This window comes from Crinia signifera, chromosome 12 (genome assembly GCF_055691185.1).
Source record: "Crinia signifera chromosome 12, ASM5569118v1, whole genome shotgun sequence".
NCBI lineage: Eukaryota > Metazoa > Chordata > Amphibia > Anura > Myobatrachidae > Crinia > Crinia signifera.
Genome location: NC_139228.1, coordinates 54028862 through 54100950, shown reverse-complemented (window position 1 = coordinate 54100950; position 72089 = coordinate 54028862). Strand labels below are relative to the sequence as shown.

Sequence of the window (72089 nt, the reverse complement as noted above, 5' to 3'; positions counted from 1 at the left end):
TATTTATTATTATTATTTTTTTACAATGCCAGGGGTTATATGCTAATTGTCAAGGATTTGTTGCTTGTTGCCAAAGGTTACATGCTTATTAGCCTCATGCTTGTTGCGGGTGGTGGGGGTACAAATCTGTACTTTTGAAGCAAGCACTCGGGTCACAGGCTCAGTCACTTCTTACTTACTTGCTCCCTAGTCCACACAGTACATCGCCCTCTTCAATTATTCGGCTCCTCAGTCAGGCCAGGGTCGAGGATGGCGGGACGCTATGTAATGTCACGTCCATGACCAGAGCAGGCCACCAGGCAGACCACCGAATAGGAGTGCCGCTGATGCTGATCGCACTCTACTCTGAAATTGAGGCAGCTAGATCCCCTTTAATTGGAGGACCGTGACGACCATCCATCAGCAACAGTGCAGGATGGAGCTGCGGGGCGCTCTGCCTCACACTATTGGCAGACCCCATTGCTCACCACTGACGTTAGCCCGTTTTTATTTTTTTTTAAGTGCCCCCCCGCAGACCAATGCCGGCAACCAGGCAGCGCATCTCTCGCGGCACACCAGACCACCGCTGACGGCACACTAGTGCGCCGCGGCACAGCGGTTGGGAACCGCTGGTGTAGAGTATAAAAGAATACCTGTTGATATCTAATGCAGGGGGTGGTAAATTTAATTGAGTCCAGAACCTAAGCGGCTCAGATCATCCTCCCATTTGGTTCTAAGGCTGTCTAATACCCCTTTTAGACCAAAACGCCGGGTCGCATCCGGCTTTTTGGACCCTGGTTGAAGCCGGGTGCGACCCAGCGTTTAGGGGCATTTACACCGGACGGGCTTAAACGCACGCACCCCCCTCCCGCCCCCTCGAAGATGACAGCGCGATGTCATCTTCAAGCGCCGATCGACACCGCCGTACCCGGAACGCTGCTGGGGGCAGCCCAGCACTAAGGTAAGCTGCTAGGCTGCCCCCAGTCCCCGCGCGCACCCCCCCGCCATTGGACAGGAGGTGAATGGATGCCGCACACAGGCATCCGTTCACCTCCCTCCCCCGCCGCTGCTGCTGTCTGCAGAGTATAGCAGACAGCAGCGCCGGCTGTCAGTGTCAGACTGACAATTCGTCCAACCTGCGGACGCTGCGGTCCGCAGGTTGGACGTTCCCCATTCATGTAAATGCGACCCGGCGTTCCCATTTACACCTTCCTCTACCCAGGTCCTAGCCGTGTTCTACCCAGGTCAGGACCTGGGTAGAAGTCCCGTGTAAAGGGACACGGCGTTAGGGATTTACACCGCCAAAGATCTGGGTCTGACCCGCCGCTGACCCGGATTTTTCGGCGGTGTAAAAGGGGTATAAATGATGAGGAGAGACATGTAAAGAAGAGTAGCGTAAATATTAGAGACCTGTTTGTTCTGGGGAAGGTTGATAGGAGATGGTTAGATAGTCAGGGCACAGCCACCAAACATGCGACTGTGCTGCCTGGGGAAGCTGGAAGAACCTAAAAAAATAATTTATTGGAGACCCCAAACTTCTCGCATAGTTGTTGAAAGGATTTCAGAATGCCATCTACATATAGCTGTGCAACCGAGTTACGCCCCACCCTTAACCAAATATTATCCATCGACAATGGGAGCAAGTGCTCAAACGCAGAGTTATACCAAAGTAGGGTTTCCCCATCAACACCGCTCTAGCCATATAAATTGCGTGACTGAGAGTGGAAGGGCTCTAGGGCTCGAGTTAGATAGAAGGAAGTGCAGTGGGGATATTGAGGAGCCCATGCGTGCAGTAAAAAAGGCAGGGAATGAGGGGGTATCCTGGCCCTTAAGCCAATTAGAAATATGCATCAGTCCAATCTTAGTAGATTTACTCCAGGATCTAGAGGCTGTAGGAGGAGAAGATGCCAATTACTTGGAAGGTGAGTAATTACAGACTAATTCAGCTAATTGGAATCTTCCAAATCATTAATTAGTCCTCAGTGGGGTGCTGCCTGATCATGGCCTTTATTGAAATGTATTATGTAACAGGAGTCGGTGGCATTGGTGAAATCCCGGGAGTACGAGTTATCTCCCACGTGGAAGGACACATAATATATGTAGCAAGGTGTAACTACTGTGGCAGAGATCAGCTACTGTGCCTACTGTGTAATCTCCCACATAGTGTATCCAGTATAATGTAGTGTTCCCTGGAGTATAAATATTAGGCCAGACTGCGATGTGGGCTGTACCGCCATATGTTCTTACTTTCTATCTCACAAGCTCCATAAACTGACCCCGGCCTCTTAAATAATCGGATCAAATTGCTCCATAATAATTTAGATTAAAATTGATTAAGCGCTCGTCACAGAGTTAATGTAATTAAAGAGGTAATTATTCACGGAGGCTCACGTAGGTTCCATAAAGTCAGCTGTACGTTCACAGGAAAGTATCAGACAGAGGGCGAACAGTAAACAGGCATTTCCCACATTATACATAGCACAGGACGAGCCTTACAGCTACAGTATAATCACCGCAAGGCAAATATACTGTGCATCTACAATAGTATCAACACAACGCAATTATACTGTGCATCTACAATAGTATCAACACAACGCAATTATACTGTGCATCTACAATAGTATCAACACAACGCAATTATACTGTGCATCTATTATCAACACAACGCAATTATACTGTGCATCTATTATCAACACAACGCAATTATACTGTGCATCTATTATCACTGCAACACAGTTATACTGTGCATCTATTATCAACACAACGCAATTATACTGTGCATCTATTATCACTGCAACACAGTTATACTGTGCATCTATTATCAACACAACTCAATTATACTGTGCACCTATTATCAACACAATGCAATTATACTGTGCATCTATTATCAACACAACTCAATTATACTGTGCATCTATTATCAACACAACGCAATTATACTGTGCCTCTATTATCAACACAACGCAATTATACTGTGCATCTATTATCACTGCAACACAGTTATACTGTGCATCTATTATCAACACAACGCAATTATACTGTGCATCTATTATCACTGCAACACAGTTATACTGTGCATCTATTATCAACACAACGCAATTATACTGTGCATCTATTATCACTGCAACACAGTTATACTGTGCATCTATTATCAACACAATGCAATTATACTGTGCATCTATTATCACTGCAACACAGTTATACTGTGCATCTATTATCAACACAACGCAATTATACTGTGCATCTATTATCAACACAACGCAATTATACTGTGCCTCTATTATCAACACAACACAATTATACTGTGCATCTATAATCACTGCAACACAATTATACTGTGCATCTATAATCACTGCAACACAGTTATACTGTGCATCTATAATCACTGCAACACAATTATACTGTGCATCTATAATCACTGCAACACAGTTATACTGTGCATCTATAATCACTGCAACACAGTTATACTGTGCATCTATACTCACTGCAACACAATTATACTGTGCATCTATAATCACTGCAACACAATTATACTGTGCATCTATAATCACTGCAACACAGTTATACTGTGCATCTATAATCACCGCAACACAATTATACTGTGCATCTATAATCACTGCAACACAATTATACTGTGCATCTATAATCACCGCAACACAATTATACTGTGCATCTATAATCACTGCAACACAATTATACTGTGCATCTATAATCACCGCAACACAATTATACTGTGCATCTATAATCACTGCAACACAATTATACTGTGCATCTATAATCACCGCAACACAATTATACTGTGCATCTATACTCACTGCAAAACAATTACACTGTGCATCTATAATCACCGCAACACAATTATACTGTGCATCTATAATCACTGCAACACAATTATACTGTGCATCTATAATCACTGCAACACAATTATACTGTGCATCTATAATCACTGCAACACAATTATACTGTGAATCTATAATCACCGCAACAGTTATACTGTGTATCTATAATCACTGCAACACAATTATACTGTGCATCTATTATCACTGCAACACAATTATACTGTGCATCTATTATCACTGCAACACAATTATACTGTGCATCTATAATCACTGCAACCAGGGGTGCCGAGAGAGGGGGGGAGCAGGTACAATTTACCCGGGCCCGGGCCGGTCAGGGGGGCCCTGGTCTGGACACACAGGTTTTTTTTTTATTTGGTGGCAAGTACCCCCAACATGACCCGTTCCATTAGGTACAAAATGAGGTTGCACTCCAGCACAGTCCAAAATTCAAAGAGGGGCAGTCACATCAACTGCCAGTGAGTCCAGGAAAGTGATGCTTGGGGTGGCAGTATATGTGACCCCCACTTTTGAATATTGGACTGTGCTGCTGGCTCAAATCTGTAATTGCCACTGGCAGGGAAGTCCAGGAACAGAGCATTTTGTACCTAATGAAATGGGCCATGTTGGAGGGTATGTGTAAATCTTTTGCAAAGAGCATGTAACCCCTGACAGAGCATGTTAACCCCTGGCAGAGCATGTAAATCAGGGCAGACAGGTTAATCCTTTGCACAGAATGTTAACCCCTGGCAGAGCATGTTAACCCCTGGTAGAGCATGTTAACTTCTTAATATGCAATGAGCATTACGGTGTGTGGTATAACGTGTAATGAGCATTATGGCATGTGGTATAATATATAATTGGTGTGTGACATGTGTAATAGCATTACAGTGTAAATTTTTGTACGTGTATCCACCTTGGAAGCAGTGGCGTAACATTGGGTCCGCATAGTGTGCGGGGATCTCCGTCCGTGGGGGCCCCAGGAAGTTGCTGTACCGGGTCCCAGGATTTCTCTTGGCGGCCCTGACTGCAACACAATTATACTGTGCATCTATAATCACCGCAACACAGTTATACTGTGCATCTATAATCACTGCAACACAGTTATACTGTGCATCTATTATCAACACAACGCAATTATACTGTGCATCTATTATCACTGCAACACAGTTATACTGTGCATCTATTATCAACACAACGCAATTATACTGTGCATCTATTATCACTGCAACACAGTTATACTGTGCATCTATTATCAACACAACGCAATTATACTGTGCATCTATTATCAACACAACGCAATTATACTGTGCATCTATTATCAACACAACGCAATTATACTGTGCATCTATTATCAACACAACACAATTATACTGTGCATCTATAATCACTGCAACACAGTTATACTGTGCATCTATAATCACTGCAACACAATTATACTGTGCATCTATAATCACTGCAACACAGTTATACTGTGCATCTATACTCACTGCAACACAATTACACTGTGCATCTATAATCACCGCAACACAGTTATACTGTGCATCTATAATCACTGCAACACAATTATACTGTGCATCTATAATCACCGCAACACAGTTATACTGTGCATCTATACTCACTGCAACACAATTACACTGTGCATCTATAATCACCGCAACACAGTTATACTGTGCATCTATAATCACCGCAACACAGTTATACTGTGCATCTATAATCACTGCAACACAATTATACTGTGCATCTATTATCACTGCAACACAATTATACTGTGCATCTATTATCACTGCAACACAATTATACTGTGCATCTATAATCACTGCAACACAATTATACTGTGCATCTATAATCACCGCAAACACAGTTATACTGTGCATCTATTATCACTGCAACACAATTATACTGTGCATCTATAATTACCGCAACAGTTATACTGTGTATCTATAATCACTGCAACACAATTATACTGTGCATCTATTATCACTGCAACACAATTATACTGTGCATCTATTATCACTGCAACACAATTATACTGTGCATCTATAATCACTGCAACACAATTATACTGTGCATCTATAATCACCGCAACAGTTACACTGTGCATCTATAATCACTGCAACACAGTTATACTGTGCATCTATTATCAACACAACGCAATTATACTGTGCATCTATTATCACTGCAACACAGTTATACTGTGCATCTATTATCAACACAACGCAATTATACTGTGCATCTATTATCACTGCAACACAGTTATACTGTGCATCTATTATCAACACAACGCAATTATACTGTGCATCTATTATCAACACAACGCAATTATACTGTGCATCTATTATCAACACAACACAATTATACTGTGCATCTATAATCACTGCAACACAGTTATACTGTGCATCTATAATCACTGCAACACAATTATACTGTGCATCTATAATCACTGCAACACAATTATACTGTGAATCTATAATCACCGCAACAGTTATACTGTGCATCTATAATCACTGCAATACAATTATACTGTGCATCTATAATCACTGCAACACAGTTATACTGTGCATCTATAATCACTGCAACACAATTATACTGTGCATCTATAATCACTGCAACACAGTTATACTGTGCATCTTCAATCACCAAATACAATTATACTGTGCATCTATAATCACTGCAACACAGTTATACTGTGCATCTATAATCAGTGCAACACAGTTATACTGTGCATCTATAATCACTGCAACACAATTATACTATGCATCTATAATCACTGCAACACAGTTATACTGTGCATCTATAATCACCGCAACACAATTATACTGTGCATCTATAATCACCGCAACACAATTATACTGTGCATCTATAATCACTGCAACACAATTATACTGTGCATCTATAATCACCGCAACACAATTATACTGTGCATCTATTATCACTGCAACACAATTATACTGTGCATCTATACTCACTGCAACACAATTACACTGTGCATCTATAATCACTGCAACACAGTTATACTGTGCATCTATAATCACTGCAACACAATTATACTGTGCATCTATAATCACTGCAACACAATTATACTGTGCATCTATAATCACTGCAACACAATTATACTGTGAATCTATAATCACCGCAACAGTTATACTGTGTATCTATAATCACTGCAACACAATTATACTGTGCATCTATTATCACTGCAACACAATTATACTGTGCATCTATTATCACTGCAACACAATTATACTGTGCATCTATAATCACTGCAACACAATTATACTGTGCATCTATAATCACCGCAACACAGTTATACTGTGCATCTATAATCACTGCAACACAGTTATACTGTGCATCTATTATCAACACAACACAATTATACTGTGCATCTATTATCACTGCAACACAGTTATACTGTGCATCTATTATCAACACAACGCAATTATACTGTGCATCTATTATCACTGCAACACAGTTATACTGTGCATCTATTATCAACACAACGCAATTATACTGTGCATCTATTATCAACACAACGCAATTATACTGTGCATCTATTATCAACACAACGCAATTATACTGTGCATCTATTATCAACACAACACAATGATACTGTGCATCTATAATCACTGCAACACAGTTATACTGTGCATCTATAATCACTGCAACACAATTATACTGTGCATCTATAATCACTGCAACACAGTTATACTGTGCATCAATAATCACTGCAACACAATTATACTGTGCATCTATAATCACTGCAACACAGTTATACTGTGCATCTATACTCACTGCAACACAATAACACTGTGCATCTATAATCACCGCAACACAGTTATACTGTGCATCTATAATCACTGCAACACAATTATACTGTGCATCTATACTCACTGCAACACAATTACACTGTGCATCTATAATCACTGCAACACAGTTATACTGTGCATCTATAATCACTGCAACACAATTATACTGTGCATCTATAATCACTGCAACACAATTATACTGTGCATCTATAATCACTGCAACACAATTATACTGTGAATCTATAATCACCGCAACAGTTATACTGTGTATCTATAATCACTGCAACACAATTATACTGTGCATCTATTATCACTGCAACACAATTATACTGTGCATCTATTATCACTGCAACACAATTATACTGTGCATCTATAATCACTGCAACACAATTATACTGTGCATCTATAATCACCGCAACACAGTTATACTGTGCATCTATATTCACTGCAACACAGTTATACTGTGCATCTATTATCAACACAACGCAATTATACTGTGCATCTATTATCACTGCAACACAGTTATACTGTGCATCTATTATCAACACAACGCAATTATACTGTGCATCTATTATCACTGCAACACAGTTATACTGTGCATCTATTATCAACACAACGCAATTATACTGTGCATCTATTATCAACACAACGCAATTATACTGTGCATCTATTATCAACACAACGCAATTATACTGTGCATCTATTATCAACACAACACAATGATACTGTGCATCTATAATCACTGCAACACAGTTATACTGTGCATCTATAATCACTGCAACACAATTATACTGTGCATCTATAATCACTGCAACACAGTTATACTGTGCATCTATAATCACTGCAACACAATTATACTGTGCATCTATAATCACTGCAACACAGTTATACTGTGCATCTATACTCACTGCAACACAATAACACTGTGCATCTATAATCACCGCAACACAGTTATACTGTGCATCTATAATCACTGCAACACAATTATACTGTGCATCTATAATCACTGCAACACAATTATACTGTGCATCTATAATCACTGCAACACAATTATACTGTGAATCTATAATCACCGCAACAGTTATACTGTGTATCTATAATCACTGCAACACAATTATACTGTGCATCTATTATCACTGCAACACAATTATACTGTGAATCTATAATCACCGCAACAGTTATACTGTGTATCTATAATCAATGCAACACAATTATACTGTGCATCTATTATCACTGCAACACAATTATACTGTGCATCTATTATCACTGCAACACAATTATACTGTGCATCTATAATCACTGCATCACAATTATACTGTGCATCTATAATCACCGCAACACAGTTATACTGTGCATCTATAATCACTGCAACACAGTTATACTGTGCATCTATTATCACTGCAACACAATTATACTGTGCATCTATAATCACTGCAACACAATTATACTGTGCATCTATAATCACCGCAACACAGTTATACTGTGCATCTATAATCACTGCAACGCAATTATACTGTGAATCTATAATCACCGCAACACAATTATACTGTGCATCTATAATCACTGCAACACAGTTATACTGTGCATCTATAATCACTGCAACACAATTATACTGTGCATCTATAATCACTGCAACACAGTTATACTGTGCATCTATAATCACTGCATCACAATTATACTGTGCATCTATTATCACTGCAACACAATTATACTGTGCATCTATAATCACCGCAACACAGTTATACTGTGCATCTATAATCACTGCAACACAGTTATACTGTGCATCTATAATCACTGCAACACAATTATACTGTGAATCTATAATCACTGCAACACAATTATACTGTGCATCTATAATCACTGCAACACAATTATACTGTGCATCTATAATCACTGCAACACAATTATACTGTGCATCTATAATCACTGCAACACAATTATACTGTGCATCTATAATCACTGCAACACAATTATACTGTGCATCTATAATCACTGCAACACAATTATACTGTGCATCTATAATCACTGCAACACAGTTATACTGTGCATCTATAATCACAGCAATGCGGTTATACTGTGCATCTATAATCACTGCAACACAATTATACTGTGCATCTATAATCACTGCAACACAATTATACTGTGTATCTATAATTACCGCAACAGTTATACTGTGCATCTATAATCACCAAATACAATTATACTGTGTATCTATAATCACTGCAACGCAATTATACTGTGCATCTATAATCACAGCAATTCGGTTATACTGTGCATCTATAATCACCACAATGCAATTATAGTGTGCATCTATAATCACCACAATGCAATTATACTGTGCATCTATAATCACCGCAACACACTTATACTGTGCATCTATAATCACCGCAACGCAATTATACTGTACATCTATAATCACTGCAACACAGTGACCTAGTACGCCTCACAAATCAAGCCCAAACAATGACAGGCTACTGAAATTATTATACACTGTTTATCTGTAATGCCAATTACACATTATGCCCCACACCGTAATGCCCATTACACATTACTACTCACACCATGATGCCCATTACACATTACTACCCACACCATGATGCCTCTTACACCGCACAACATGATGCTTATTACACATATGCCCCCACATTGCCAGACACATATATGCCCCCACAGTGCCAGATATGCCCCCACAGTGCCAGACATGCCCCCACAGTGCCAGACACATATATGCCCCACAGTGCCATATATGCCCCCACAGCGCCAGTCTGGTATGCCCCCATAGTGCAATAAACACATATGCCCCCAATGTAACAGAATATACCAGAAGCAGCACAACTCACCGTTGTTGCTGCTGCTGTCTGGGAGAGGAGAGTCTGTGTCATCCTCCAGTGCTGGGTGCTGGCTGCTCGTCCTGCGCTTCCCTACGGAGGGGAGCGCAGTGCGTGTCTCCCCTTCTCCTGGGCCGTCAGCCAATTATACCTCGCGGGCTGGCTGCCGGCCCGCGAGTTCTGATTGGCTCGGGGTCTGGCAGCCCATCAAGAGCCAGTCCGCAAGCTCTGATTGGCTGACGGCCCGCCCAGTCACAGGAAGGAAGAGGGCAGAGGTGCTACACTGTGTACGGCTGGTGGCTGTTGGGGTAGCCGTACACAGTGCGCTGGGTGTGCTGTGGAGGCAGGGGACTCTGGGCGGGCTACAGAGGCTGAGCACTAATATGGCTTAATGCAGCCTGAGCCAGCCTGTTGGAGGAAATCTACAGGTAATTGTGGCAGTGCAAGGTGGGCGGAGTTCCGGCTTCAATTACAACTGCCTGAACTCAGTTCTGCCCCGTTCCGGCCCACTTTAACCCCTGAACGCAACGCAAATATACTGTGAATCTATAATCACTGCATCACAATTATACTGTGCATCTATAATCACTGCATCACAATTATACTGTGCATCTATAATCACTGCAACACAATTATACTGTGCATCTATAATCACTGCAACACAATTATACTGTGCATCTATAATTTCTGCAATGCAATTACACTGTGCATCTATAATCACTGCAACACAATTATACTGTGCATCTATAATCACAGCAATGCAGTTATACTGTGCATAGAAACATAGAAACATAGAATTTGACGGCAGATAAGAACCACTTGGCCCATCTAGTCTGCCCCTTTTTTAAACATGTTACCTCAAACCATATTTGATCCTTTTTTTTTTGTAAGGATATCAATATGCCTATCCCAAGCATGTTTACATTGTACTACTGTATTTGCGTCTACCACCTCTGTTGGGAGGCTATTCCACTTATCTACTACTCTTTCTGTGAAGTAATTCTTCCTCACATTTCCCCTGAAACTTCCTCCCTCTAGTGTCAGTGCATGTCCTCGTGTTCTGCTGCTCCTCTTCCTGTGAAGAATGTCTCCCACCTGTACCTTGTTAAAACCCTTGATATATTTGAAAGTTTCTATCATGTCCCCCCTTTCCCTTCTCTGCTCTAAAGTATACATATTAAGATCTTTTAGTCTTTCCTGGTACGTTTTGTGATGTAGGCCATGCACCATTTTAGTTGCCCTTCTTTGTACAGTCTCTAATGTATTTATATCCTTCTGGAGATATGGCCTCCAGAACTGAACACAATACTCTAGGTGAGGTCGTACCAATGACCTATACAGTGGCATTATTACTTCTTTCTTTCTACTGCTGATACCTCTCCCTATGCAACCAAGCATCTGACTTGCCTTCTTCATTGCTTTGTTAAATTGCCTACCTGCTTTTAAGTCCCCTGAAATAGTGACACCTAGATCCCTCTCTTCCTCAGTAGTTTCCATTATAGTGCCATTTATACTATATTTAGTCTTTGGATTTCTGAGACCCAAGTGCATGATTTTGCATTTTTTGGCATTAAACTGTAGTTGCCATTCTCTTGACCATTTCTCTAATCTGCCTAGATCCTCAATCATTTGTTTTACCCCTCCTGGTGTGTCTACCCTGTTGCATACCTTTGTGTCATCTGCAAAAAGGCACATTTTACCCTCAATTCCATTTGCAATATCACCAATAAAGATATTAAAAAGCACCGGTCCAAGTACAGATCCCTGGGGTACTCCACTTGTAACCTTTCCCTCCTTTGACTGTACTCCGTTTACTACAACTCTCTGTTTTCTGTCCTGCAACCACGCTCTTATCCATTCAACTATCTTAGAATCCAATCCCAAGCTTTCAAGTTCATTTAACAGTCTGCGAATCGATGTGGGACAGTGTCAAAAGCTTTATTAAAGTCTAGATAAGCTACATCTACAGCCCCACCTTGATCTATTACTTTAGTCACCCAGTCAAAAAAGTCAATAAGATTTGTTTGACATGATCTTCCACCAGTAAACCCATGCTGTTTTGGATCCTGTAAATTGCTGGTTTTGAGATATTCTACAACTCTTTGTTTTAAGAGTGTTTCCATCAATTTCCCTACTACTGATGTAAGGCTCACTGGTCGATAGTTGCTTACCTCTTTCTTGCTTCCACTTTTGTGCATATATACTGTAATAACCACAACACAATTATATTGTGCATCTATAATCACCACAATGCAGTTATACCGTGCATCTATACTCACCGCAACACAATTATACTGTGCATCTATAATCACTGCAAAGCAGTTATACTGTGCATCTATAATCACCACAGCCTGTCCTCTCCCACTGTCCATTACAGAGAGACGGTTAGTGGGAGAGGACACAGCCTCTCTCACCAGACAGGCACATGCTGTTGTGTGCTGAGCTGGGAAGAAAGGAGGCTGCAGTGGCAACCTGTCATCTCACTCAGTCCCAGCGCAAGTGTGTGATCCCACCGGCGCCCATCCAAATGAAGGATTTTTTTCCCCACAGGGTTGCGGACACACCCCTCTGGGTGACCACGCCCCTTCATTTTACCGGGGCATGGCAGAACTGTCAGTACCCCTGGGTGGATAGGTTCAGGCTGCATTGCCCCTTATCTAGTGCAGTCTGGGGCATGAATGGCTCAATGGAAGAATGCAGTTGTAGAGGCCCATGGATAGGGGTGTGGTCAGTCCCTGAGTGGGTGTGGCCAGCCACCACAGAGGAATGGCTAACCATTCAGTGCATTGTCTGAGCTGCTTCAGTAGCACTTCGTGAGGTGGGGCTTGAGCGTGATGTCATTAAGCCATCATCAAACATGACGTGATTGTGACACTTTAGCCCCGCCCCCCCTTGTAGATCGCTAGATCAGGTTATTTAAACGCTGCTGACAGGGCGGAGGATACCGCAATCAAGGGGCGGAGTGGGGGTCCTCCAGAATCTGGGAGGGTTGCCCACCTTTTTCGGTGGGCTGGGAGGGGACCAGATTTCACAGTCTAGAATCTGATACCTAGAGGGGGGCGGGCCCTCAGGTAGTGGGGGTGGGCCCTCAAACAGGGATTTCCCCTGTGTCGCTGTGAAGCAGTCTGACCATACTTCAACTACCCCTGCTTAATCTGAAGCATAAAACGAAATCACATGGCTTCTCACGGCAACGTACGGCGACTCAAACTGTGACTCTTCAAACGACAATGACACTTCCAATCCCAATCCACAGAAGTGTCAATGATTCTTATAAGGCTATTAAGGCTTATTTGTGCGGTTTCCACAGAGAATTGTTATTATATCTATCAAAAATGTAAATAAAAAAATGAGGGAATTTGCAAATGAATTGAATTATTTTAGACTTGATAGTGATTTTATACCCCAGTATGCTTAAGCATTTAGTTACATTTGTAATGTCTGGTGAATGAAAGAGGAACATTAAAACAAATAAATGGGTTTGAAATTTGCAGCCCGGCTGTTACTCTGCAGATCCCACTAAAACAGCGCAGCGCTCCGCTTAAAGGAATAGCGTGACCTATTTCTAATGATTATTTTGTGCTGCGGTTAGTCTCCTCTCGAGTAAGTGAGTTAATTAAGATTAATAAAAGATGCAGCCAGCAAATGCTATTTGTACAATGATGATGTGAAGCTATTTGTTGCCATAATTGGAACTTTTAAAGTGTATTTAAGAGAATTGATATGATATTATAATTTGGTTAAGAACATGATGCATTAGGTAGTATTAATAAGATTGCCTGCACTGTCATTTATGCTGTGTTCTTGCATCTGTTTGTAAACTCTTTAAAAAATATATATATTCCTTCTTTAATATTACTTTTTAGTACTCTATCATCCAAGTGGACTACGATTGGTAGTGGTAAAGTGTGCCAAGTGCAGCAGGGTGAGGCACATTGCCCGGGGCATGGCGAGCAGAGTGAGGAGACACAGTATACTAATTGGAGATCCATGTGATACTAGATAAAATCTTAACACCCCAAAAACCTAAAAAACCCTCATGTTGAACATTTCATGTGTTGACCATTTTTCCATATCAACCTTTTAGGGCCGAATAATAAATGGCTCAATAAGACATTTGTGGCATCATAATACTTGTGATGAGAGTGTGGTCCATAAGTGGGGTCATAGTGCGGGCCATGCACTGTTAACTGCTGACATGTAGTTAAATGATTAACTGTGTGTTATTGTACTTGACTTATCTGTCTAAATAAATTGTATTCACCAAAATTAAAGGTCACACAGTCTAGATTTCAGGTGCAAGACTTGTCAGCATGCCTCTATAAAAGGGTTTGCATGTGCCCAAGCCTGTCACTGTGTTACTGGAGCACAGAACTGCTGTATGGCAGTTTGTCTTCTACATGTGTCTCTTGTTAAATTCAAGAAAGCCTACTTTAATAATCAATGTGTTCACTAACCTCCTTACTCACATTCACTACTAACCTACCAAATATTTGACGTACATTATTACATTTACTAGTTAAAAGCTCGTAAAAATTATGGCTTCTGAATGTACTTTCACTTTGAGCTGTGAAAGATTTTAGCCCACAATCTTTACACTGTGGTAATTTACTGCTGTGGCCAGGGAGATTCGGGGGCTGCCACCGGTATCCGGGAGGGTTGCCCACCTTTCAGTCCATTCTAGGAGGGTAGGCAACCCTGAGATAGATAGATAGATAGATAGATAGATAGATAGATAGATAGATAGATAGATAGATAGTTCTGGATATAATATACTGTACTGTACATTACAGGGATATTAGTCACAGATCTGTTTCAAGACCATAAGAGATGCAGGCCTATAATGACTATCTATAATGCACAGCTGGGGATTCATTAGTCCTATTATTAAAGAAATTTGCAATAAACACTGAAGTGACCAATTCTAAGTGATGACATCAGAACTTTATTCAGGAGCTTAAACAAACAACATATTGCCATCACTTGTGTAGTAATCGCACGTCAGGCGTAATATCCACCTACACCTCAGACTATATGTTTTATTATGCTGCATTGAAAGCCGGCGGCTGGTATTATTGGGCTTATTGCATATTTTCTGCTAGCGTTCGGTATATAAATCCCGACACAGCTGGCGAGAATTCCCATATACACCCAGCAGCTGCCTCATAACCTATTAATACATTACAATGCATTCACCACAGAATGTGCAAATAAATCACATCCATTATACTTGTAAAAGGCTAATAAAAGAGAAATCCATTGTAATGGGCAAATTAGAGGAAAGATTTCTTAAAGTTCACACCTGGTGTATGCCCATAAAATGAAACTCTTTGTAAAAGACCTTTAAATGTTTACCTGTCCTGCTCGTTATTACATTTTCAATTAACTCCGTTCCGGCCCTGCCCAGGTTGGGGTGTCTGGGGCAGGACCCCAGGTCTCTGAGTGTTCCTTACTAGCAATGAGTGAAGTCATTTCTAAAGTTTCAGTTATTTTATACATTTGTGATTTTATGCATTTAGGATTTCAGAGGTGATGACGCAGTGTCGACAGGACACTGCGGGGGGGGGCTAAGTCAGTGCGAGTATGTCGAAGTAAGCAGCTGCGTCAAGAGAAACACAGCACCTGGGGTTAAAGTGGGGGAGGGGGGGGGGTGGGAATCTGGGTGGAACTTAGGGCCTTATTCTGGTTCGTGCGGCTGGGCCGTACGCGTACTTTCCGGGTTTTTTTTGGATCTGCGCATACCATCTCCAATGCGCAGGCGCGACCACTCCACAACGCTCACGGACGGGTCTTTCCGTGTGAAAAAACCTGTACGCGAGAGTGCGGTCATTGTGGGCGGCATAGGGGCGTGTTGAGGGGAGCGGCCGGAATAATGAGGGAAACTGGGCGTAAACATGGGCGTACACGGGGGTGTGCACAAAAATGTACGGTGCTACTACCGCTCGATCGGCAAAAGCACCGTTCATTTTCGGACACAAAACAGGCGGCCGCCACCTCAGACCACCCCTACAGATACCGCATGACAGCGGACGCCTGGGTCTGTTAATTAACGCTGATTACTACTCAAACACATACACCTGAATGTAATAAGCAATGCTGCAGCCTATTAAGTCCAAACCATTATTTCACTACCTGCAAGCTACACACAGCACTCAAACACATTGGATGCATATCTTTATACACTTCTCTACATTTAAAGGTTTGTTTAATTTAAGGTAAGAATCATTTTAAGACCTGCTTATATATGCTAAGGTAGCTATTTGTTAAACATTTATACACATTCACTACGTGTTTTCATATACTTTACACAGTAGCACACTCAATCTACACAAGTCGACATGTGTCAACGTGTTCACTCTAATACAAACATATGTTTTGAATTTATGATACAATAACATAAACCACATCAACAGCTACAAAGGATGTTTCAGCAATGTTTTAAGCCCATGCCCACTATTTTGCACACAATCTTTGTATAGTACCCAAAATACAGAACTGTACCACTTTCTGATCTGCTATGAATTGGATTTTACTACACTCTGGATGTAAGATGCCACCAATCACATTATTGCAATCACATCTCTCTAACAAAGGATTCCTACATCTGCTTATGACACTGAAAACTCATATATTTACATATTTAAACATGTTTGTTCACAAGCAATTTTATCATGTTTGGCCGATTTACACATCTTTAACATACCTGTACCAACACATGACTGGTTTTTTAGGGAGGACACATATGCATTCCTAGACAAATGTCCCTTTTGACCCTTGTTTGCCTACCTCACCCACTCCATGAGGAAATCATTGTTCTGGACCTGCTTTTACCTACTAATGTAGGAGCTACCTCACCTGCACACAAACTGCTTTCTCACCTATTAAGTTGGTCTGCACATGTGCTGACACAAACTATTTAGCTGGGAAAAGTTGGATATGAACATGTGAATGGCCATGGAGAGGGTTACACATGGGAAACTTCTACCACACTTCAAGAAATGCACAAAAATACCCTGGTCAGTAAGTACACATAAATGTATTATTTGTTTGACACAATAAATTACACATACAACAATTGTGTGGTAATTGTCAAAATAAATTTATTTGCTGTTCAGCATCACAGCGTATTTGACACTTTATTGTCATAAATAAAAATAAAATATACAATATAGACAAAAATAACAAACAGCCAGAACAAGATGTTGCATATCTCCAAACATGTGTTATCCTGCAAATGCAATGGTGAAAGAAATGTGGACACCAGAATACGAACTGCAACAACCAGGGAGAATACTAAGCATGATACACACCACCAAAAATTAATCCTGCATTTTTAGAGGTCAAAATAAGAACTTTACTGCCCATGGCACGAAAATGGATAGATGGCCAACTTAGGAAGTGGATGTCCAGTGCAATTTAAACATTTGGGGTCCAACCACAGAGGAAGTGAACCAGGTGTCATTATTTTGGCCCTTTTTTCCCCTTTTTAGATGGGGCCTTGGGGACAGGGGCCTTTGGCTCTGATGGCTTGCGCCGTCTTGCCCTAGTGGACACAGGAGGGTCAGCAGAGGTGGAAGGTTGGGGAGCAGCTTGGGGTGGCCCAGCAGATGGGGGATTGTCCCTTAGGGACCTGGCGGTGGTGAGCAGCTCCACCAGAACATCATTCTGGCGGCTGAGTTGTTGGGCAATGCTTTGCATGCCAGCCGCCAGAATGTCATTCGTGCGGTTGAAGGCCTCACACTGCTGCCTGTTTGTGGCCTTCCAATCTGCCAGAAATTCCCCAACCTGCTGCTGACGGACCGCAGCCTCCAACCCTTGCTGCTCGATCCTCTCCAGCATCACCATCCACCTGGCATCCCATGTGTCCTGTGGCTGGGGGTGTCGTGTTGGTGGAGGCTGGACCACTTGCTCCACCTGTGGCTCTGCAGAGGAAGATGCTGCCGGTTCATCCTGTGTTTCAGCTTCTTCTAGGATAATAATTGAAAACAATGTCACCATCACATACACACACAAAACACTATCTTACCAAATACAATGCATTACTGTGACTTACCATCAAAAGCAGCATTAAAGACCGGGAGCTCACTATCCATATTGGATATCCCCCTGACCTCGGCCACATCAATGACATCTAAGGCGTCCTGCTCCAGGGGGGTATATTCCAAATGATCTGGCATAGGCCCCCTCCCGGTGGACATGCTGTGGTTGTACCGGTCAGTCATCTTCCTCTTCAGTGTAGTTTTGAAGTCTGACCACCTAAAAGTTCAAAAATACAAATATCACCATGAGATATGTGCACCACTGTGCTAGTGAACATCATGACTACGTTACATTTCCTAGTGTGGGTGATCTTATGTTTTTTAGCCATATGTTTCCCACACACACATTAATGTCTCCATTATGAGGCATTTCAGTGTCTCATCTCATTCATTAGGCCACTAAATGCACATACATAGATCACTATGCAGAAATGACATCATCCATGGGCAAATTATGCACCTCCACCTGGTGTGAAACTACACATTCCACCATAGCTTGACAGTGTTGTTATTATGGAGTAATTTAATTATGGGAAGGCATACTGGGATGTGTAGTTTCTCACCAGCTACATGTGCACAGTTTGGACATTCTTGTTTCAGTAGCATCATATGGAACATGTTACAACAACTCTTTTTCAACAACACACTTTCTGTTGTCCCATCACATACTTCACATGAGCAGAACTGTGCCCATAACCTCACATCACACCAATGGTGCATGTTTCATATATAAATGTGGGTTATTAGACATGGTTGTGTTCACATGTCACATTGAAGTGTAGCACTATCTACAAACACAACTTTCTATTATTCTCCAAACATACATGTAACATATGTACACACATATGACATTATCAGGGGGAGAAACACACTTGCCTTTTCTTCACTGATAGCCAATCTCTGACCACTGGTGACACCTGGTTCACTTCCTCTGTGATCTTCTCCCAAAGGTTTCTTTTTGCACTGGCACCCGGCTTCCTGGTTGGCAATTCGATCCATTCTCGTGCCCTGGGCACTAAAATTCTCAATTCTGCCTCTAGAAATGCAGGGTTTATCTTTTTGGTGGTGGTATCCTGCTCAGTCCTCGCCCTAGATGTTGCAGCTCGTTTTCTGGTGGCCCCAGTTCTCTCACCATGCACCTGCTGGGTCACACCTGTTTGGAGAGATGCAACCTCTTGTTTTGGCTGGTTGCTTGGCCCTTGTGGAGCTGGTGGCGTTGCAGTAGTGCCTGTTAGTGAAGGGCCCCCTTGCTCTTGGTCCTCCTTGTCCTCTCCTGCTCCCTCTGCCTCAACCTTTAAAGCAAGGATTCTGCTCTTGCTTTCTGTAGAGCGTCCTCAGCTGCGGAATCATCTGAGCTAGACATGTTTTCAGCAATTATGGCCTGCATCTGACTGGATATTTATGTTAAACTCCCGCCATGAACAAGGGGGCGTATATTTTTACTCGCAATGTAGTAGCTAATTTACGCCCATATTTTACGCCGATATTTCCCGCCGATAATTCCCGCTTAAATTACGCAGGTCTCAACGCACCTGAACATTCACCTGTACATGCACATACACAGGTTGTTGACCATTGTGTGCTACATGGTTAAATGTGTGCACCTGTCATTCCAATGATGAGTGTATTCAGGTGGTCTCTGTTGGAGTTCGTGTATGCTTTCTTAAACAAATTTAAACACATACCAACGTTACAATGCTTTCCTTACATTTGTTATGAGGATTCATTTGTCATACACCAACATGTTGTATGTGCGTTGGTATCAGCGTATGTATTAGTAGATGTTGCGTGTATAATTTTTCGCACACTGTGTATACAGTACGTGTCTCCCTACATTGAAAGCATAATGTATGTTATGGTATGCATATCGGAACGGTCCGCGAAAGTTTTTATTCGCATACATATTGTTAATGTAAGATGGATTAATAAAGTTAACAATAAAAAAACTACCTTTTCGTCCAATCAGCAACCACCAAAACTTATATATGTACCTGCAATTAATAACTGCGCCATTGCCAAGATGTCTTCAACCAGGGCTAACCCCTTTTCTAATGAGGAGCTGGTGGCCTTGGTTGAGGTCATGGACCGGTGCCTGGGGCCCAGGGGCCCATATGTAGCAAACAGGGAGAAAAGGCGGGCGCATAATGCTGCCTGCCGCTTGATCCTAGCCCGGACCGGCGTCCGCAGAAGCCTGGGCCAGGTGGAGTGGCGCTGGTCTGACCTGCGGCGGCGGCAGCCAGTGCTGCTAGGCACAATTCGCCGGCATATTAGCCGATGTAAGTATATATTTACAAAGATGTCTGCATTTGTTAGCAATGATTTCTGTAGTTTTTATAAATATGTGCATGAGTATGTGGGTGTATAGGGGTGTATATGGGGTGTATAGGGGGTGTATAGGGGGTGTATATGGGGTGTATAGGGGGTGTATAGGGGGAGTATAGGGGGTGTATAGGGGGTGTATACGGGGTGTATATGGGGTGTATATGGGGTGTATATGGGGTGTATACGGGGTGTATAGGGGGTGTATAGGGGGGTGTATAGGGGGTGTATAGGGGTGTATATGGGGGGTATATGTAGTCCCTCTGTTTTTGGGTGTAGCATATCAATTAGTTAGCATGATAAATGTATTAAATATAACTGAAATTATAATTTGTAAGGTTATGAGCATGACTAATGTGAATTTTTTTATCCCCCATTTTTATGAAACCCAACCTTCGATTTCTATGCCATCAACATGAACATTTCAGCACGCGCAAGGGCACGCATGGCAGCCCGGGAGGAGGCAGCCCGGGAGCAGGCAGCCCGGGAGGAGGCAGCCCGGGAGGAGGAAGAGGAGGAGACATTGGGGCCTGCTGGTGCCCACCCCATTTCAACATCCCCTTCCACCAGCCACTCCCCTACCCCCACCCACACCCCTACCCCCACCCACACCCCTACCCCCACCCCCACCCACACCCCTAACCCCACCCACACCCCCTCCCCACCCCATTTCCAACCCCCCTACACCTCCCCACCACCCACCCCCAAACCTCTCCAATCCCCACTCCAACCCACTACCTCTATCCCAAGTCCAATCCCATCCCCCTTGCTCCTGACCCCCCCAACCACCGGACACCCAACCAGCGGCGAGCAGGATGGCTCAACTAGCCGTAAGTAAATAATGTGGCTAATGTTTACCTACACATTTCTACACATAAACAATCACAACAACCACATATGTGTATCCAACATCAACATTAGTTGCAACATATCACTGTAGGGCGACCATGAGGTGTGGCTTGTCCTTCTCCAGGAACAAGGGTCCCCTTGGTGGTTTTTTTGAGTGTGGCCATGCCTCACCCCTTGAATAATTGACATAACAGTACATCCAATGACATATCCGACATTAGTGGTGTTGTAGTTATGTGGGTCAAGGTGTTGTGTAACTCCACTTCCCAGCATGATGTGCAACATTAATTTATAGATTAAAGTAAGTGGTTAAGCCAAAGTGGTAAGGAGTGGTTAAGCCACAACAATTTCATTACCCTTAAATAGCACAGGTTAATTGTGAGGTTAGAGGTGATTCCACCAAAACAAAACTACCAATTGGGATACAGCATACATTCATCCAAGAAGGAGTAATCATCCAAGAAGGGGTGTATATGGGGTGTATAGGGGGTGTATAGGGGTGTATATGGGGTGTATATGGGGTGTATAGGGGGTGTATATGGGGTGTATAGGGGGTGTATAGGGGGTGTATAGGGGGTGTATATGGGGTGTATATGGGTTGTATATGTACAGTATGTGTGTGTCAACAGAATAGTATTTAGGACCGTGTTTACAGCATACCCATCTTCAATGTAGTTGAAAAATGTATGTGGCCTTCACACTTAACTCACAACTTCTTATTATGTACAAATACAACAAACATTTGTGTATGTTATAATTTTTTTTTTTTGTATCCCTTCACTACAGACACTGAACAGCACCAGGAGGAGGTGGCCCATATACTCCAAGAAATGTTCCTGACCATCCTGTACTTGCATATTCTTTTCGGCCAACTGCAGGCCCTTGTTTAATTTTTTTTAATATTTAAATTTTATATTATTAATAAAAAAAGTTGATGTTCAGTTAGAAGTTGCTTGTGTTTTTCATCATAAATATGTGAGAGGGTTTGTAAGGGCAGGTACATACAGATGTGTAATGTAAGTTATATTTGTAATTAGAGGTGAGGGGTAACGATTGATGTGTGAATGTGTGTGTTTTTGGGTTAAATAACACATAGTGAAAATGCATGAATGTTTAATGTTGTTAGATTAAAACATCACACAAAACATCAGAGTAGGTATACATGTTAAAAAATCAGATCAAACTAATTATGGACATAATTTAGTACATATACACAAACACCAACATAACTTGATTTAAAAGTAACAGCAATGTGGGGACACATAGATAGTGATTAAAATGCAACATTAGAACATAATAAATATACATGTAATGAGGGTTAAAATGTTGTTTTATTAGGGTCTTTATTAAGGTAGACAATTGAGTTAATAGAAAACAATAATTGAATAACAATTAGAATAATTAATTAATTGTCTTAATTATAGTTGAAAGGCAAGATTTGCAGGTCCATATATGTGAAGGGTATGCCAGCGTGCACTGACGTACGCTCACTCTCACGAGCGGTGACATAAGCTGAGTTTTCCATTGAAAACAATAGCGACCCGTCCGTGCAAGCTGGCGTACGCTCAGATAGCCGCAAGAAGTCGGTGGGAAGACGGACGAGAGACGTCCGTAAACGGTGTTGTACGCCAGTTGTCGGAGTCTAAGGGGTGATCCGTCCGTGTACGTTGGCGTACGCTCAAATGTACGCCACTCCCCTTTGTCGGTGTTTGTGCCCGTACGTATGCGGCTGTTTTGTGGGTGGACTTTACCTCAACGGCCGCGTACGGAGAGCGTACGTTGATATTTAACGTACGCACGTTTGGCCGCACCAACCAGAATAAACCCCTTAGTTCCACCACCTCTAATGGTGGGGGGAACTGCACCACAGCCCTGGACAGTAATTCCAACAGAAAATACTGTCATAGAAGCTTCCTTTTTTGGCACAATGTATGTGAGTTCAAGCCATCAAAAAGTACTATTGCTGTGGGCATTATGTGTAAGGGGCACTACAACTGTGGGCATTGTGTATAAGTAACATGTACTGCTGTGTAGCATAACATGAATAAGGGCAACAGAATCTCTGTGCTATATAAGCAACTTTAAATAAATAAATGAAGGAACAATGTAAAAAAGGGACACTACTTTGTGGTGTAATGTGAATGAGATTTTGTTACAGTGTAATTTAAATTGGGGGATGACCAATGTACCCTTGGCAAAAATCCTACAACTCACCTATTTAGGGTGTTTGGGGAAATACATTCCACCACCTCTCCTGGGCCACTTTAAGCACAACACTAATACAGGAGGCCATTGTCAGACAGAGAGACTGCCCGTGCTGGAGGGTAAGAGGCCTAACTAGGGACAAGATGAGAAATGCCCCCCCACCTGTAGTATTCTCACTTCTCAAAAGCAGCACCACAATTACACCTAGTAACACTCACGCAGCCACAGGTAGAGATGCAACTGATACTATGAGCGTAGTTGTGTACAGGTATGTAATGGCGCAGAAAATCGTGACGTTTGTCTGCAGGCAACACTTAATCAGCCGGCTCTGTGTTCCGTGTTGCCCTTACGCACTGGTGATCCAGGCAATCACCTAAAGTATAGAGCTCTATAATCGTCGGAATAGTGGGCAGTATGCAAATCACAATAGGACTCAGAAGTGTGTCTTTATTCTCTGCAAGTCATACTGGACAATGGGGCAGATGCACCTTCCATGTAATATGCAGTTCGTGTATGGCACAGCACAAAATAAACCCATGTGGTCTGCATTCAGCACAGCACAAAATAATCCCACAATATCTGCATACAGCAAAGCACACAAAATAATCCCATGTGGTCTGCATACAGCACAGCACAAAATAATCCCATGTGGTCTGCATACAGCACAGCACAAAATAATCCCACAGGGTCTGCATACAGCACAGCACACTAAATAATCCGACGTGGTATACATTCCGCACAGCACAAAACATTCCCACTTGGTCTGCATCCAGCACAGCACAAAATATTCCCACGTGGTCTGCATTCAGCACAGCACAAAATAATTCCACGTGGTCTGCTTTCAGCAAAGCACAAATCATTCCCATGTGGTCTGCATTCAGCACAGCACAAAACAATCCACGTGGTCTGCATTCAGCACAGCACAAAATAATTCCACGTGGTCTGCATTCAGCACAGCCCAAAACAATCCCACGTGGTCTGCATTCAGCACAGCACAAAATAATCCCACGTGGTCTGCATCCAGTACAGCACAAAACATTCCCACGTGGTCTGCATCCAGTACAGCACAAAACAATCCCACATGGTCTGCATCCAGCACAGCACGAAACACTCCCACGTGGTCTGCATCCAGTGCAGCACAAAATAATTCCACGTGGTCTGCATTCAGCACAGCACAAAATAATCCTACGTGGTCATCCAGTACAGCACAAAACATTCCCACGTGGTCTGCATCCAGTACAGCACAAAACATTCCCACGTGGTCTGCATCCAGTACAGCACAAAACAATCCAACATGGTCTGCATCCAGCACAGCACGAAACACTCCCACGTGGTCTGCATCCAGTGCAGCACAAAATAATTCCACGTGGTCTGCATTCAGCACAGCACAAAATAATTCCATGTGGTCTACATTCAGTACAGCACAAAATAGTTCCACGTGGTCTGCATCCAGTACAGCACAAAACATTCCCACGTGGTCTGCATCCAGCACAGCACAAAACAATCCCACGTGGTCTGCATCCAGTACAGCACAAAACATTCCCACGTGGTCTGCATCCAGCACAGCACAAAACAATCCCACTTGGTCTGCATTTAGCACAGCACAAAACAATCCCACGTGGTCTGCATCCAGTACAGCACAAAACAACCCCCCCCCCACACACACACACACACACACTTTTTTAATATGACTTAACTTTTATTAAACTGAGCACAGAGTCGTGCAATTAGTTTGTGTTAATATCACAGGATTATCGCAGAAGGCCATGTGTGTGTGTTTCGCATTCCAAGCGCTCCACCAGGGTCAGTAAGACTGCTGTGGCGTCGCAGGCACACAGACACAACACTGGCAGTCTGTAAAGTACTGTAGGAAGGCTGCACCGCAGTCAGAGCAACGTGACACTCGCTGTAGCTTATCATTCGCATTGTAAATCTCATGACAGATATTATAAAATGATCATCCTACCTGTAACGACATCTTTATAGAAAAGCTAAAAAGCAGCGGTTAATAATAAGGATTGATAATTGTCACTCCAGAATCACTTTCTGGCCCTGTGATATCATGGCATGCGGCTAATCGCATTCTACGCTTCTTAAATGCTGCAGTTATTGCCTCTAATCTTCCTCCTGAACAGCGACAGGATGCTCGGCAATTCCATCATTACCAACTAAAACATGACTGTCATTGGGCATTAAAAAGGCAACCACATACAATAGTTTTTCTGTCCACAATTCCCTAAGGTTGGTAACACATTATTGTTATTAACTTTTCTGCTGCCTCCTGGTAGAACAATAATGATATACTACAGGTGTTTGTACTGTAACCTATCTACTTGTAATCTAGATGTTGTCTACCGTATCAAATTGAAAAGATACTGTAATTGCCTGGGCTCAGGGATGTACTGTAACTAGGATGGTGCGGAGGTTGCTAGGCCCATAGCACATGTGTACTGTGGGAGCAATCAGCTGCAATATCCCGTGATCTCCTTTATGGGGGTTGTTAGTCAAACACAAACTTGCCTACTTTTGAAAATTAGTTTCAGGTAGATTATAGTTGGTAATAGAATTCTGCACAGCACCCTATTGAGGGGCGTGTCATGCTCCATCCAGAGGGCGTGTCTTGTTCCATATATTTAGAGATTGTGAAAAGAGATTGTTAACATGGCACCTAGAAGCGTGGCTGTGTACTGCTACATCTGAGAGGAATCTTTTATTATGACTTATATATAAATGTAGATGAGCCCCGAAGCAGTTAGTAAGAGCTACTATACTTGGTAAAGTGCTGGGAAATGGTGCTGATGATTCAATGTAAATGTATCTGTCTCTCATTCCTTTTTTCCCCAAAAATGTACAGTGTAATGTGGGTTAGGTGACATGAGGGAGATTGCTAGACTAATGAGGGAAAGAGGGAGATTGCTGCTATATCAGGGAGTCTCCTGCAGAATGCAGGAGGGTAGTTAACTATGGCAAACATTAGTGGGAGATAACTGCATTATACATGATTATATTAAACTAGGTAATTCAACACCGTCGTAAGGGTGGGGGGGTGTCACAGGGGGGGTTCCGCGAATCGCGGGAGAGGGGGTGTGCCGCAAATTGCCACAAGAAAAAATCAACACAGAAAGGTCAACACATGTAAATGTTGACATAAATGTTGCACTTCATTGGTGTCCATGTCGACACATGAGATCGAATATGAAAACATAAAAAAATCTTCAAAAACTCATGTCAACCTTTTTCATTGTCGACCATAGCCACGTCAGTGTTTTGCATGTGCCATTTAATACTGGGGTTGCCGTGAATTGCGGAGGGGGGGAGGTGGAGTGTGCCCGCGAATTGCGGGAGGGGGGGTCGCGGGAGGGGGGGCCGGGAATCGCGGGAGGGGGGGCTGGGGGTTTTGCCGTGAATCGCGGGAGGGGGGGGGTCGCGGGGGGTGCCGCGAATCGTGGGAGGGGGGGTCGCGGGTGGGGGGGGCAGTTGCGGGGCGCTCACCTGGTGGCTGTGGAGTAGGTTCCTGGGCAACATGGGGAGGCAGAGGGTGTCTGGCACTGTGGGCTCACTGGGCTGGTTCTCTGTCATGTGAGTCAGTCATGTGAGTCAGAGGCTCCACCCAGCGTTAGAGACACACTCACACACTTTGAGTGACAGATGTAGCCAAATATATAAGAGATATCACAGGGTGTGCACCCCCTCTGCGGCAGCTGGGGGTCTTATCAGGTTCCTGCTACCAGTAATATCCCACCAAATATGTATTTGTTGTATTGTGATTATCTTGTACTGTATTCAAAGTCGATCACTGATTAGCGACTCCGCAATTCAGCCGATTATCGAACTGCATGTGCGCGTCAGCTGCATGTGCGGCAGCAAATTGAATCAAAATTCCTGACTGCTATGTACTCGCAGTTGCAGTTTGATTATCTGGGTGTGGCAGAAAATACACAGGTGTGCCCAAGTGTATTTGAGGTAGATCTGTGACGTCAGTGACGACCACTTCTAGCCAGTCTCAATCGCTGATTTGTAGAGGGGTCAGACTCATGACCGTACAGATGGGAAAAACTGATCGATGTTCCCAGGAATTGTGTATGGATCTACGAGTGCGTAGCAATTAGCGGTCCATTTGCAATTTTCTCACAATATAGTAATGGGGGGGGTCTTCTCTTTCTATCTGGGCGGCGGCTTTCTCCTTGCAATACACTTATACGGTGCCCATGTCAACGTTACTTGACAGATACCTCAAAAATAATTTTGCCATGTCGACATAAAGTCTCAGTCGACCTATAGTTACTGTCGACCAAAGTCAGGTCGACCTTTTATAGGTGTCGACCTATAGCCTGGTGACTTAAGGGTGTCAACTCAATGTATGTCAACCTACACTGGGTTGACCCATACCCAGTTTTCTCGTATGTGCTGGATGTATGTCAGCGGATAAGCAGACTAGCTTTTAGTTGCATTTTGAATGGGAAATCCGGCAGAGTTGCGGAGCGGTTCTGATGTCAGCTCTGATGCATGTTCCGCTGCCATAGGCAAACGCAGAGGGGTTTCTGGTTGCCCAGAAACCTCCCTCCTCTTCGCAAGTGAGTTAAATTATGACAACAATAGCACTGGTATATAATATGATAAATTGAGCTGCTACAGCATCATGAAGTGTAAGGGACAAAGCAGGGCAGCTGCACATGCCCAGTGTACCAGCTTCTTCTACCACATTTACTGTATGTGTGAATCTGAGCCATCAAACATCGCACTGGACCAGAGAGCAGCTGTCAGGAGGAAGAGACAGGATCCTTACCATGAAGTGGGAGATTGTGAGCTTAGAAAGTGCAGTATTGGTTCTATTATGTTTGTGTATTTAATATGATATGTTTAAACATTTCCTGACCACTTTAGCCTATACTATAGACCATCTGTACTGTTAAATATTATTACTGTATTCTATACTGTATCCAGTGTATAAAAAGACTAATTTTCAGGGCTGTTACTTCTCTCTCAGTCTCCCGTATTTACTCCAATGTGCTGCAGAGTGGGAGATTTTTGGATTACATTTGGAAACCGCCCTCTAAAAATCCTGTGTTTGCCACTGGCTCCCCTCGTCCTCGCTGACACCAAACACAAACCAACCTGACAGCTTGACTGCAAATATTAATCAGCATGCAATGAATACATCAAGAACAACAGTAAGCATACGCTGATGTCTGGGACACATCTCATTGCATTGTGTGCGGCGGAGGTGACAATGCCTTCCACTGACAGGATAAATTAGTATTCTGGGGAATGGGGAAGGATCTGAAGGAGGATGCTCCCAACTGGCACCAGACCCTGCACCGCAATACAGCATAGGAATAGCAGCTAGAGATAAATATTTTAAACCAATTATGGAGCATCTGCCCCGGGAACGATGTGTTTCCTTTTAATCAAATTTCATTGTCTAAATCTTGGCAGTTAATTGTCCCCGAACGCGCAAGCGGTGGCGCCCTTCAAGAGCAATGACCCTGGACTTTCATCCAGGATTATCAGCGTCCGTAACTTTATTACTGACTAACAAATAACGTTATCTGAGCTAGAGGGACAGGCAGCAGGCGTGCGACATGGAGAAGGCAGTGTCCCCGCAGTCTCCGGCCACAATCACTGTGTCCTGTACTAAGTTCATGTAGGAAACACATTATTTACACCTCCCGACTGCTGTGTGCCCACTGATAATGGAGACAAATGCAGGGGGGGGTGGGGGGGTTATCATTGCCCAGAAACCCCCTCCCCCTCCTCTTGGCAGGTGCCTTAAATTATGACAATAATAGCACTGGTATATATATAATATCAGTAGAGCTGCCACCACATCATGCAGTGTAAGGGACAGCTTTACTGTATGGTTGGATCTGAGACCTCAAACATTTCAATGGACCAGAGAGCGGCTCCCAGGAGGAAGAGACAGGAGCCTCACCATGAAGTGGGAGATTGTGAGCTTATAAAGTGCAGTAATGGTTCTATTATGTTTTTGTATTTATTTATTATGTTGAACCTTTTCCTGACTATCTTATTTAAATGTTTGAAATAGCCGATATTATCGACCATCTGTACTGTTAAATATTAATACTGTGTTCCATGCAGTATGCAGTGTATAAAAAAGACCAATTTTCAAGACTGTTACCACTCCCCAGACTCCCGTACTTACTCCAATGCGCTGCAGAATGGGAGATTTTCGATTACATTTGGAAACCCCCCTCTAAAGATCCTGCGATTGCCACTGCCATGGAATGATTTCCCAGTGTGTGCAGTCTGTGCATAGCATTCTGCTGCTGAGATAGAAGCAAGCTGATCAGGGCCAGAGCAGATCCTCAAACTCCTGAGCACGCCTATGTTTTCCCTGACTCTCCTAGTACATGACTGGTTACCCCAAATGCCGACTTCCTGTTATTCAAGTTGCAAACGGCCATCGATCAGAAAACATGCTGGAAATTTCTGCAGAACGGTGTCACGCATGTGCGCTATGATCGGTATGCAGTTGATCAATAATTGCCTGCAAAGCCATGTCATCAGATCTGAATAATCCCCTTAGTTGGGCCTTAGTCTAGCAATCTCCCTCATTTAATCTAACCCACATCACACTCTACATTTTGGGGAAATAAAGAAATGAGAGAAAAAAACATTAAATCATCAGCACTATTTCTCAGAGTTGGTGATAAAACACAATGATCCTTATGGCTACATGCATCTCTTGTGGCCATTAATATGGAACCATGTGTAAAACACAATAGATGAACAATTCCTGACACATATAAATGACTATTTTTTTTAGCAGGTATGGATGGTGTAATGGTTAGCATTACTGCCTCACAGCACTGAGGTCATGGGTTTGATTCCCACCATGGCCCTAATTGTGTGGAGTTTGTATATTCTCCCTGTACTTGCGTGGGTTTCCTCCGGGTACTCCGATTTCCTCCCACAATCCAAAAATATACTGGTAGGTTAATTGGCTCCCAACAAATTAACCCTAGAATGTCTGTGTGTGCATGTACATGTGGTAGGGAATATAGATTGTAAGCTCCACTGGGGCAGGGACTGATGTGAATGTTTCAAATATTCTCTGTAAAGCGCTGCAGAATATGTATGCGCTATATAAGAAACTGATAATAAATAAGTATATTAGCTCTTTCTAACTGCTTTGGGGCTCATCTACATTTGGATATAAGTCATTTTAAAAGATTCCTCTCAGATGTAGCAGTACACATCCATGCTTCAAGGTGACAGGTTCACAATCTCTTTTCACAATCTCACCATATATGGAACTAGACACGCCCTTGGGGTGGAGCATGACACGCCCCCTCAAAGGGCGCTGTGCAAAATTCTACTCCCAACTATAATCTCCCTGAAACCAGTTTTCAAAAGTAGGCAAGTATGGTCCAGTTTAAAGCTTCTTTGTAGAGCGGAGGTTCTGCAGCTGAGCTCCGCTTTGGACCTTTTATTTTTGGACCTCAGAGAGCCCTAATAACAGCCAGCTAGTGACAGATGGTTGTAATGTTTTGGGGCATCCTTTCCTCTCCAAAAAGAAACCCCCAAACTCCGACATTGGCTAGAAAGATTTAAGAGAAAGGTTGGGGGGACATGGGACATTGTATTGTACACATATGTCCAGAAGGTACATGCAACGCATCCATGATAACACACATTTGCCATGTTCAGGTTACGAGGAGCACATGAGTCTGTTCCCTCCGCAGCCCAGGGATAAATCCAGCACATAAGAAAGTTTCTGACAATCATCTAAATTAGCCTGGGGACGTGGGATTTGTCACACGGGTTCTGTCACCTGTCAGTCACTGAGTCAGTGTGTCATCCCATCACTCATGTCTATTGTTAGATAGTCAGCTAGAACATAACCCTCGTGGGATGGATTTTACTCATTTAACGATTTAAGCAACCTAACTGTACAATGTTACAGGTCTGTGATTTTGTTACAGTGTTACACATGTGTCCCCATAACCTCAGTACGCCGAACGGTGCAAGATGGCCGTCGTGACTGGCCGCTATGAGAGGTGTCGTTGTTATCTTTGCATTTTGTGTCTTATTCGCATCGCAGACGCAGTGAAATGCCAAAGTGTTGCGGAGACGCCCGGCTGCGACTTTTATCATCCATGGATTAACTCTAATCGCGTACAAAGTCGCCAAAGACGCAGAACAGAATTTGGCGTGAGAAAAGTCAGCGGCCACTTCCTATACAGAGTCAGACTCGGTCGCACACAGATGTACAATGTCGCTCTTCAGATTGGTCAGCACCGTCTAGCCGATGACACATTTTGCACAAGCGCACTCAGCACTCGCCTGAAACCTGAGCGTGGCAGCGCCTATTTGGCGCTACTAAAGCCGCAATGTATAGGACACATCTGTACACATGTTGCTGTTTAGATCATCCAGTCCTTATGGGCTTTCTGTAATGTCACATTTATAGCCATCGTTACTCTATTTCTGCCGAGCATGCTGGGAAAGATCCAATTATATTACTGTTGTTAAGTATCTTTCCTTTGTTCCTAATTATCCCAGCAGTAACTGTATATTGCTGTTCTCTCTTTGAACTCATTGAAAAATAATTTTCTTTCTTGTCAAGTCTGAATTTTTTCCTAGCCATCATCATGGTATTTATTATTATTTTCCTTTCTTCCGTGATGTGTTTTCCAATTCTTATTTTACTAATCACATTTAGGATGGGGTGTACTAACATACCGCCACACACCACATACTCAGTGGCGTAGCTATAGCTCCGCAGCCCCCGCGGTGGCGGGGAGGCGCAGGGAACATTTGGGTGCCGGGGGTCTGCGGGGCTATAGTTACCCGCTGCTGTCTTGCCTGCCGTCATGGTCCAGTGTCTCTCCGTCTCCCGGCGCCCAGCTCCTGCTGCTATAATGAAAACTGTCACTTAGAAAATGGCTGCCCCCATACTGCAGACAGTTTTCTGTCTGCAGTATGGGGGCAGCCATTTTCTAAGAGTCAGTTTTCATTATAACAGCAGGAGCTGGTGACGGGACCGTGACCGCAGATTCGGCCGGGCAGGCAGTTACGGGCATGGGGGAGGGGGCGCACCGAGGGGAGGGAGAGGGCAAGGGGAGGGGGGCGCTGAAAAATTTGCAGCGGGAGGGGGGGGGGGCGCATAAAAGGTAGTTACGCCACTGCCGATACTAATGGCATATGTAGTGTACATCCCCAATAGACTTGTTTGTTTAAACACAGAAGGGTTTATTTACTAAGATTGGAATTATACTGAATATAGGATGTTGCTATGGGCAACCAATCAGAACCAACTTTTTATTCATTTAGCACCTTCTAGAAGATAATAGATAAAATCTAATTGGTTGCCGATAGCAACATTCCATCTTCAATAGAACTACAATTTTAGTAAATGTCCCCCATGTGATGATATCTACAAACTGACATCCAAAAAACATCAAAGTTTCATATTGACATATTCCTGTGTCAACCATTTCAACCGTTTGCTTTTGTCTATATATCGACATTGTGAACATTGACTATTTGGTGTCGACCGATTGACCGTCGAACTAGAAATGGTTGACCTTTTTTAATATAACCCTCTTGATGCCTCTGCTAATTTGTCTGTTAATCATGAGGCAAAGCCTTATATATGAAAAGTTTCATTTTTACTTTTTCTTTTAACCCCCCAATGCTCTGTCACCTCCCTCGCTGTTGTGTTGCTCTGGTTATAACTGCAGCAGCTAAATAACAGAACACATATTCCCTGCACACCATTGTGCTATAGGTGTTTGTCCTTGATGGGTTCCGTAAGCTGTAATTTCCAGGACAGTGATGAATCATACATATATGTACTCAGCTGCTGCAATATGGCCGTGATGGAGGCAGAGTGATAAATAGTCTGTATGAATAAGGAGACTCGCTCTGCAGTGTGTTAGGTCACATCCCGGTGAATTATCCTTTATCTCTCTCTATGGCTGTAAGTCCTATCTCTGCCAACGTACAGAGCTCGGTGTTGATGTCATGTATGCTACCCACGTTGTAAAGAACGAAGCGTTCATTTTTGATTAAACTAATCACTTCATTTCCTTCTCCTTACCCACAACATCCCGGCATGTGGGTGTCTTAGGGCTCCTAATGGGGAAGGATGAAGTTTCTTCACCACTTTCAAATATGACAGGACAAAAACATAAAAAAAGACCATTTGCTTACACTGTAGAGCACAAAAACACCATAAATAATTTATAATGACCCATTCAGTCCTTCATACATCCTCATTTCTTTTTGTAGCTCTGCAGAGATCCTTCCTAGTCTCCGGCCAATCATTCCAGCTTTATGGCAGTGATTCGTCACATTCAGCTGCGGAATGTGTGCGCGCACATTACTTACTGTCTGACACTCAGTCCCGGACTCATTTGCCTTTATTCTCACAAAGCCGGGGCTTAGAGTTCTCCTTCCTCTTTGTAAAGCATCAAGGCAACTGATAATACCTATGTGCTCTAGAATACCTCCTGTAAAGTGTGATTAATAGATTATTAGAGGTAAGGGGGAGCGTATTCCACCTGAGGCCTCTGCATAGCCCTTCTCCATTGCTTCCATATGCTTCACCAGACTCCACCGCTGGCTGAAACTTCTGCATAGACAATATTTGATCTCCTCCGAAGACTTTGTAAAACTTCCCCCCGAGTCATGGCAATACGGATGGGGTAGAGGTTAATTAAATAAGGTTGTACAATTAAATAATTACCAACTTTATAAGATGCGTTCCAAGGAAAAAGCCCTCGAATCCAGCAACATCTGTTTCAAGTCTATAAAAATATGTTTTTGGACGGCAAACTGCTGCATTTCACATTTCGTGTACAGCTTCTTTAGCCGTGGTGGGTCTGACTCAGGCTGACCCACAATGTTCCACCTCTCTCCCAGGGACATGCAATAGTTGTGCTGCCCAAGCCCACTGTGAATTACTCAGATTTAACTGGGGGTAATTGGCAGCATTAGACACCGTATACAGTCCAGCAGCACGCCATTGAGCACAGTGGTGTAAGTTCCTCCCAGGTGGCCTCCCAATTAACTGATTCAAACTAGCAAGGAAGGAGAGGTGCCCCTTTGGGAGCATGAGCCCAGCCACAGATGACTCCATTGACTTCCAGAGTTATGCCTCTCATCCAGGGCCGGCCTTAGGCATAGGCCAACTAGGCAATTGCCTAGGGCATTTGGAATGCCTAGGGGCATCAGCAGCTTCTGCTGATTAAATTGATATGCAACATGCCTATATTCTGTGTGTGAGTGAGGCTGTACCTGCATATGAAATAGTGTATTCATGAAAATAACTGTAACATAGCATTCCGTATGCAGGTACAGCTACAGTCGCTCACAGAATATAGGCATGCCACATATCATTTTAATCATTAGAATCTCCTTGTGTGTGCTGGTCATAACGATGCAAATAAGACGAATTTTCAGCAAAAAATGCACCCAACGTTAGCAGAACTGGCCAGGAGCTGCATGGCCTATTGAGTCAAGATGTATGAGGAAACATCTGTATCCAAGCAGAGGCAGAGGACACAGTGTTAGCGGCTGTGCGAGTGCTGTCTGCGGGTGGGTTGGTTGTGCAGTAGTGTTCGGCATATGTGTAAGGGGCATTATGTGCATTAATAATGTGCAACATATGTGTAACAGGCGTTATGTGTGTCATGTGTATAAGGGCATTAATAATGTGCAACATATGTGTAAGGGACATTATGTGTGTCATTATGTGTATGAAGGGCATTAATAAAGGTTGGCATATTGTGTAGGGGCATTATGGTTATAAGGACATTAATAATGTGTGTCATGTGTAAGGCGCATTACTTTGTGGTATTATCAGGGGTGCCGAGAGAAAGGGGTAGGGGGTACAAATTACCCAGGCAAAAGTCTGATGGAAGGGCCCAGTGGGGGCCCCGGGCCCCCTCACCTTAAGTGACAGCAGCAGCTGCAGCTCTTCTCCTCTGCCCAGCACACACTGCTTTGTGCTGAGTTGCAGTGTGACAATGGAGGTGCTTAAAATACAATATTTTCTCAGGATTTTTTTCTTAGGGTATAATGTGAATAATGTGAGGAGTAATGTATATAAGGTAAAGTGGTGCTACTGTGTGATGTAACGTGAATAAGGGACACCATCGCATGATATAATGTGAATAAAGTTGCACTACTGTGTGGCATAATTTGAATTGGGGGTACTATTGTGTGGCCATGCCCCTTCCCAGCAAGAACACACCCCTGTTTGGGCTGCGCACCGATTGTGTGCACTGTTTCTATTTAAAATAATGCAGGTAGGAGCACCAAAATGATGACTGCTATGATGAGGGTTGATGGTGCTGGGAAAGGGGAGCAGGGTCAGAGGCGGAACTAGTGGCGGTGCTAGGGGGCAACAGACAAAATCTTGCCTAGGGCATCATTTAGGCTAGGGCCGGCTCTGCTCTCATCAAGCATTGTGAATGTCTGCAGTCAGAATGTCAACAATACATGTCAGTGTTATTTTTAGGAATAGGGCTTAAAATACTTAAAAAATGCTGTGTTGACAATGACCTGCACAATTTCAATACAAGGATCGTGATCATGTCAATATTGCAGTCAACACAGCGTGATGTCGACAGTTTTGTGATTCGTTTGCCTGCTAGATTAGTCAGTCCTGTTATATGCATCATCCATAGCTGCAGCTTTCCCTGCATGTCTGTGAACCACAGCTGCAATACACTGTACAAATGGGTGTGCTATGACTTGTCGACGGCCATCAGCTTGACATGGGAAGGTCAACAGTAAACATGTCGCAAATTCTTAGGTCTACCCAGGATGATCGGACAACATGATGAAATCCCATCCCTGATGTTCTGGCGGTCTCTTCCAATCTCCTGGGTCAAGCAGCTTCTCCCAGGTCGGCAGCCCAAGAATGTTGACAATCCGCATGGCAACATTTCATGTGTCAACACTGTGAACGTGTTAAAAAATGGAGGCTGTTGACCTAGCGTTTGTGGACAGTTTAACTCATGTTGACGCTATTGTGTCTGCGTTATGGTATTAACCTCTTGAGTGTTTAGTTTGCATGTTTACTGATGACAATTCATTTGTATAGGTCCGTATACTCATTCTCTATCTCTCTGGGGTTCATTTACTAAGATGGGAGTTTTATCAGAATATACTATTATTTATATAGCACTCCTGTGGTCCACTTACTGCACTCACAGTTGCAGGACTTCTGACTTGGTGGCTGCTGGAGTCGGATCCAATAGATGAGACTCACGGGCACTGCAGTTAATGCTGCCTGACTGGAGCTGAGCTACGATCATAGCAGCCAACTGGCAAAGCGGTGACAGCTTGGGTGAGTGAAGGGCAGCGTCCATTTAGTGGACAATGGGACCGGCCCAGCTACACTGTGGGGTTGGATATAATGGGGGTTTAAGGCTGCAGGAGGATATCACTTTCTTTTTGCTTCTGATCATCTTCCTTTTGGAGTTTCAAATTCTGTTTGCAGATGTACTAACATTTCTGTTTGTGTTCTTCCAGGAGATGTTTCTGTACTCATCTCACACAAACCCAAGTCTGTCATGAATTATTGCATAGGCAGAGCCATGGCAGAATTGAAAATGATTTGCAACCAAATCCATTGTCAACAGAATCAGTTCATTTGCGCGTAGAGTGTTCTCATCATTTGTGGATGTGAATAGATGCCCGGCTCCTTCTTCAAGGCTGGCACTTGTGAGATATTCTTTGAAGTTCTCTATCCATTCAAATATACTTCTTGTCCGTGTCTAAATTATGACATGGCATTGACAAGGAACCAGAGCCGGAGACATGGGGGGGTCAATGGGGACTAGTGTGATGGCCGCAGCCCCTTTGTAAGCTGTATGAGCTTTGTGTGTGTGTTTGTGTCACCCCCGTGGCCGTCTACTGTGCGTGCCATGGAGGCCTGGTCCGTAACTGCTGTCTGCCCATCAGACTGTATGTGGACTGGAGTGAGTCTCCCTCTGTATGCCGGGCACTGGGCACCGGGACTCTCCTGCTGTGTGTCTATGTACAGTGCAGGCTGCCGCAGCCGTCAGCTCAGAGGCTGATTCAGTTGTCTCCTGTCTGCACTGCACATGCGCTGCACCCCTGGTGATCTATGCCACGATCTGTGGCTGCCTGCCCTGCCTTCTCACCGCAGCAACAAGAGACAGTCACAGTTGGAGAAGGGAAGTGAAATTATGCCCCAACTGAAGTTTGAGGAGGACATGGAAGCTCATCTATGCACGGTCTGCAGAGAGAGCCATGCAGTGCCAGTGTTTATTCATTATTGTCATATAAAAAATAGTAAACATTGATTTCTGCATCTGTAAGCAGCTCTGTAATATCCATAGTAACATAAATAAGGTGTGTACAGAGCAATAAAATAAACATGCAATACCAATAAAAAGAAATAAATAAATCAGGGATTGTAATGTTACAGCTACAGCTGGACGATCAACAGGAGTACTTCTATAGGAACTTCTGTGAATCCCCTAAAGCAGGGCATACGTTCATGAGGTCTACAAGCACTGTATTTTCAATGTTCTGTTGTAGATTGCCCAGAAGAAGAAGCCGCAGATAATGGTGGATCTGGAGGCGCCGTAATAGTAAGGGAGAGTTAGGGTTGTGTGGGTATGGGATTACATGGGGGGGGTGGGGGGCAGAAATATCAGTGTACAGCATACCTCCCAACAGTCCCGATTGTCAGGGCCTGTCCCGCTGTCCCACCTGCGGGCGGCAGTGTCCCGCAGTGTGGGGGGGCTGTTGGGAGTCCCCCCTGTCAGCTGCTAAGCAGCGGGGAATAAACGCTATGCGAGCAAACATAACGGATCATCTGCAAACTAAAAGGTCAAAATCTGGGGGCCTGAGAGGGATTGGTCACAAAATACTCCTTAATAAGCAGCAAAAGCTGACATGTATAACAATCAGACACATTCAATAAGAAAAAGAATAAATATTTTGATAATCACATTATTATCTTACATGATGAGTTCTCAGACAGGATTTCTGCACCAGGAGAATGCAGGGGCAGCTATTATTTATTATCTCAGCCCATTAGTGAGTGTGAGGTGTGAGGCTGAGAGCAAATAAGAACATTACAATTCTCCAAACCCCTTCAGTCACCTAAATGGAAATATCTGCGAGAGATTGACTTCATCTGTGGTCTATGAACAAAATTACAATTACAGCACAGATCGTCTCATTCCCTCCTCACCGAGAAATGAAGCGGCTGCCCTCTTATCGAGATAGACCAGATACCCGACATGTATCACAAATTAGTAACTGTTAGAGAAGCAAAAGAGACACAGCTGAGAATATGTAACAAGGGCCGCATAGGCCCGAGTGTAATTAAGAGCCTGTGAATTTGCGAACATAAATAAAGCTTTTAGAAAAGATGATAAGGCCGAAAGTAAATAGTGAGTGGCAGTTAGGTCTGCCTATCAGGTAGCAGGGGGGCGGCAGCTTAGAGAGGGGTACTTATAGGCAAGCAGACAGGAAGGACTTCCTCTTTGAGTCTGGATTCCCACCCTCCCTTCCCTTCTACGTGCTACCTGGCTTTCGAGCTTTCGTGCCTGTTGAGTGATGGACACAGTTGAGTGATGTTAGCGAGTGGGGCGACCTGGTCGCTGCCATGAGTGACATCCGCGTGAGGGTGCTGGTCTCAAGTGCTTTTCTTGCCATCCCTAAACAAATAGGGTCATACCATTTTACAATAAATATTTCCGATGGCCTTTAAACTTACGCACTTGGTGTCCGTGTATTATTTATAGATTAAGGTTTCAGTGTGAGTTATTTCTAGGCTTAAGTGTTAAGTAAAGGTATAGGCCAAGCAGCATAATTCACTAGGCGCCTTAATCATCTGAATTAGGGAAATGATGGATCCAAAGCCAGTGACAGTGCACTGAGACCTGGCTATTAAAAAAGCAAAATAAATAAATAAATTGTGATTTATTTGTCTAGAATGGAAAAAAAAACTTGTGGCTTCCTGTATCAGTATGACGGCAGCCTCACATCACTGCTCTGTGCTGCTGGGGACCCTGCTCCTCCCGCTATATAACTCTCAGTCTGTGGCTTCCTGTATCAGTGTGACAGCAGCCTCATATCACTGCTCTGTGCTGCTGGGGACCCTGCTCCTTCCACTATGTAACTCTCAGTCTGTGGCTTCCTGTATCAGTGTGACGGCAGCCTCACATAACTGCTCTGTGCTGCTGGGGACCCTGCTCCTCCCGCTATATAACTCTCAGTATGTGGCTTCCTGTATCAGTGTGACGGCAGCCTCACATCACTGCTCTGTGCTGCTGGGGACCCTGCTCCTCCCACTATGTAACTCTCAGTCTGTGGCTTCCTGTATCAGTGTGACGGCAGCCTCACATAACTGCTCTGTGCTGCTGGGGACCCTGCTCCTCCCGCTATATAACTCTCAGTATGTGGCTTCCTGTATCAGTGTGACGGCAGCCTCACATCACTGCTCTGTGCTGCTGGGGACCCTGCTCCTCCCACTATGTAACTCTCAGTCTGTGGCTTCCTGTATCAGTGTGACGGCAGCCTCACATCACATAACTCTAGTTCCAATTTAATAATAAGCCAATTAAACTACCCATAGATAAATGGATCATTGGATCAGAACATACAAATACATAATGATATTGTAGTAAAGCTGTTGGATATAAAGATGAAGAACCAGCAATTCTATCCACTATGCCACCTTGACTTTGGATACAGTTGTGAAATATCTGATTAATGCTTTGCCTTTGAGCTGCGTTTAGCATGTATTCAACTGATTGCCCTTTCTGGATTGACCTTATTAGAAAACAAGCAGATATGAATCCCACGGAGTATAATTTCCTTATATTGTTAAATATTTTATCAGAACTTTGTTACAATGTATAACTTCCCATGCTGAGCAGTGACTTATTAGAAAGTTTGAAAGAGATGGAAAGGCCTCAGGTCTGTGTGTTATTTAAAATGTACAAGTTTGATTAATAAGGCTGAGCAGCCTACTTCCTATGCATCTTAATGCCCCATCACCCAGACAGCGAATCTTATCGGTACAATGATCTGTGGCGTCAGCTGGAGATGACACCTGTATGGAACACATTTAATTATGAAAATTAGGGACACTGGTTTTTTTGTACCGTATAATAGGGGTCAATTTATAAGCAGGATGTACATCTATGGGTTTCATTTAGTCTTATGATGGAATATATACGATATCTCAGCGGTCAGGACAAAGGAGGTCAAAAGACTGACCCCAGCATTCGGATACAGAGAATCCGGACAGGGGCTCTGTATGTACCCTATTTTGAGTGCCGGGTCATTTTGATGGGTGCAGTCTGACCCACATTTACACTGAGCAGCAAACTACCTGGTTAAAAATGTCAATCCGGTAATTTGCTGAATCACACAAGTATTTCTGCAATGTAAAAGGGTCAACCCAGGTCGCAAATCCCGGGTCACCGACCCCGGTAAAAAGCAGAGTCAGTGACCCGGGGTTTATGATCCGGGTTGACCGATTTACACTGAACTAAAATATTCTTGATGTTCGGACCAAGAATAGCACCAGCCTCTGTTCTGGTTACACACTGGGACAGAACTCAGGAGGACTCACAATGAGCCTTTAATTCTCTCATTGGATATCAGGTTATACAAGACCCAGATACCCTGCAATGAGGAGGAGAAGCTGGCTGGGTTACTTGCAGCTCTCCCCTCCCTCCTGTCTCTCCTCTCATCAGGAAGCTATACACAATGTCCTCAGTGCATTATTGCTGCCTGGTTCTGCTGCTGCACAAGAGGGAGAGCTAGTGATATCCGCGTGCTTCGGCCGTGAGGCTACCTATCAGAGGGGAGGTACTGGGGTATAATATCCCCTTCAACAGCCCCAGCCCCCCCCCCCCCCCATTCTCTGACTCTGACCTTTGCCATAGATGCCTCTGTGTCTAGTAGAAGCATTTCATCTTGTGCTCAACACTGTGTCTAAATGGGCAAGGGCTGCTGCCTCAGTACCTACCTATCAGATGCACCATGGAAACTTGCTCCAGCCCCATGCTAGTTGCAGTTTCTTCATTAGTATGATCTCTAAAGATAAAAGATTAAGGGGCCCATTTATCATAACATTTCTGCAGCTTATTCCCTGAAAACAGATGCTTTTGGGAGGAGTATCACTCCCTACTCCCATGTATGAAGCAGGGTTCACAGCAGATATCTCCAGTATGTGCTGTGGTCCCACCATGTCTGGCAGCAGGATTGCAATGCTATCAGATATAACAAGCCCCCCCCCCCCCCCCCCCATTCTAGCCTATGGGCTACAGATTGCAGATTTAGCTAGGAGAGAGTTCAGACCCCTCCACAGTAGTGGCCACCAGGCAGGCCTGGTCAGTGGGACCACACAAGAGGATGTATCCCAGCGGTTGCCTTTGTCCCTGTGGTTACGTGTCCCTGGGTTGCCCGTATCCCTGCAGTTACCCATGTCCCTGCGATTGCCCGTGTTCCTGTGGTTGCATTGTCCCTGCAGTTACTCTATCCCTGCGATTGCTCTGTCCCTGTGGTTGCTGTGTCCCTGCGGTTGCTGTGTCCCTGCATTTGCTCCATCCTACAAGTGCTCGGTGTAACCGCATACTGCACTGCAATTCTGGGCACATTTTTAGGGATGTCATTACATTCGCAAAGTGCGACAATTTACCCTGAACTTGGCGTGCGACTAAGAATGAGGCTTCATGTTTTAAGAACATCATTTTGTTTTGCCGTTTCAGCGCACAGACTGATACATCATTATCTCCGATCCTTCGTTACATACTCATCATTCCCTTTCTTTGGGCCTAGGAATCTGTGATGTTCCAGTGAGCCTCTCTGCGCTCGGTAGTACTGAGGCCGACGACATCGCTTCGGGAATCCACACAGTACCTATCGCTGCACACACGGCATGATCTGTGCGAAAAGAGAGAGAAAAACGAATGTGTCAGACATATATAATGCAGGTCGATAGCAAAATGAGAAATTCTACTTTTAGGAGTTGCATTTTTTGCACAATTAACTTTTTAGATTTAAAAATAAATAGAAACTTCAAAAGCGTTTCTGCAGAAAGCGAGTGCAGTCTGGAATCACATCAAACACTGCGATGTCTAATCTGACGGACTGTGATTGCTTTCCAGATAACTGACTGGTGCAGGACACTGCTAGCCTCAGGCTTTGTAGGAGATCATTGGAATTATGCTCACGCTGGCCCCACTTCGCCACTGATAAAGAATCTAGCCTAACCCCCAAACAGGAACACTTAACATGTGCAGTCACTTTAAATAAAGCAGCTGCGCTGTAAGTCAGGGAATTACACGGGATAGCACATACAAATTGCCACATTAAACTTTAAGTAATCTAATGACACAATTCAGCTCTGGAAATTGGGGAGGACGTTTCACCATAAACTGAGCAGACAGCTGAGGAGCCGAAGATGAACGCATTACTCCTGGCGAAATGCTGTGTTACAGAGGTATCGGATTCTTCATAATAAGGCAGGACTGGATGTATCCTCCCCACTGATGTCAGAACCGGCTCCATCATCTCCAACTCTGCAAGATATGGCTCTATCATCTCCACATAAGGAGGACTGTCTCTAACCACCTCACTGATGACATAACAGGCTCCATCATCTCCTACTCTGCAAGATCTGACTCTATCATCTCCACATCTGCCAGGTCTGGCTCTATCATTTACACATCTGCCAGATCTGGCTCTATCATCTCCACATATGGCAGGGCTGTGTCTAACCCCTCACTGATGTCAGGACAGGCTCCATCATCTACAACTCTGCCCGATCTGACTCCATCATCTCCACATCTGCCAGGTCTGGCTCTATCATCTCCACATCTGCCAGATCTTGATCTATCATCTCCACCTCTGCCAGAATGGCTGTATCATCTATCTCCACATATGACAGAACGACCTCACTGATGTCAGGACAGGCTCCATTATCAAGTGAGATCTATATTGCAGTGTAAAAAGAATGCAGCCAGTATTTACCCTGCACAGAAACAAAATAACTCACCCACATCTAATTCTCCCTGCACATTTTACATCTGCCCTACCTGCAGTGCACATGGTTTTGTCCATCTAAGAAGGATTTTGTCAGAAAGAGTGAACTAGAATAAGGCCCTTTATGTCAGGACCGATATATCATTCCCATTATGTCAAGACTGGCTGTACTTTCTGCTCTTATATCAGGACGGGTATGGGTCAGAGGATCGAAAGATATCAGGTAGACCACTATATGTAGGTTGACGTGCATTAGGTTGACAAGGTCATTATGTCGACACAAGCATTAGGTCAACATAAAATAGGTCAACATGAAAAGGGTCCACATGAGTTGCACAGCCTGTAAGAGAGCACTCAGCTCTGTAAGAGAGTGCACCACCCTGTATGAGAGCACTCAGACCTGTAAGAGAGCGCACCCCTCTGTAAGAGCGCACACCCCTCTGTAAGAGCACACCGCCCTGTAAGAGAGCACACCCCTCTGTAAGAGCGCACAGTCCTGTAAGAGAGTGCACCACCATGTAACTGAGTGCACCACCCTGTAAGAGAGCACACCCCTCTGTAAGAGCGCACAGTCCTGTAAGAGCGCACCGCCCTGTAAGAGAGCACAGTCCTGTAAGAGCGCACAGTCCTGTAAGAGAGCACACCCCTCTGTAAGAGCGCACAGTCCTGTAAGAGAGCACACCCCTCTGTAAGAGCGCACAGTCCTGTAAGAGAGCACACTGGCTGGATTACATACATATTGCAGAGTTTGCGTGGGTGGCTGTGAATGATATCCAGCGATGCCTGTCCGCAGCCTCACACCGGGGTCACTGTACATGTCCCTGCAATGGATGGCGGTGACAGGAGAGCTAGATTGCCCGTCACCACTCTGTAATATTGAGGAATGGCACTGTGCAATTGGGACACATTTTCCCTGTACCAGGACTAAGTAATAATCTCAGCGGTGTCACCTGGGAACAACGAGAACCCGGCTCAGCCACAGCACCGTCTGAGCTGCACCATCAATATGTGTCTAACTTCAAAATTGCATTTCACAAATCTCATAGACTATTACATGCAGATGTTCATAGTCACCGGATTCCTTGCGTGCTGGACCGTGTATCTTGTTTCCTATTGGAGGAGCCCGTACAGATTCTGATAGGATGCTTTATTACCTCAACTTCATAATAATGGCAACAGTTGTGATGTCAGAATAGTATAATGTAGACCCCTGGTAAATGTCAGCATGGACAGGATGTCGACAAATGAAATATCTTTTAGGACATAGGTTTAGGGTTAGCAGTAAGGTTAGTGTTAGCGTTAGTGCTGCAGTTAGGGTAAGAGCTTTAGGGTTCGGTATAGACTCACATTATTACAAATGTCATCAGTGTTGACATATTGTAGTTAATGTTTATATTACGGGTATGTTGAATGCCGAAATAATGATGTTGTTGACATTCTCATATCGACATTATGACCATTTCACCATGATGTATGTCAATATATTTTATGGAGTCCAAATGAATGAGTGGACAGAACGTACCTATACTCTTGCTATGCCGGTTATGTCTAAAATGTAATTCCCTGATTGGCCAACCAAATCTCAGCATGACTCGGCAACCTAAAAAACGTCATCCTCAAACAGTCCAGGTTCTAAGGATATTCTGCTTTAGCATAAGCGGTATGGACGGTGTTATGGTTAGCATTACTGCCTCACAGCACTGCGGTTGTAGGTTCCATTCTCACTGTGGTCCTCTCTGTGTGGAGTTTGTATATTGGCCCTTATTCTGGTTCACTCACAAAGGCAAATTCCTTCTCAAATTGCATACTGACAAAAATGAACCCTAGTGAATAGGTTTGCCCGTACATGGGCAGACCAGATGGCTCAGGTGGTCCTTATATACCATCACATTCTATGTTTCATTAAGTAAAGTGTGGTTTAACCACCTGTGCTTTAAGATGGATATCCTTAAAACCTGAACTGTTAGGGAGCATTGTGTGCCAAGTTTCGGAAACTCTGCATTTACCCTGTGTACGCAATTCCATGTCAGCTTGGGACAGGTCTGCTTTTTATTGTAAAACAGCTAAAAAAATAGAAAACAAAAACTGACAGTTGGCTGCGCTGCTCCATCTGCCTCCTGTTTCCTGCATAACACAGGAGTCACGCAGGAATGTGGCCAATCACGTAACAACTGTTTTCTCTATGTAACATGAACATGTAACATGGCTATGCTGAAAGAAAAATATCATATATATGATATATGCTTCCCATATGCCCCATTATCAGCCTGGCAGTGCCCAGTCACCATTCCAGAAGTAGTGGAGATTTAGTTCATGAATTGATAAATGCATTTAAGCCTGCAGCCCCCTTCACGGGACCCCACTTTTCTGCAGGTCCTAACACTATTATTCAAAATGGCTACAATACACATAGCTATGACATTAATGTTTGATTCCAGGCATGCTATCTGGTCTATCAATTCATGAATATAGATTGTAAGCTCCACTGGGGCAGAGACTGATGTGAATGTTCAAATATTCTCTGTAAAGCGCTGCAGAATACGTATGCGCTATATAAGAAACTGTTATTAAATAAATAAATGAATATATCTCATATATTTAGCCAGAACGGTCAGTCTGTGACTGTGTATATAACGCTGGGCGGACCCACATTTCTGCGCTCAGTGGAATACGGTACTCTAGTATCCCCACACAATTGATCATCACCCCTGATGAAGTCTTGATGATGAAACGCGTCAGGATTTTTGATGATCATTATTTCAGAATATCTGAATCATTGGATGTTATCAGGCTGCAAAGAGATCTTGGAAAATAAATCCTTTTAATGAAGAAAAGTTTTAATAGAAAATGTTTCCTAAATTTTTTTTGTATAACCAGCTGTTATAGTGTCATTTATAAGTGCTTTTTTGGCTGTGGTCCTTTTTAACCGGCACTCCAAGTATAGTACAGCAGTTCAGGTGCACTTCAAATAAAGCCATACAAGTCCAATGAAGAAGGCACCCTGACACATTCAGAAATGGTGATAAACAATTGATTTGTTTATCACCATTTCTGGATGTGTCAGTGTGCCTTCTTCATGGGACTTGTGTGTGTATATATATATATATATATATATATATATATATATATATATATATATGAATAAAGGGAAAGAGATCAGGGTGCGCTTCCAGACATGAATTAACACATTTAAAAGTAACAATCTTATTTAATGTTAAAAGATGCTCAATGAGTAATAATAAAATACACAATAAATGTATTTTGGCACAATTTGTTATCAAAAGAACTGTTGATTGGACTGCCGATCGTCGAAGAGATGCCCAACGCGTTTCGTCAAAAAGACTTCCTCAGGGGCAGTGGAAGCAGCATATTATATGAACAGTTCACACGTATTCTGTAATATGGTGCTGCTTTTACTTTACCCGGGCGCAGATTGGGGTTTTCCATTCCTATATATATATATATATATATATATATATATATATTATATATATATATATATATATATATATACAGTGGTCGAAGTGGGGCGGTATACGGGGGTATGCCATACCGCCACTTTAATCTGAAGATAAAAAAACAAAACTTTTTTTTCCCCCTCAGGATGCTCTCTGATCACTCAGCAGCGCATATTGTGCTTTTGTAATACCCCTGTACAACGGGGCAGTCTGGCAGGGGACGTTGATGGACAGGGGGGTGTCCGAAGGTGCGCACTATATTCACTCTTTACTTTTCCATACCCCCACTTCAAAATTTCCATACCCCCACTTCAAAATTTCCACTTCGACCACTGTATATATATATATATATATATATATATATATATATATACATATATTCTGCATATTGACTCCCTAAAGGGGATTTTCCCCACTAAATTTGTTAAAGATGCCCTTTATACACGGTGCAGCAAGTCCGAATTTTTGCATGACAGTCCTGTTTATTGGAACTGTCCTGCCGTACCACCTGCGGGCAGCCATGTCTGCTGTGGGGTGGCAGTTGTGAGTCTCACTGTCACTCAGCTGCTCTGCCGCCTTTGGGCTGTGTTTGCATTGCACAAGCGTCAAGGTGCCGTTGCGTAACCGCACGCAATAAGAACGCCTCCTCATGGTTATTGACAGGAAGTGACCGATTGAGGGTGTTACAATGGTACTAGTGGGGAGTGGTCACGGTCATTTTCGTGACATGTATCTGATGTCAGCTGCGAGCCTTAGCGTGCAAAATCATGGCGCCTGCGTTGATACTGCTGCAAAGCGCTGCGGAATATGTATGCGCTATATAAGAAACTGTTAATAAATAAATAAATAGTCACACACCTACTCGATGTTTCCAGTTCTAGGTTAAGAAAGATACACATTTTTTTATTCGGTGCTGAAATGCGAGAACGTAAAAGACAGACATAATATTAGTGGGTTTGAACACAAACGTGGCCGTGTCTGGCAGAAAGAGGAGAGCGTGTCATTGTATCTGGCATATGTTAGGTGGGCTGAGAAAATATTTACCCAGAATTTAAATAGAACATTTTATATTTCGCCAGCTTGTGCAGGAAATGTGCTGAACACAGAACCAATCCGTGAGTTCCAGAGTCAGCGGTCACATGTGCAATGTTCTATACAAAGTATCACTTTTATATACTGCGTATGAGGGACAACATATGACATGTAAGGAATATGGGGAGGGATCGTCCTCCAGTCATATAATGTCATTGCCCCATCCAATCCTCCTCCAGCCATATATAACATCATTGCTCCATCCCATCCTCCTCCAGTCATATGACGTCACCGCTCCATCCTATCCTCCTCCAGCCATATGGCATCATTGCTCCATCCCATCCTCCTCCATTTATATGATGTCACCGCTCCATCCCATCCTCCTCCAGCCATATATAACATCATTGCTCCTTCCCATCCTCCTCCAGCCATATATAACATCATTGCTCCATCCCATCCTCCTCCAGCCATATAAAGTCACCGCTCCATCCCATCCTCCTCCAGCCATATGGAATCATTGCTCAATCCCATCCTCCTTCAGTCATATAAGGTCATTGCTCCATCCCATCTTCCTCTAGCCGTATAATGTCATTGCCCCATCCCATCCTCCTCCAGCCATGTAATGTCATTGCCCCATCCCATCTTCCTCCAGCCGTATAATGTCATTGCCCCATCCCACCTTCCTCCAGCCATATAATGTCATTGCCCCATCCTCCTCCAGCCATATAACGTCATTGCCCCATCCCATCTTCCTCCAGCCATAAGATGTCATTGCCCCATCCCATTATTCTCCAGCTGTATAACATCATTGCCCCATCCCATCCTCCTCCAGCCATATAATGTCATTGCTCCATCCTATCCTCCTCCAGCTATATATTGTCATTGCTCCATCCCATCCTCCTCCAGCCATATAATGTCACTGCCCCATCCCACCATTCTCCAGCCATATAATGTCATTGCTCCATCCCATCCTCCTCCAGCTATATATTGTCATTGCTCCATCCCATCCTCCTCCAGCCATATAATGTCACTGCCCCATCCCACCATTCTCCAGCCATATAATGTCATTGCTCCATCCCATCCTCCTCCAGCCATATAATGTCATTGCCCCATCCCACCATTCTCCAGCCATATATCGTCATTGCTCCATCCCACCATTCTCCAGCCATATAATGTCATTGCTCCATCCCATCCTCCTCCAGTCATATGACGTCACAGCTCCATCCCATCCTCCTCCAGCCAAGTAACATCATTGCCCCATCCCATCCTCCTCCAGCCATATAACGTCATTGCCCCATCCCATCCTACTCCAGTCATATAAAGTGATCACTCCATCCTATCCATCTCCAGCCATATAATGTCATTGCCCCATCCCATCCTCCTCCAGCCATATAATGTCATTGCTCCATCCCATCTTCCTCCAGCCATATAATGTCATTGCTCCATCCCATCCTCCTCCAGTATATAACATCATTGCCCCATCCCATCCTCCTCCAGCCATAAGATGTCATTGTCCCATCCCATCATTCTCCAGCTGTATAACATCATTGCTCCATCCGAGCCTCCTCCAGCCATATGTTATTGCCCCATTCCAACCTCCTTCAGCCATATATCGTCATTGCTCCATCCCATCCTCCTCCAGTCATATAATGTAACTGCCCCATCCCATCCTTCTCCAGCCATATCATGTCATTGTAAGCTCTCCTTACCCTATTTGACTGCAATATAGCTTATAGCACTATACATTAGTTATGGTCCAGCTGGCCCTCAAGGCTATATACCCCCAGTGGGCCCTTCTCCCTGAGGTTCCAGGCTGTGCACTTGGATTATACATGTTACATTATACTGCACAGGACAATGGTGTATTCTCTACAATGCACTGTGGTTATTAATCAAGTACACAGGGGCAGATGTATTAAGCTTAGCAAAGAGATAAACTGGAGATAAAGTGGAAGGAGATAACGCACCAGCCAATAAGCTATGTTTGAAATATGACATTTGGGAGTTGATTGGCTGGTGCGTTATCGCCTTCCATTTTATCTCCAGATTATCTCTTTGCCAGGCATAATACATCTGCCTCATTATCATTGATGCAAGGGCCCGAATCATGCACCCTCTGATGGTTAGCCGAACTTCTGTGGTGGCTGGCCACACCCACAATGAAGAATGTCCACACCCTATGCATGGCCAACTCTTTACTGTTACCATGAGCTGCAGCAAGCTACTCTGGGCTGCAGAATAGGGATACGTTCAATTAGTCGACATTAATTAGGTCAACGGTCAATAATGGGTCAAACACTTCAATTCGGCAGGGGAGATGTCGACACACGAAAAGGTTGTCAGGTTTTAGGTCGATATTGACAAAGGGTCACAACAAGCAAAAGGTCTACATCAAAGTGGTCAACACAGAAAAAGTCGACATGAGTTTTTCATCATTCATTTTTTTATATGATCATGTTCTTACTTCACGATCTCAATGTTCATAGAGTTAGATTATAATAGTGTGCTGAGTGCAGAGAGCCAAGGGGAGGCAGGTCACTTACACAGTGTTCATGTCGGCAGATTTTGACATAGACACTCAATGAAGTGAAAACTTTTCCTTCATTGACCATTTTTCACATTGACCTTTTACTTATACACTATTAACCTTTTGTCAATGCAGATGGTGTAATGGTTAGCATTACTGCCTCACAGCGCTGAGGTTGTGGATTCGATACCCACCATGCCACTATCTGTGCGGAGTTTGTATATTCTCCCTGTACTTGCGTGGGTTTACACCGGGTACTCCGGTTTCCTCCCACAATCAAAATATACTGGTAGGTTAATTGGCTCCCAACAAATTAACCCTAGTTTGTCTGTGTGTGCGTGTACATGTGGTAGGGAATATAGATTGTAAGCTCCACTGGGGCAGGGACTGATGTGACTGTTCATATATTCTCTATAAAGCGCTGCAGAATATGTGTGCGCTATGTAAATAACTGGTAATATTCTCTGTACAGCGCTGCGGAATATGTATGCGCTATATAAGAAACTGTTAATAAATAAATGATGACCTAAAGCCTGTCAACCTTTTTTGATCTGTCGACCAAATGATCCCCAGGATTGGGCAGAGGAGTATTAGTCCTAGCCTTCAGCAGAATGGGGATGATCTTTTGCAGAGAACCATTAGAAGCGCACAGCTCATAAATAGTCAGCGCTGCCAGCATTCCTGGGCCATGACATTATCCACAAGTGATTGCAGATGAGATTGGTAGATGGCCGGGGTCCTGCGCTGAGGTGCACGGATGTATGTGCGGAGGGGATCCTGTAACAGCAGAATGTGCGCGGTGAGGAGACTGGCAGAGACATTACCGATGGTAATAGAACCTCCTGATAATGGACGAGGCCTGTCCCAGACACAGTGATAAGGTTTCCGCTCTCCCCAGGTTGCACAAATAGCGGGTTCCCGTGCTGGCCACGCGCCCCAGGTGCAGGAAGTGGGTGAAGATGTTGGGAAAAAAAGATTTGCCAATTCCGATGAGTCAGTTTCTCAATTTGTTGCAATAAACAGAACTTTTATAACTACGTGAAGTATTCATTGTGCATTTGGCCATAAGATTAGCGCAGTCGGTCAGAGGAATTTGTCACTCCCGGGGTTTATGTGTATATTCGCGCATGCACATGAGCAAACACCCACCTTCGGACAGGGGGCCAAATTTGGACTCGAACAATCGCTTTACTTTGGCCCCTAGATGCAGATATGAATGTAGTAATGGGAGCAGATTCACAAACTTCATATAGAATGGGAGCCAAACTAATGATTTGTTTCGTTTGAGTGGGAGGAGTCCATATGAAATCAGCCAATCAGAAGTGACTGCAAATCATCAGCAGCACATTCTGTGCATCCGGAGTCAAGCGAATGTGAGAGATCCGCCTCCTGCATCTGTGTCCAGGTCTAATTCCATAACATTTATGTGATCACGGCCTAGTCATCCCATACCTGCCCGCCATTCCTACCCTGCTCCTTCTCTCTATGCAAACCATGACTCCTATGTGATCGGCCCAGTGTGGGGTGTTTTAGCGCCCTAGGCAAATGACAGCTCCTCCCACCACCACATTCCAATACCCACTCTCCAGCTCCTCAGATGAATGTGAGGAGGGGATCTTCATTCAGATCCTGGAGCCCCTAGACAGCTGCCTATTGGTCTTTGGGTCCGTGCGGTGCTGCGTCATTCAGTATCGGTGATTGATATATGTAGGACGCCCCTCAGCATGTACCCAGTTCTGTCTTTCCCATTGGGCTTAATGGGCAGTTGTCCAGGGGCCCAAAGTTTCAAGGGGCCCATCCCAGTGGGGAAGATGGCACTGCCCCAGGGAGCTGCTAAGGCTGCGGTGGCTGGAAGCTTGTATCAAAGCTATTTGCCAGGCTGCAGGGCGGGAAGGAAACGCTGCTGAATTTGAAAAGACTGGCCGGAAGCTGATTGGCTGAGAGAATTTAGCCAATCAGCATCCGAACAGTCTTTTCAAATTCAGCCGCACTTCCCACCCCCTAAATAGCGCTACAAGCTCCCAGCCCCCACTGCCTGGACCCCGATGCCTGCACATAGGCGAGGTGAGAGAGACAGGGCCCAGTGAAATATTTTGCCCAGGAGCCCAGGCTAATGTTAAGACAGCCCTGCATGTACCAATGCAGAGTTGGAGGCACAGAGTCTCTGTCTCCTCCGCCTGACTTTCACCGCTGTTGCCAGCCCGGTCTCAGTGCCAGGTGGTGATCAGCTTGGAAATGAACACTTTTGGAAGGATGGAGAGGAAAGTGTACGCTGGGACTGCTTAACAGATTTTATGTAATTGACATATTACAAAGCTAGTGATTTTCAATGAGAACACAAGGTTTTATAACAGAACTGACCATGCAGGAATATAGATTCATTTCCCCGGAGTTTTTGTTGTTTATTTGCAACTGATCTGTCTATAAATTGACTTTAGAATGATGTTAAAACCCATCATGTGTGAAGAGAACGAACACTTTTTAAGTGCATAAACATAAAGTTATTTTTTAATGGACAAAACTCCAATACAATAAAGTATTCGGGGACTGGAGACAGCAGAGGTCATTTCAATGGATCATGGATTGCTATAAACACCTCAAAAATGAAAAGCCCGGCTTGGCCATTGTTATCACCACGGGAACCATTCGGAATAAATGCCGTTCTCTAGAATTCATTACAGGCCGTGCAATGAGAGGATTGTGCTATTGTCACACATACACTTACCCGTTATCTCTCTGCATCTTGTCTGCAGTATACATGACACGTGTGTATAGCAACACACACGCATGACATGTATTCTTCTGACATGTGAATAGATACGTCATGATGACACAGATCATCAGTACGGAGGCTGTTCTTGCTGTTGCAGTGCTGTCCTGGCATCATTTACTGATGTTCTGTAATCCCTCTAGTGCTGCTGTTATCTCTATCTACATACGGAAGACCGGTGGTCATTATACCAACACTGGCATCCTGATGGAGGAAATTCGGTACTTATGTAGTATCTGGGCTGCCGATTTCTAAATCGGGTCGGATCGGGAGATCGCATCGCATCGCATGCGACCATGCGATTCGATGCGATGCGATGCGATGCGATGACCCGATTTTTCCATAGGAATCAATGTTAAAATGGACTGAGTCCATTTTAACATGGAATTCAATGGGAAAAATGGGTCCTTTTCATACCCCTACTATCCAAGTGGGCATGGAGTTGGATATAAACCTGTGGCGAGCGTAGCGAGCCACCGAGCCCGAAGCGTGGCGAGCGAAGCGAGCCCCGCGAGGGGACGAATACCGTCCCCTCGCGGGGCTCGCTTCGCTCGCCACGCTTCGGGCTCGGTGGCTCGCTACGCTCGCCACAGGTTTATATCCAACTCCATGCCCACTTGGATAGTAGGGGTATGAAAAGGACCCATTTTTCCATAGGAATCATTTTAACATTGATTCCTATGGAAAAATCGGGTCATCGCATCCGATATCGGATGCGATGCGATGCGATGCGATATCGCATCGCATCGCATCTGATTGTATGCCTTAACTTAAGGCATACAATCAAAAAATCGGCAGCCCAGATACTACATAAGTACCGGAAATTCCAACAGCCGAACCCTAAACATCCCCTCTAGTGCCTAACCCTAACTCTCTCTCCCCGCAGCCTAACTGTAACCATCCCCACTAGTGCCTAACCCTAACTCTCTCTCCCCGCAGCCTAACTCTAACCATCCCCACTAGTGCCTAACCCTAACTCTCTCTCCCCGCAGCCTAACTCTAACCATCCCCACTAGTACCTCACCCTAACTCTCTCTCCCCGCAGCCTAATTCTAACCATCCCCACTAGTGCTTAACCCTAACTCTCTCTCTCCGCAGCCTAACTCTAATCATCCCCACTAGTACCTCACCCTAACTCTCTCTCCCCGCAGCCTAATTCTAACCATCCCCACTAGTGTCTAACCCTAACTCTCTCTCCCTGCAGCCTAACTCTAAGCATCCTCACTAGTGCTTAACCCTAACTCTCTCTCCCTGCAGCCTAACTCTAACCATCCTCACTAGTGCTTAACCCTAACTCTCTCTCCCCGCAGCCTAACTCTAACCATGCTCACTAGTGCCTAACCCTAACTCTCTCTCCCTGCAGCCTATCTCTAACCATCCTCACTAGTGCCTAACCCTAACTCTCTTTCCCTGCAGCCTAACTCTAACCATCCCCACTAGTGCTTAACCCTAACTCTCTCTCCCTGCAGCCTAACTCTAACCATCCCCACTAGTGCCTAACCCTAACTCTCTCTCCCCGCAGCCTAACTCTAATCATCCCCACTAGTACCTCACCCTAACTCTCTCTCCCCACAGCCTAATTCTAACCATCCCCACTAGTGCTTAACCCTAACTCTCTCTCCCTGCAGCCTAACTCTAACCATCCCCACTAGTGCCTAACCCTAACTCTCTCTCCCCGCAGCCTAATTCTAAAAATCCCCACTAGTGCTTAACCCTAACTCTCTCTCCCTGCAGCCTAACTCTAACCATCCCCACTAGTGCCTAACCCTAACTCTCTCTCCCTGCAACCTAACTCTAACCATCCTCACTAGTGCTTAACCCTAACTCTCTCTCCCCGCAGCCTAACTCTCTCTCCCTGCAGCCTAATTCTAACCATTCCCACTAGTGCTTAACCCTAACTCTCTCTCCCTGCAGCCTAACTCTAACTATCCTCACTAGTGCCTAACCCTAACTCTCTCTCCCTGCAGCCTAACTCTAACCATCTCCACTAGTGCTTAACCCTAACTCTCTCTCCCCGCAGCCTAACTCTAACCATCCCCACTAGTGCCTAACCCTAACTCTCTCTCCCTGCAGCCTAACTAACCATCCTCACTAGTGCTTAACCCTAACTCTCTCTCCCCACAGCCTAACTCTAACCATCCCCACTAGTGCTTAACCCTAACTCTCTCTCCCCGCAGCCTAACTCTAACCATCCTCACTAGTGCCTAAACCTAACTCTCTCTCCATGCAGCCTAACTCTAACCATCCCCACTAGTGCTTAACCCTAACTCTCTCTCCCCGCAGCCTAACTCTAACCATCCCCACTAGTGCTTAACCCTAACTCTCTCTCCCCGCTGCCTAACTGTAACATCCCCACTAGTACCTAACCCTAACTCTCTCTCCCTGCAGCCTAACTCTAATCATCCCCACTAGTACCTCACCCTAACTCTCTCTCCCCACAGCCTAATTCTAACCATCCCCACTAGTACCTCACCCTAACTCTCTCTCCCCACAGCCTAACTCTAACCATCCCCACTAGTGCTTAACCCTAACTCTCTCTCCCCGCTGCCTAACTGTAACATCCCCACTAGTACCTAACCCTAACTCTCTCTCCCTGCAGCCTAACACTAATCATCCCCACTAGTGCTTAACCCTAACTCTCTCTCCCCGCAGCCTAACTCTAACCATCCCCAGTGTTAGTGCCTAACCCTCTCCCCGCAGCCTAACTCTAACCTTCCTTTAGCCAAAGCCTAAACTTCCTGTCCTGCATCTTAACCCTTATCCCCCTTCTAAGTGCCTAACCCTAACCCTCCCTCCCCACAGCCTAATCCTAACCTCCCTACTAGTGCCGAACCTCCCCCCCCCCCCGCACACACACACACAAACCACTAACCCGCACTTCATACTTACTGTACAATCGCCATACCAGCAGCTGTGATTCCAGCTTTGGCATTTCCATCGATATCGGTATTCTGACACCATTCTTGCAACCTTGAGTCGGGATTCCGGCTTCAGACTTCCTGACTGCCTGCAGCCTAATAGCTGGAATATCAACCTCATCCCCCTATCAAAATAGTCATTCTGTGCAGATTCTATAGCGTGTAAGCTCTGCTGGCACAGGAACTGCTGTGAATGACCAAATACCCTCTATACAGCACTACTGAATATGTGTGCGCTATACAAATAGCTGGGAATAAGTAGATAAAAATAGCGACCTTAAATGAGAGCGTTGCACTTTATCAGGGTAATGTTAGAGCAGGTAACACAATTATCTGCCCCCTTAGTGCACTTTGTGTTCTGGAGCCTATGAAGGGGTCTTCCCGATATAATGATAAACGTTGTCCATCACCGGAGAGTTCTCCACCGCTAGACGTGCGAGGATCAGTTTTGTGATGTGCTAACAGTTTGGGGAGTTAGGACAAATAATAAGATTGGAAACGACTTTTGGATTCTCGCTGCGTCCTCCTGTGTTCTACTTACACTCCCCAAATCAAAGATTCCGTATGAAATATTTAGCAGAGCATAGCTCTGAATTATTCTGTACATCTGTTCAGGTCAGTACATAGCGGAACCTGGTAATATGTCAAATATGATGAAAATTTGTAGGCTAACGTTTCCCTTACCTCCTCCGCCATCTGCGTGATATCCGTCCTTACAGCCCCCGCCTTCTGCAATCTGTCCATCCATAAATTACATCCCAGGATAGGAACTTTATCATATTTTACCTAGAACTTAATTACTCTTTTTTTTAAGCAAATTAGTTCTAAAGAATGTTTTACTTTTCAGAAATACTATTTTTAGAATAAACTGGTACTAAGTCTTGGAGAGAGATAAAGAAAAGAGAGATAAAGTACCAGCTGACCAGCTCATAACTGCAGTTTTTCAAACACAGACTATAACATGACAGGAGCTGATTGGACAGTCCTTTAGCTCGCCTAACACCCCCTGCCACAACCTAACCCTAAGTCCCCCCCTTAGTGTCTGACCCTAGCCCCCCTCCGTTCCCAGGCCTAAACTCCTAACCTGCCCTGGCATGCTTACATTCAGGATGCCAGCTGTCAGTATTGTAGGTCGGCATCCTTGTATCTTTCAAAGTTCCGGTGCCAGTGTTCTGCTGGTAGTCGGGATGCCAGCGTCAGGAGTCAAGATACTGAATGAAAAATTTCTCACTACAATACACAATCCATTCTGATGAAGCAGCCAGAAATCCCATGAAACGCGCCAAGTTGACTTTGCAATAGATAGTCAGATCAGAGCAATACTGCAGTATGTTGTATACATGTTGAAGTATGTATGTTGAATACATTGATCAAATTCCTCCCATAACTATTAGGAAAGGATTCTGGATTCCTCTCCACTGAATAGCAGGAAAAACACTGAGAATATAATATCTACCTCTATTAGAGGAAGGGAGCGGATTCCCCGCTTCTATATTAGATAGGAGTCATCCTTCATTGCGGGTGTCAGAGTTTCTTCCACGAAAGAACAGAAAATCTGGCATATTGGCTGGAAATGAGCATGACGGAAATATGTACCTGTCCAATGTCCTCCAACTCCCGGGTCATTATCTTCATTCATCTCAGATTTTCCGTGTAGCTTAAGGAAGAAAAAAAATATCAAAATTTAGCCTTATTTGTGTTGTACGTGTATTATGTATGTCAGTGGCATGCGGTGGGGTGAGGCAGGTGAGGCACAGCCTTACCTGTCATACTAAAGTATATGCTGGAGTTTTGAATTTATAAAGTATGTAAGAAACACAAAGAATATATATATATATATATATATATATATATATATATATATATATAGAGAGAGAGAGAGAGAGAGAGAGAGAGAGAGAGAGAAGAGATAATCCGGCACTCCACTAAAGAAGTAAAAAGGCAGCTTGCTCCGGTGCCTTCCCAGAACCACGCAGGTCCAACACAGGTAAATCAGGCAACAGGCATCACTCGGAGTCTTGAAGTAAATAAAGTGCTTTATTGCATATCAGGTGACCTACACCAGTGTTTCGAGCCCAGTGCTCGTCCTCAGGGTATATATATATAAAAAAAAATCTTATTGTTACATGTGGAAAAGTATCTAAGTCTATGGCAGGTGAGGCAGTGCCTCACCTGGCTGCCTTTTCTGCACATCTCTTATAAAAATCAGCGAATCTCCAGCAATATATACTGCTGTACTTGTGTATAACGCCGGCATGTACCCCATGGCTCATATATTGTTTGCAAATCTGGCTCTGTTACTTGCCAAGGACTCCTGAGTTATTTACCTCACCGCACATCCCTGATGTATTGTGCAATCACAACTGTATGTATAACCCGTATCCCTTTATTACTTTATTACTTGAAATGTGTCACCCAAGTACAGCGAGAACAATGAACATAAAAACACAGTGTTCGGGTCATGGTGGGAATCAACCCCATGACCTCAGTGCTGTTGGGTAATAATGCTAACCATGACACAACCCATACTACCGTAATGTTGTCAGTATTTGGGCTTTAGACAGATATTCCTGTACTTTGGTAAGTAACACTTATTTGATAGATTGCTCCTGACTGCTACGAGCCTATCACACAGCGCTTGCAATGTGAAATTTGGACTTACATACAATGCTCATAACTAATCCTCATCGGCCCACCAGGTGCCCAACTGTATCCTGGGACAAGGCTGGAATTCTGGCTTTCCCAAATAACATTTTCTTAGCACAGTCATTGTCTAACATTGGGATGTTCTCGTTTTGTGCCGGAAGATGAGCTCTGCAGATTGTTTATAAAATAAGAACTATTTCAGGAAAATGTTCGTTAATTCCTGGACATCCAAACGAGTTTAGGAAGAGAAGAGATGGCTCGGTGGTAAAATGCGCTGTTTTCTGTCAAACAACGACAGTGAGGAACTTTTTGACCTCGTCAAATCACTTAGGGGATGACGCTGTTGTTGGAAACGTGTCCAAAGGTCTAAGAGGAGGAATTACTCAGCTCACGAGCAGGAGTGATGTGTATTACAGTACAGGAGGTATCACTGTACTTCTCAGGCACAAATGGAAGTAACACAATGAACACCCCAATGATTACTTGGGGGTGAGGAGGATTAAACCCCAAGGCCGGCATTTGTGTTTGCAACCTCGGCTGTTCAAGGGGGTCAAAAATGGGTCTAGTAAACAAAGATTAATTTAGAAATTGTTAACAATTACTTGATTGTTGGTGTGGATGGAGAGGAGTTTTGGATAATTGTATTATAAGGAGGAACCTGTCCTGATTTCACCCTTGTTGCAACCTAAAGCTTCCCTCCTGCCACACCTAGTCTAAGTCTGCATGAGTTCCAGTGGCAGCTCCAAGAAGGAGCTGCATCAAAATTCAAAAATCAAATAGGGGAGCCACACCCACTACCACCAACTGCCATCCCAAACTGACTCACTGGGAGTGGGTGTGGCTCCCCTATTTTAATTTCAAACAGTGCTGCAGTCCCCTCCCCTGGAGCCAGCCACTGATGAGTTTGGCTGTGGAGGTGCTCTGTTATGGTGTGCAGGGTATAGTGTGGATTGGCTAAGGTTGGAATGTTACTGGTTCTATAAGATTAGTTAGGTGTGCCCTTGCTTAGTTTAATAAAGCTGACGAACCCAGATAGGTATGCCGACACTATGCACTGTGCACGGGGCAGGGGCACCATGAAAGTAAGCCAGAGATTCCCAACACGGTCCTCAAGACATCACACAGCGGTGAGTAGGACAATGGTGACATCATCACACAGAGGATGTCATCAGACACCAGGGGTGACATTCTATGCTCTGCGCTAATTGCGCATGTTTAATTCGCACACCATATCGCCGCAAATCGCCTATTTTCAAATCGCATTTTTCAGCCTAAATGCACATATTTAATGTTATGCGCATTGGAGGCTGAAAAGTGCGAATAGGGGCGATTTGCGGCGATGTAGTGCGCTGTTTTTAGTCCTGAAAATGTGCGATTTTCATGTCTGAAAATCGCACATTTGCAGGACAGCGCAAGGTTGGAAAAAAAAGAACCGAGCGCGGGGTCCCCCGCCCGAGTGTAACCAGCCCCAGGCTCACAGAGCCGGTGCTGGTGACATAAAATCAGGGTCCCCGACAAATCGGGGTCCCCTTGATTTTATGAAACCAGCACCAGACTCAAGGTCCGGCGCTGGTTCCCAAAATACGGGGGACAAAGTGACTAGGGGTCCCCCGTATTTTAAGAACCAGCACCGGACACAACCAGCCAGCAGGGTAATGCCACAGCCGGGGGGAGACTTTTTATACAAGTCCCCCCGGCCAAAGCATTAACCCCCTGGCTGGTCAGCATGGGCAGGGGTCCTGGGGAAGTGGGGACCCCCCCAATGAAGGGGTCCCCCCCCTCCAGGACTTACCAGCCCATGCTGATAGTCCGGGGCTGTCCTCCATGCCCCTGGGCTGTGGGCATGGAGCTGATGCTTTGTGTAAAAAAAAGAATGATAACTATTGTTTTACACTGGCGAACTATGAGTCCCAGCAAGCCTACCCCGCATGCTGGGACTTGGGGAACCACAAGTCCCAGCATGCGGGGCATTAAAGGGCCCGCTGGCACTTGTAGTTCTGCAGTGTAAAAAATAGTGCACAAAATCACACTGACACCCTGTAAAATAAAACTTTAATACACACGAAACACACTGATACTTACCTACCTTGAGCCCGTAGGTCGGTCCCTGGATCCTGGATTCTTCCTCCGGGGCTCCAGGGCAGAAGAGTCCGGTTCCGGGGCCTTGGTCCTGGTTCCGGGGCTGGTTCTGGGGTTCCGGGGCTCCTGGCGTGAAGAATCCGGGGTCCAGGATCCGTGGTAGTCCAGAGGGGTACCTAAGGAGGAAAATCCTACTCACCTGCTTCCCGGCGGCGACCTCCGGTGACAGCGCTGCTCCCGACTGGTACCCGGCTTGAAGGACTTTGCCCGGCGCTGAGATGTTTCCTCTTCGCCGTCTGTGAACAGAATGATTTCTCGGCCAATCAGGAGCCGAGATACTCGGCTCCTGATTGGCCAGAAATCATTCTGAATATAGACGCCGACGGAGTAACATCTCTGCTCTGGATGCGCTGAAAATGCGAATTAATCTCGCATTTTTATTCACCAGACCTTTACGCACAAAATATGCGATTTCAGCCCCTATGCGCATCCCATTAAATCAACGATTTAATGGGAAAATGCGATATCGCCATTTTGTGGTCTAATTACCGCAAAATAACGATACTCGCATAGCATAGAATGTCACCCTAGGCGTGGGACTATGGTGACACATCATCAAACAGCGGTAAGTGGGACTATGGTGACAACATCAAGATGGCGGCGCAAGGAGATCGCGAGGCCCTGCGTCTCCGTATCTACGGCATACTATTATTTGTGTTACTACCGTCAGGCAGGCGTTTTAGTTGTTTACGGAGTAGGACTAGAAGGCTGAGGAATAGCTTTTTTCCTAGGGCTATTGTAGAATTAAATACGAAATTTGGTCAGGGTGGGAGGGTTAATGAGTTTTAAGTATTCATTGTAATTTGCTTATTGATTCTGGTTTTTTATTGTATGTACGTATTCGGATGGATGCTAAATTGAATTTTGTCGCCCTAATTTAGGGTGATGACAATAAAGTGGTATCTATCTATCATCGCACAATAGTAAATGGGACAATGGGACTACATCATCACACAGCGGTAAGTGGGACTATGATGACACATCATCACACAGCTGTAAGTGGGACTATGGTGACAACATCACACAGCGGTAAGTGGGACTATGGTGACAACATCACACAGCGGTAAGTGGGACTATGGTGACATGTCATCACACAGCTGTAAGTGGGACTATGGTGACAACATCACACAGCGGTAAGTGGGACTATGGTGACATGTCATCACACAGCTGTAAGTGGGACTATGGTGACAACATCACACAGCGGTAAGTGGGACTATGGTGACATCGTCACACAGCGGTAAGTGGGAATATGATGACATCATCACACAGTGGTAGTGGGACTATGGTGACATCGTCACACAGCGGTAAGTGGGAATATGATGACATCGTCACACAGCGGTAAGTGGGACTATGGTGGCACATCATCACACAGCTGTAAGTGGGACTATGGTGACATCCCACAGCGGTAAGTGGGACTATGGTGACATCATCACACAGTGGTAAATGGGACTATGGTGACATGTCATCACACAGCGGTAAGTGGGACTATGGTGACATCATCACACAGTGGTAAATGGGACTATGGTGACACATCATCACACATCGGTAAGTGGGACTATGGTGACATCATCACACAGTGGTTAGTGGGACTATGGTGACATCGTCACACAGCGGTAAGTGGGACTATGATGACATCATCACACAGTGGTAAGTGGGACTATGGTGACACATCATCACACAGCGGTAAGTGGGACTATGGCGACATGTCATCACACAGCGGTAGTGGAATTATGGTGACACATCATCACACATCGGTAACTGGGACTATGGTGACACGTCATCACACATCGGTAAGTGGGACTATGGTGACACGTCATCACACAGCGGTAAGTGGGACTATGGTGACATCGTCACACAGCGGTAAGTGGGACTATGGTGACATCATCACACAGTGGTAGTGGGACTATGGTGACATCGTCACACAGCGGTAAGTGGGACTATGGTGACATCATCACACAGTGGTAGTGGGACTATGGTGAAGTCATCACACAGCGGTAAGTGGGACTATGGTGACAACATCACACAGCGGTAAGTGGGACTATGGTGACACGTCATCACACAGCGGTAAGTGGGACTATGGTGACATCGTCACACAGCGGTAAGTGGGACTATGGTGACATCATCACACAGTGGTAGTGGGACTATGGTGACGTCATCACACAGCGGTAAGTGGGACTATGGTGACATGTCATCACACAGCGGTAAATGGGACTATGGTGACATGTCATCACACAGCGGTAAGTGGGACTATGGTGACATCATCACACAGTGGTAAATGGGACTATGGTGACACATCATCACACATCGGTAAGTGGGACTATGGTGACATCATCACACAGTGGTTAGTGGGACTATGGTGACATCGTCACACAGCGGTAAGTGGGACTATGATGACATCATCACACAGTGGTAAGTGGGACTATGGTGACACATCATCACACAGCGGTAAGTGGGACTATGGCGACATGTCATCACACAGCGGTAGTGGAATTATGGTGACACATCATCACACATCGGTAAGTGGGACTATGGTGACACGTCATCACACATCGGTAAGTGGGACTATGGTGACACGTCATCACACAGCGATAAGTGGGACTATGGTGACATCGTCACACAGCGGTAAGTGGGACTATGGTGACATCATCACACAGTGGTAGTGGGACTATGGTGAAGTCATCACACAGCGGTAAGTGGGACTATGGTGACAACATCACACAGCGGTAAGTGGGACTATGGTGACACGTCATCACACAGCGGTAAGTGGGACTATGGTGACATCGTCACACAGCGGTAAGTGGGACTATGGTGACATCATCACACAGTGGTAGTGGGACTATGGTGACGTCATCACACAGCGGTAAGTGGGACTATGGTGACATCACACAGCGGTAAATGGGACTATGGTGACATCATCAAAGAGCAAATCCTCAGCTAATATTCCTGAGCCTCCTGGACACTCTGGTATTAATCTCCAGGCTCCAAACCTTTCCTGCCATGTTGCTTTTGCCTGGGGAACGCCAGAGCTTCGTCAGCTCAGCTGGTATCACAGGGGTTACTGCAAATGCCACAGTGATTATAAACCGCTCCATAAAGATAAACCCTGGGGAAATGCAATAAAAAGCAATTTCATTAGTTCATAAATACACTTGCTTACAAGTGGTTTTTAGAAGATTTAGTAGAAAGTTCAGATTTCCATATCAATGTGAGAGCGCTTGAGAAGAAATGACTACATAACAGCTGCAATTATCACACAGGAGAAATATTGTGCAGAACATACAAAGTTAGATGCAAACTTTAGAGAACAGACACATGCAGATCTGTTCCCTTTCCACCACTGCGGAATCAGATCCCCTGATGTGCCATGTACAATAACAACTCACCTGTACATGTGGATTCCACAAACATCAGGCCCCACCCCCACTGTGCCAGGGGGCACAACGTTTGTCATCGTGCTGCCTGTCATATATCCTGCTGGTCTATAGATATGTCAGTGTCATTGTGTGCTTAGGATTAGTTTTAAATACACAACTAAAATATGCCCCAAAAATAGGAAGGGATCTGCAGTCCTCCTTTTCTCCTGACCAATATTGTACCACAATGAATGCAGATAGTTCTTATGAAAATAAACCAAAAAAAGAGTTTGTAAACGTTTGCATCAGAATAGGACTCTGACATGAAGGAAGAGTCCCTACTTTTAGATGATAGGCACAGTCACATATTATTCCTAATTATTTATCCCCCCAGCAGTTGCTCCTGGACCCCACCTTTGGGGTTAACTCTCTCAGTGCCAGATATTAATTAATTAGTAACACAATCCTAGGCATACTTGCCGACTTTTACATTTGCCTCCCCGGGAGAAGCCCGGAGAGGCCAGCCGTATTTCATGGTCGGGGGCGGGAACAAGGCGGCTAGTTCAAAGCCCCGCCACTGACCAATCCACACAAACACCGCGATTCGCGGGTCCGCTATTAGGGGGCAGTACTAAATTGACTCCCCGTCCCCTCTCCGTGGACCCGCGATTTGCGGGAAACGCCGGCCGCCAGCGTTAATACGTAGGGATGGCCATCGTTGCCATTGATGGTTGCCATCGATGGCAATTCTGCAATAGGCCATCGATTGTGCTAAACTATGCTATGGATGGACAATCGACATTTTTACATATCGATGGTCATCCATTGTATTTGATTGGCCTGTGGGCCAATCAAAACACAGGGGGCGGGGCTTTGTGGGTGTTTAGGGGCGGAGCTATGCTCCGTGTCCCAGCACTTTGAAAAAGAAAAAAAAAGAAGCAAAACATTGTTTTGCTGTTCCATCGATGGAGGGAAACCATCTGGTTCTCCCCCATCGATGGCTAAAGTATTCAACATCGGCCATGAACCATCGATGATTTCGAATCATCGATGGTCGATGGCCATCCCTAGTAATATGATATATTACAATCAGCGGGGAAGGGGGGTGCGGGGGCTCTGGCCGGCAAGCGGGAGACTTGCCCTCCTTTCCGGGGGGCCGAGAGGCGGACCCAATTTTCGGGAGGGTAGGCAAGCCATTAGTAACCACATACCAACGGCCTTTAGTAACAGCCGAGAGGGACATTTCATTACCTCCTGATCTGGTTATATGGGTTTGCGACAGATGCTTTAAACACATACAGTAGGGGCATGTACAACAATGCATGGAGAGAGATAAAGTACCAGCCAAGCAACTTCGGCCTTGTTTCAAACCCAACCTGTAATAGGAATGCATCATGGGGTCCACTATAAGAAGGTCAACAGTCATTAGGTTGACTACTATTGGTCGACAGGCTGTAGGTGGATACGTAAAAAAAGTCCACCTGGCTTAGGTCGACAGGGTCAAAATGTCGACACAAGCAATAGGTCAATGTGGAAAAAGTTGACATGAAAAAAGGTAGGCAGTTTTTCACATTTTTTGTTGTCTATGTCGACATGGACACAGTATAGTGTACCGCTTTGCTCGCCATGCTTCGGGCATGCTGCCACGCTACACTCAGCACACTATTATATTCTCCCTCTATGTCCACTTGGATGGTAAAGAATGAAAAAAACATGTTTTTGGAAAAAAAACATGAAAAACTCAGGTCAACCTTTTTTATGTCAACTCTTTCCATGTCGACCTAGTGTGTGTGTGTGTCAACTTTTCAACAATGTCAATATAAGGTATAAGGTCCGTCACGTCTGCTAAACCGGAAGCGGGGCATTCACGCAATGCCCTCGCTGCCGGAAGTGGGGCACGGTAGCTTAGTGATACGCATTACAGCGTCATAGGGGGCGCGATACAACGCCCTAATTCGATTGGATCTTAGTCCTTTAAATATTTGTCTGCAATGGGGTAATTTATCCTTGAAAAAGACCGTAAGTGACAGTCGAAACGCGTTGGACCACTGCAGATATCCACAGGAGCAAGGAGCATTTGCCGGGGATCGCTGTCTGGAGCTTTCTGGGGAATGGTTTCCGGGACCTTACTCCCATAAGCGCTTTATGAGAACTTAGTCCATCTAGTTCTCCACCGGCTCTGGTAATTGCTCTGACTTTTACTCCTATGTGGCAGATCATTTTTTTTATGTATGTGTTATATCTCCCTACCCTGTTTTTACCCATATGTTGTTTCTGTGAATAAAAACTGTGTTACACCATATGCGGTTCCATTGTGTCTCCATATATACCTCTGAGACCCGCTGGAGTTGTCTGGAGGAAAGGAGTGTACTGGTACCCTGGATGTGTTATAAGAAATTTACATTTTCGGAGAAGAGGAGACGCCATTCCCTATAAGGGATGTATGGTACCTTTTTTCTTATAAAAAGAATTTCGGTGAAGGGAAGGTGTTAGACGTATTTGGACAACTATTACACTATCCCATTCAGCGGAGAAGAGGACCGTCCCGAGTAAGGAAGGAACGTCCCTTTCCGCTTTATAATATTAGTGGCTCGCAGGAGGGAATATTTCAAATTAAATGTGTTCTATACACATTTTTCCAATATTCTGTGATTTTCTGTGGTGAGGGGTCACCACTTGTCGTATATTCCCACTTTGCTGACCATCAGCGCTGAGACTCTTTCTGTTTCACCATCTTCTTTTCGTATTCAATATAAGGTATGTTGACATTTTTCATGTATTGACCTATGGTCTGTTGACCCACAGTGGTTAACGTACCCCCCCTCCCCCAGCATAACATCGGCCACGGTCATGTTGGGGGCCAGGCCAGTGTTCATATGAATGCAGACAATGACCTCACTGAGACGTGGAGATGTTACATCACAGTGACACATTTGTATGCACATTCCATGCAGTTTGCGAAGTGTGAGGACAGAGCTGGTAATGTGTCTCCCGGATCAGTGACTGGTCCTGAGTGACACTTGGATGGTTTTGCCGTCTCCTCTGCTGACCCATCACACTGACTCATAAGTTATAGGATGAGATATTCCTACATCACCGTCTACCGGTAATTACCTGTCTGAGCCCTGTGACGTGGAGGAATGGATTGGGGTACAGACGATGGACAGCAGCCCGTACTGCACTGGATACTGTCAGTCCTTTACAATCTGTAAAACAGCTGGATCAATACAAGCAGGGGCGGATTTAGGGGTGACGGCGCCCGTAGGCACAAAATCAATGTCCGCCCCCCTGCCTAATTGTAATATTTTTATTGATTAGTTATAAGCCCTCATTTTATGATTTGCTAAGTAGGACAACTTACAGGGGCAGTATCTGCATGTCCTATCTATTTACACTCTATTCAAGATAGAACCTGGTGCAGTAAAGTGGAAACATTTTGCTGTTACTGGTACATTTCAGGCTGACAGTACTATCACATGCACCCAAGTGCCGCCCCCAAACATGTGCCGCCCCTAGGCACGTGCCTCACGTGCCTAATGGGAAATTCGGCACTGAATACAAGTACTAGGTGTCAGTGACAGGCGTGACAGTGCCTAAGGGCCGCACATTGCCAGACAGCTGTATCCTGTCGTACCAGGGCCCAGATACAGGGAGAACATCTCATATGATATAACAACATCTAGCATCTATAAAGAACATGCCTTTTCTGTCTAGAAATTCCCCATCAGTGGTTCTCTGCTCCAGTCCTCTTGTTACACCAACAGGTCATGTTTTCTGGATTTCTTGCACAATTTAGCTGGATAAGTAATTACAGTATACCACCTTTTCCCACAGACACAAATCCTGAAAACATGACGTTTGGGATACTCAAGGACTAGCGTTGAGAATCACCTATAGCAGAATATGGCTATGGGGGAGATAAAAGACCAACCAAGTAGCTCCTAAATGTCATTTTTCAAACACAGATGTAATATGGTAATTAGGAGCTGATTGGCTGGTACTTTATTTCTCTCCACTTTGGTACTTTGGGCCAGATATATGAAGCTTCAAAAAAGTGATACAATGGAGAGTGCTAAACAACCAGCCAATCAGCTCCTACCTGTCATTTTCCAAACCCAGCCTGTGGCAGTTAGGAGCTGATTGGCTGGCTGTTTATCACTCTCCATTTTATCACTTTTTAAACTTGATACATCTGGCCCAAAGTACCAGGTAATCTGATCCTGTCACTTTTCAAACAAACCCTGTTTTGTTTTTGTTATGAGATAATCAGAAATCCTTGTATATATTGTTTTCATACCTGTCACAATTTTGGCAGTCAGAATGGGTGTGGCCTCATCTTCCTGAACACATAAATAATTCTGGCAACGGGAGCGGATCAGGTGGAGGTTCATCCGCCAAGGTACAGCAGTGTTACAATGAATGTGTTCCAAACATAAACATTATAATGAAGATCAGGGCTTTTGTATCTTGTATTCCCTAATGGCAGCCTATGTGTGGTTTCTGTTGTGTATCAGTTTATTCCAAGTATCCCCCAAAGAATATCAGCTTATTCCACATAGCCCTATGCTGTAGCTGTGTATACATTTATGCCAAGTAGCCTTAATTATTCTTTCTGTTGTATAAACATTGTATGAAATCAATTAGGGAAACATTATGCTGGGGATTAGGGTCCCACAGCCTGTAGAAGTACCCGCGCTTAGTGAGTTACTGCAAATAACTGACACAGTTTCTAGATCACTCAGCAGGTCACATGTCCCAGGTCACCGGGCAGGTGCACAGGCAGTTCATCAACTGTAACATTTTTCAGAGCACACTGGTGATGCATTGTAAATGGCAGTTGGACGCTTTGCCTCATAACTCCAAAAAGAAGCAGCCAATTATAACGCAAATATTTTTCTACAACGCTATGGACCAAGACTATTTATTTGGTATATGGGGTAAAATACACAAACAGCATATTTATTACAGTGACAAAATACTTGTGTGTGCAGTTGTGTTAAAGACACAAAGGAGATCAGTTTGATCTGAAGAAGAGGATACAATTGCAATAACAGTATTTACTAAGGGGAAATTGACCTTTTAATTTTATCCAGTTTTCAGAAAACTCCGCTACAAAAAACCAAGCAGAAATTGCACTAGGGAGCACTAGGAACCAGAGAATCTATGAGAGATGGAATTAGTGTCATTCTGGTAATTGATCAAACATGATATCACTGCTAACAGACACTGGAGTTCTGTTCTCAACCAGTGAGATGGAAAAAAAAGCACAAAAATCTTTTATGCCCGTACATGCAAGGAAATTCATTGACTGATTCATTTCAATGCTGTTTCCACAGGAATGCTAAAACATCTGACATCAACCGCAGAAGCTCCGTCTATGCAAGGTTTTATCATTGGCCTTGTTTCTAGTAGAGATTGTAGCTAACCCCTGTGTTTTGCACACACTCATTGGCTAAAATCACATAATTTGGTCCTTTATGTGTTCCTCTAGTATTATCAACTACAATAACATTCATTTCAAGTAATTTACACTTTATTTTGACCACCTCCCAACTCTTCTCCAATATTGCCCAAATAGTCTTCTCCAATATTGGCCAAATGCTGGCTAAACTTCCCAACAGAGAAGCGGCACAAACACACAGCTTACATTCTGTTTAAAAAATTGTATCACATTAGCAATACAGCCTATTATAAATAGACAAGTATTGCAATGTTGGAATTGTCTTTGGCCCCTCTCACCAATTTTTATTTAGAATATTAAAAAGTAAATGTTTAACCAACTAAGCACTTCAGCCACAGGGAACTCCACTTTTGTGGGTGAAGTGCTTGGTTTGTTTGGGCCCCCTCAAACTTTTTTTTTTTAAAGATTACCTCTCATCATTTATGAGAGGGTGTTAATTACATTGGTGGGGAGTACTATGGGAAAAGTATTGGAGATGGGATTGAGAGATGGTTATCAGAAAGGGGAGAATGGACAAATAGGTCAGAGGCAGATTTTATTGGGTAAGACAGAAGATATGTAGGGGGGGGGTGATTTTTGCTGAGTGCAGCTTTGTTTTTGAATATGACTCTTAAGATGTTTTCTTTGCCCCTTGAAGCAAAAAGTGAGTGTATGCCTTTATGTGCTGTCGTCAAAATAAGGGCACATGCGCTGGCCATTTGCCCTCTCTCTCATCCGTTATTGGAACTCAACACTTTAATGTTGTTTTTGTGCTGCATCTACCCTTATAGGACAAAAAAAGAGAAAACCCAAAACATTTTAAAAAATCCGACATCTGGTCGCCGCCTCACCGCTGGATCTCCGTCCCCGCTGCAACGCCATTGAAGTAGAAGAAAAGAATATTATTTTTTCTCTTTTCTTCAGATTTTCCCACTAGTGAGACTCATTTTAACACAGAGCTAAAACCCCATTAAAGAACCGATCCTTCTTTATATCTGTATTGTAAAGGCCGCCCCAGACGCATGGATTTCTCCAGAAATAATTAAACTGCAGGTGCCAGACCTCAGATTCAAACAAAAAACACTTCTGTAACAAGTGGCGAGCGTTCCCCACGCGTTCCCCTCTTCTGCTGTCGCTCACCGTCCTGGAATTTAAATGTGATTCAAAGGGAGAGTGGACAAAGGCTTAATGCTGAATTCTGATTCATTCCCCATAAATAGAGGTAATTGCATATTAAATTCTGATAAATGGGAACACGGAGGGGAAATGGAACTTCCTGGTCTATTGTCTAACAGCAAAAGTGTCTGTGACTTAAGATTTAAGCAGCAGGTTTAGATTGAAAGCTCACGTGTGGCGATATAGGGACTGGTCCCGGCCCTATCATTGCTTCCGGTTCATAGATCTACATATTATGAAGAGGATTAAGGTCACATAGCCCAACATGGTGGACAGTGACAATACCATACATGCAGTGGCGTAAGTTTGTCCCAGTTGCCCGGAGGCAAGATGTATATTGGTGCCCCCCCCCCCATGTTATGAAAATATATATATAAATATATATATATATATATATATATTGTGTACACAGAGGGAGAGAGAACACATATATATTTCAGAACTCAGCCACAGAAGCAATTTTGATTACCTTCAGTTAATGGATTTAAACTAGCAGGGGAGGAGTGGTGCCCCCTTGAGAGCAGGAGCCCGGCGGCAGATGACTCCATTGCCTCCCAGAGTTCTGCTTCTGCATACATGTCAGGTATTATGCCCTGGAAATAAGAATATCTATCTGATGTGCCCAGCGGGCAAAGATTTGCTGTGCAGAAAATGTGTCCCATTTTCATTCCCTTAAGGTGCCCATACACGCTCCGTTGCAGGTGTGCGTTTTGTGCTTAAATAGCACGCATCGCATGCCTTGTACATGCAATG

General features: G+C 44.3%; 1 long non-coding RNA gene across 1 annotated transcript; it reads right to left on the bottom strand.

Moving 5' to 3' along the window:
* Positions 1–42655: 42655 nt before the first annotated feature.
* On the bottom strand, positions 42656–69416 carry LOC146049651 (uncharacterized). The gene is made up of 3 exons (XR_014466172.1): positions 69018–69416; positions 58179–58239; positions 42656–42776 (listed from the first exon to the last, which is right to left on the bottom strand). It is a non-coding gene; the product is annotated as an uncharacterized LOC146049651 (long non-coding RNA).
* Between the last annotated feature and the right edge of the window lie 2673 nt (positions 69417–72089).